Genomic DNA, 72,089 nt, shown 5'->3' with positions numbered 1-72,089 from the left:
AGAAAGTAAGAAAAGATATCGAGCTGTAGAGAACTGCAAATTAATTACGTGTTTACAAACCCCATCAATTATTTTATTCTGAATAAGGAACGCATCTAGCCGAAAAGTAGGTACCCTGAAACTTTGTCCACTCTGGCAAACGCAACTCAATAACAGCTCTATTGGGATGGGGGGGGGAGAGAGAGCATGGTGACCATGTGCCGTCTGTTTCGGAAACAAAGCAGAGTAACTCGTTTGTAATTAAATATGCCTGACTGAAACTTTCATTTAATGTGAAACTTATTATGTTTGGCATAGCCGTCCGACTTGCCACGCCAGGTCAAGGTCAACATTAAAGCCTCAATTTTCAATCCCAGGTTCTCGCAATAGTGGAGTTCTCCTCCCAGTCAAACACTTGGCCAGTATGATGTTTGATTTCTATACCATTAATTACACAAACTGATCTCAACCTTTTGGCTTCTTTTGCTAATCCTGCAAACAGAGTGTACAAGGTTAGCGTTTGATTGACAGTCCGTTCAAATCGCTAATGGTCATTGATTCCCCAACACCAACGTTCGAATTTCCTAAAAATCATCTTCCAGTCGCGTTAGAATTTGAATGTAAAGACAGAGTTCGATCGGCAGCAGCTTCGCGCTGACTGCTTGGCAGTTTTCTGCCCTGTAGCAGCCGGAAAAAAACTAAAAGTGGCAGTTTCTGGAGCGTGTGCCCGCGTGTTGCCTATTTGGTGTCCACTTACACAGTGAACGCAACCACGGCTTCGCGCCTTTTAAAAGGAGGCTCCGCCTTTACAAAAGAAACAATGACAAACGAATTAACTTCCTGTCTACACCAAATTTCGATATTCGATTTATTCCTAGCATATTGCAAAGCGATGGTCTTTACATCTTCTCACTTGTTTCGTGCGAACATTGCATATGTGCTGGATTTCGAGCTAATACGCGTTTCGTTCTCTAATATCATCATCATATATAAGCTGGCCGCGTAATGCACGGCGTTACATGTAAAATCCGATGTTGGAAATGCCAACTCTATAACGACAATCACAGAAACAAATATGACGATATTTCAGAATTCCTTCTTCGATTTCGACATTCAAATTCGGTTGGCCTAATAATGCCACGGATTTTTATGGTTGTTTACAATGTTAAAAAGCAGATGTGTAAATTAAATAGCAACAGATGTATTGAAACATTACGTAGGGGAAGCTGAAGCAGAATTTTGCATCAGATTCAACAACCATTTATCCACGATCAAACTAAACGCTAACTTTCTTGTTTCAACCCATTTAGTCATTATCAACACATCCTCTTTTGAATTACAGGGATCATCAAAATAGATGTACAGGATCTTCGTTAGAAAATACAGTTGTCTGAATTTAAAGTTTTAGAAATATTTTCAAGTAGCGGCTTCGACATGTTTTGATTCTTTGCTAGTTATTCTCTCACCTAATACAAATATATTAAACTGTATATCTTTGTCCGTAGCTTGCACTTAATGACAAGAAATTTAATGTGATAGAACTACCAAAAGCTGACAAACAACGTTCAAAATAATATTGCTATGTAAGCTGGACCTATGCTCAAAATAATCATGAAAATTGGATGCGATAAATTTCAATGTGATGTCATCATTGTATATCAGGAAAGCTACACATCATCAGTGCTGATATATCTACAATGTTAAATAAACGAACTTAGTTGTCGTCATCAAAAACAGACATTATTACTTGAGTGACCGAAATAACTTGAAGTAATTTGTGTCATTGTACGTGTACGCTCTCCCTGAGCATGGCGCGCGCTGTAATTTCCAAAAGGACATCAGTATATATATATATATATATATATATATATATATATATATATATATATATATATATATATATATATATATTATATATATATTATTATATATATATATATATTTAAAACAGTACTTTAGTACGTTATTTTACAAAATAATAATATATTTAAGGTTCATGCATCCTGTAATCTGTTTATCGATCGAACTACTTCAGCCTTAGCTGCCCCCTCTCATATGTTTGTATGTGTGTGGGTTGTGTATGTGTATTTTTAACCATGGAATATGTAAACAAAATTACTTTAATTTTCCCCCAGAGTCTTCATTATTTTGCGACATTTTGCTCGACCTGGTCTTCATATTTTGTTTATCGTTGTCACACTTATTTCCAGTCTTTTGTTCACTGTAACCATCACTGTTTCCACTGTATGTAGTACCGTGCTTAGGCGGAGTCACGTTATTCACTGGTTGACGAGCCTCATCGGACTTTGGATCTTGCCCTGTGTACGAGAAATATGTTCGGCATTTGCAAAATTTCCATGGTAGCAAGATACTTTATCTTACATACAGTGCGTCAGAATGTCTGTGTGAGGCAAAGACATTGGTCGATGTTTACAGCAAAATTATATTGCAAAATTTATTGCAAGATATGTATTAGCCTAAATTAATATGATGGGAAATGATGAAATATTAATGTTAAACAGGCCTATGGGATATGTACAAGGACTTTCACATTTTTACAGTTTTAAAGCTCTAGGAGGATTAAAATATTTCAACGCCGTATGTTTTTGTAAAATGAAAAAAAATGCATTTCCCCCATACTGTCGCTAACGGGTATGTGATTTGTTGCTAAAATACCAGATTTTGCAAGGTGACCCCTGAATATCATCATTGATTTGGCCATGAATGGTTGAAAGTTTCATTGGGGAAAGTTTGAGAAAAAGTTTAAATCATTCACTTTCGAGGCGCATATAACATTCACATACACATATATGTTCTTAACTAACATCGCAAAGACGTGTTCGATTGTCAAGTAGGGTTTCTGTCATAAATTAGTCGAATTTATGAATTGTTTTTTTAAACAGTCATTTGCCCGTCATTTGTCCTTTGCCTCGTAAGAGATAATTTCAATGTATGGAATATGTCCCTGTTATTTATACTAGGAAATGTATATGTGCCCTTTCATTGGAAATGTCAAAATTACAAGGAAGTTTTTCCCATAACATATCGCCGTAATTTATCATCAGTAACTAAAATATTTATATTGAACCTCCTCTTTTCAGCATACCAAAATTGAATGAACTCAGTGTATAATCTACCACAAAGGGTTTATATACCTGTTTCAGATTTGGCGTCACCTTTTACATCACCATTGGCTTGAGATTGCTTACTGCCTTCACCACCTGTCCTATACCATCAAATTAATAGTTACAAAGAAAAATCATTTTTAAATCGTGAGTACGTACATTGTATATACATTGTACAATGTTGTATTTAACCTTAGTATTTAATATAAATCAGCATTGAATGTCATTTTCAATCATAAACCCTCCGTATGTCTAACGTTTAGACACACTGGAACAAATATGTACATATAAATCATCATTGGATGTGATTTTCAACCATAGACCCTCCTGATAGTGATAATGACTAGAATATGCGGTTAATAACTCATTGATTAAAAGTAGAATATAGCCTTTAAATTATAAGGCTGCATACCTGTTCTCCTTTGGACCTTTGGTATCTAGCAAATTGGAAAAAATGAATTATTCCGATTTTATCACTAAAGTGGTAACAACTGCATTAACAACACAATTATAAAAGCCAAAGGCAAAAATATTCAAAAGCCTCACTTTATTCTTTCTCTCTCTCACCACACGAATTACTTTATCACTGAAATGTGCTTTTTCGAAATTTCACTACCAACTCTTCCATCTCAGGTTTGCGTGCTTAATAATATACTATGAAATGTTTGGCGTTTTTACTATTTTATTCCGTTCATTTCTACCCCATTATTTCAATAGTACAAGTACTTGTTGCCACATTGCATAATGTAGTACTTAACCTTAGCAGAACAGTGTCATTATAATGTTTCTGTGAAATCGTGACATTAATTGTTTCATTCAACTCACCCTGTTGTTTGTCTCCAGGTTTAGATGGCTCACTGGCTTTACCACCTTTCCTAAACCGCCAATTAATAGTTACAAAAAAATGTAATATTTGAGAGTCTTTATATTCCTCCTGTGGCCATATTCATAACAGTCTAAACCTCCACGTAAATATTAATATAGACTTGGAGGATTGTACCAATTACTGTCTGACATTTCACACACAATTATGTATGCTTACTTAGTAGCAGGCTATAGATGTTATCTAATAATAATGAAATGGGATGAGAAACAGAAAGACGCACCTTTTAGAAGTTCTTCCTTGGTTATCTAGGATAAAATGCCAAAAGTAAAAATGTAAATTTTAATGAAGATTACAGGAAAGGTAATACTCGTATTCGAGATAGCGTAAAACGATGGAATGTGCATATGACCTCAACATACACAAATATATTATTATCTTACCGTTTTCTTCGGGAGGGTCGCGTATCTTGAAGGGGTTTCTGTCACCATCAACACCAATGCTTATTCTAACTGTTGGCTCATCATAGCTCCTGATCAGGACAATCTTCCCATCACGTGTATCTTTATCTCAGCCGTGTCCATGACCTTTCAGATCAGATAACATTCGATGTTTAAGATTCACATAAAAATATGATGATCGGAAAAGTAGGAATGAAATATTATGCAGTTTATCATCTATGATTTTACCTCCTAAGGTGGTCGAGTATATTTTCAATAAGGGAGGATTTTTAATAGTAAAATGCATAACATTATCGAAGCAAATTTAAAAGTAATGCTTTAGGTTATACATGAAACTCTTTCAAGAAAAGTCAGACAAGTTGAAAAGATGCATAAATTTAGCTAGGTTCACGTATAATGGGCTGTGTTAAGAGGTCGAAATTTACCAACAATGCATTGCAATATCCTGTAGTTTATCTGGCACAAGACGGACGCTATAAAGGTAGTGAGAATATATTTATTTACCTATTGTAGTAAGGTTAAGACTCAACTACAATGGCGTTACGTCAGCGGGGTATAAAACTTTCACAGAGTTATCTCTGTAAAATAGGCGCATTTATGAAGAAAGATGAACAATACAGAATATCTGATTTATGAAACGTCACTCCCTAATTTATCACCACAAAGACCAAAAGTATGCTACATCAACCTTCTGTGAAAAGATTGAAGGATACGTTCAAAACCTACAATATTACAAACACACAAACAACTGATATGCAAACAAACTAACATACGTACATCTATACAACATATATAGATAGATACATAGATACATACATACATACATACATACATACATACATACATACATACATAAAATATATTACATAATGTATGCATACACATGCACAACCACATGCCAACACATTAAATTATCTATCTATATATATAAATATATATATATATATATGTATATATTATATATATATGTATATATATATATATATATATATATATATATATATATACTTTATGTATGTGCTTGCCCACATACCGATTTTTCTTCTTGTATTACTCTGTTAGTGTACAGTAGACACTGCTGCATTGTCGGGTTAAATCCATGTGACTTCAATCTTGCTTGTATTTTAGTGATACTTTCGAGGGTAATTTCTTTTGAGCGAAGTTCGTATTTGTTTCTCCTGCAATGCAATTTGTAAAGACTTTATTAAAGTTTTCGATTACATTCTATTTTGAGTCCAGCTTTTTTGTTTGTTTTTTTCTGGATGTTTTTAATGCAAAGGCAAAAAATTGAAAGAAATTCTCTCACTACAAATACAAAAAAAGATAAATATGTCATAAATGCATTTGTACTGTCCGTTCATCATATTGTGCCATTTGCCTGACATAAATTAATTCCAAGTAATAAAACATGAATTGCTTTAAACACGATTGGAACTTATTTGGGATGATTGGATCTTCATATTTTTTAAATTTCTCTGTAGTGTTGAGTGCCATAGAGCTAAATGTTGCAATGTTGCAAATTACGCATAAAATTAAGTGCGTAACTTACAAAGAAAAGTAGATGAGATTACACTTGCAGATTAATCGACATTACTGCACCATCTGAGTATCCCAAATTAGATCCAATTGCGTTTTCATATTAATATAAAAACAGCATTTTGTGGACATTGAAATGCTCTATCGAACGAGTGATGTGGTAAATTCGTATGAGCTTTCATTCAAACAGAAAAGCTTAGATTATATACTGATGGCGAACATGAATTTTGAGAGCTTACAGTCACACTTTTCCCGGTTATTTCTTTTAAATTAGGATATATACATCTGCCTCTTTAATTGGAAATAATACAGTACTGTTGTAAGGAAATATTCCTCTTAACATTTTGCGTCATGTATCATTGTCCTTATCTAAACATTCATTTATATCTATGAGATCTTCTTTTTAGTACGAAAAAGTAGCATGCCTTTAGTGTGAATTTTCTACCACAAAGAAATTTCATACCTGTGATGTACTTCACGACATCTTTTCCGGCTTCTTCGTTTTGAGATTGCGTACTGGCTTTACCGAATTCGCTTATACATTAATTAATAGTAACAAAGACAATCCGATGATGTTAGAATCGTAAGAATATGTTTGCATAACGTCAACAAGTTATTCAAAAAAGGATGTCCATGCAAACAAGAATTGAATATCATTCAAATTATAGACCTTGCCTATAGTGTTAAATGTCTAGGAAAGGTTGCCAAGAGATTCCTGAAAAAAAATTTAGGAGAAAGGCATTAAATTATGAGGTTCTCTACCTGTTGTTGGCTTGATCTTTTTTTCTTAGAAAGTAAAAAAAAATACAATTTCATTTCTGTGACTTAATCATTAACACTCGCATTTACAACATATTTTAAACGCCAAACGCGAAAGAAAATCCAACACTTATTGGCTTTATTTTAATTTTTTCACTTTAAAATTACTCCCAAACGTAACGTTAAAATTAAATTTAAAAAAATACAATTTCATTTCTGTGACTTAATCATTAACACTCGCATTTACAAGATATTTTGAACGCTAAACGCGAAAGAAAATCCAACACTTATTGGCTTTATTTTAATTTTCTTCACTTTAAAATTACTCCCAAACGTATACGTTATAATTACATTTTTCATTATCATCTGTTTCATTTAAAGTTTGCCTGCTAAATAATATACTATGGAATCTTTTTAGTTCATCGTCAAGTCTGTCCATTTCTACACTTTTCATTTATCACACGTACAAGCAATTGTTGTAGCATTCTGCAATATTGATTGCAATCCTAGAACACAACCATTTCAATATTTATGTGTAACTACTACAGTAATTGTTTCATGCAACTCACCATTTGGTTTGTCTCCAGGTTTAGATCGCTCATCGGTTTCACCACCTTCCCTAAATCGGCAATCAGTATTTTTATAAAGAAATATAATGTTAAAGAGTCTTGATATAGCTTAGGAGGCTATATACACACTATTTTACATTTCCACGAACATAATAGTACAGTAATTTAGGGTTGTACTATACCTGTCTGGTCAAATCTATATTCACTCATAAAAAATGATACTCCACTAAGTGACAGGATATCGATGTTATCCAAAATAATGAACTAGTATGTGAAAGAAACCATATATACCTTTCAGACTTTTCTTCTTGTTTCTCTATGATAAAAGAAGTCGATCAAGCGTTACAGTTGTACACAACGTCAATCATTGGAATGAAGGATACGGGAAAGGCATATTTGCTTTCAAGAACGCATTTAAGGTAGAGAAAACCTCTGGGAGAAATATTCTTAGTTTCATTTGTTTTCAACTCTTTGCCATTTTTGAGCTCACTTTAAAGTCCTCGTAATAAAAAAATCACCGAGTTCGAAAATCGAAAAATGGTTTTTCTTATGAAGTTGACACAGGGATTGTGGTCAATTTGAAGTGAACTCATCACTTAATATTACGTAATTCTTTCTTTAGTGCACAAAACGTTTCAGGGAGAACCTTTATTGTTGATTTGGAGAGAAAGTTTCTTTGAACGTTTAACCGAGGAAATTTTGAGCAAATTTTTACTTCTCTGACTCTAAGGCGTGTACTCTCTGAAAATGATATATCCCTCTTCAGCTACAAAACGTTTTCAGATGCTCAACAAATACACTTTCATATTCTTCTAAAAGTCAATAATTTTTTCCATCTGTAGAAGTTTGACAGTAATGTTTCACTGCACTACAACCCTATAGTACTTACAGTGTAAGCATGGATTATTGCCTGTATTTTAGCTGAATAGTGCATATATAGATGAATACAGTCACGAACCCATAGCTTGTATTCAGCAAGCCTGTACATTCATATGGACTAATGTGAAATCACTTGTATTGTTCTATAATACAGGCAACACACAAGTGTGTATTTATCTGTATTATTGTATTTTGATGTAGTGTTCCCTGCGTGATGTTCTGGAGCTGACTCATATTGTAAATATGGATATAAGAAGAGTAGTTTCTGCACATTATCATATCTCTTACTGCATTGTAAATATTTGATAATAACATCTTTTAGCTTTATGTGGACTACTTTCTACACTAATGTATATAACCTTGCTAAAGTATATATACAAGTGTATGTAATGGTAAATTGTAAATCGCTCTGTCAAACAGGTAATGAGCACTTTTTCACCAAGAAAGATTTCCGAAATTTAAGAATATATATATATATATATATATATATATATATATATATATTTATATATATATATATATATATATATATATATATATATATATATATATATATATATATATATATATAATGTTTGTTTGTGTGTCGAGGAAGTGTACTGGTACGGCGCGCCAAATGTTTCAAAAATATTTATCGATTCAGTGCAAAAATAAACTGTCTTTCTCGATTGAAATAAAAATTAGGTGTCATTACATTACGGAAGGAAATAAGTAAGAAAAGTATAATTAAAAACCAAAAGATGGAAATGTCATTTAATACTTCATTTTAACTTGAGAATATTCTTTAAAGCGTAATTAGGAAATAAACAATTTTCAACGATTTGAAAAAGTCATACATCCATACCTATCGACATACATACACGTATAATAGTTCGCGTAAAAGGTGCAATTAGTGCTGATTTTACGAAAAAAGTATAAGATGTTTACAGTGGTACGTACACAAAAATCACAGGAAAATCACTAAAAAACCACTACTACCACTCGGAAAAAAATATTACAAAAAATTAAAATGTGAACCACATACAGAAAATCATTATAAAAGAATCAGACAAAAAAGCCATGCATACATAAAATTATTTATGTACTTAAGAAAATTAAAAAGCAGTACGTCTCATAAAAAACGTATTGTAGATAATCAAAAATATAATATGAACCACCAGCCGCTTTAACAGTAAAGAGAGAAAATCACAGAAAAAATTCGGCAGTGATGGCTCTAGACAAAAGTGGACATCATCTACTAAAAAATAAATAAATAAATAAATAAAATAAAATAAAATAAAAAAATAAAAAATGCCATGGACACAGCAAATACAAAAAAAACGCGTGGGCCTGTGGAAAGAAAAAACAAATGAGCACTCGCCACAGCAAAAAAAAAAGAAAAAAAAAAAAAAAAAAGGAAAAAAAAAGAAAAAAAAAAAGCAAAAAAAACGAGCACTCGCCACACACAAAAAAATCCAAACGCGCGAAATTACAATTAATTTATTCAAAAAACTCATGGTTCACGTTTCCTTCGATCGATGAATCCCCAACAGCCGGGAATTCGATCACCACATACTCAAATGTTTGACGAAATATTAATTGAGCATTTCAGTGATAACTTTGACATCTTGAATCCTAGCTCTGTTTGGCTAGGCCCAGCCAAGCAGAGCTACTTGAAACCGTACTTGATGAAGTGAAGTGCAATATCACCTAAAGAACGTCCAGGTTAACAGTGAATAGTTCCAGAGAGTCAAGTTAACTGAGCCAATTTGAGACAGTCCACATTTCAGATCACGAGCGAGACATACAACCCATGCCGGAACCCATGTCCCTTCATAGCAACAGTGCGAACGTATGGATGCCTTAGGTGCGATACGGCAGGGGGCATGCAGGCCTTGCACCGAGCCGCTCCGTCATCGCCATTATATGATTTCTACACGGTTACGTGTGGTTCGATACATAGCGGCCGGCGTGTTGAGGGAACGTCCATCGTTTTCCGTGTTCGACTATAAACACGCACTATGATGCAACCGCGATCCCTCAGGACCGGCACAAGCCGAACGAGTTTGGCGAAAGTGTCTGGCCTTCGCAACGCCAGACACTCTCATTATACTGGCAGGGCTAGACCGGCACATACAAGACATGTCGATCCCCATTGCAGAAAGCTTTATTTCCACACAGTCCAATATATGGAGCTACGATATTTGTGCAGTAGCTTATACATAGCTCTGGGTGCCAGGGCGGTGAGTTACCGGCGTTATACGGTCTGGCCGTGTAACGCCGGTAACTCAATAGCCCTGCCACCCAGAGCTACATTAATCAGTATACAGAGAAATAGCGGCTGTTTGATCAGTGTTTGTCAAGTCGGGCGCGTTCGCGTTCTACATGTACTACTGAAAACGTTGCCTCGAATCTAAACGGAGTGTTTTAGCCTGAGTATTTTTTCCTTTGCCACACTCCGTTTAGAGGCTAAACCCACGGTTACATGTACGTGTGGTTCGATACATAGCGGCCGCCGCGTGGTATGCAATTTTACTATGCAACTATGCATACCCACACGGCGGCCGCTATGTATTGAATCACACACGTAACCGTGGGCTAGCGGCTAGCCATCGTTTTATTGGGGTAGGACTCCATGGCTTTGGCACAGACTGTCTATGGTTTGGGAGAGGCGGCCCTACACTGTACAGCGAGGGGATCGCTGGTCGCCGGCGCGGCGTGTACTGTACTAGCGACGGGACCGCCGGCTTACCATCTCAAAGGGGTACATTGAGGCACGCCATGAGCGAGGGGACCGCTGGCAGCCGACGAACCACCACGAATGTTTTGTCCACTTGTAACTGTTTAATATAGAATGGGACGTGTCGGTAACTTGGACGTCCATGAGATGATATTGAAGACTAGAAGCTGAGAGTTATCGCTGAAATACCCAAAATATCTTGTCCAACATCCGAGTGTGATGATCCAAAACCCTCTGGCACTAAACTCTAACAATCAGATTGAGAATTATTCAATTTACATGTTGGGCTTTTTCTGCGGGGTGTCCCACTCTAAATTCTTTTCTCGAACGGGCCTCTCTTTTTTCTACTTTTTTTTTTTTTTTTTTTGTAACTCGTCTTTGGTTTTTTTTCAAGCTGACTCTTCTACGTTCAGCCTCACCGCCAGCGCGATCTCGGTCGACTTTTCAGTTGAGATTTCTTTCTTTTTTTAGTCAGACCTGATGGTGGTTCGCTTTGTTTTTTTGTAGTAGTGAAAGTACTATTTTTGCTTTTGTTTTTAAGCATTTCAATATTTTTTTGTGTGTGTGCTTGATTTTTTTTTTTTGCCTTTTCCCTTATAATCAGCATTCATTGCACCTTTATATCAAATACACGTGTATGTACGTCAATAAGTATGGGATTGTGGTATTTTCAAATTTTTGCAAACAGTTTATCTTCTCATTACGGTTTAAAGGGTATTTTACAATTAAGTATTACATAACATTCTCCCTTTTTTGCAATAATACTTTTCTCGTTATTTTCTTCCGTAATGCCATCGAATTCTTATTTCAATCGAGAACGACGGTTGCACGTCATCTTTATCTGTACAGACACATTCAAATATTTAATGACACATATTTTTAAATGAATGTTATTTTTGTGAAAAAGTACATTAATATAATAAAATGATATGGACGAAAGAATTTTTTTCTTTGTTATTCATACACGTTTAAGACTTTATTTAGAAAGAAAAATTGACAATTTATTTTTACTCTATGACGATAAATATTTTTGAAACATTTGGCGCGCCGTAGTACTGGATCTCATTTTATCAGCGCTTACTTTGAAATCATTTTTTTTATAAAATAAAAATCAAAAAAAAAACTCTTTACTCGTAAAAAGAAGCGCTATAAGCCGTGCATAATGTTTCTATAACGTTAAACTACAATATCCAAAGTGTTACCATACCTTTCTTTCCGGTGTTATTTGTAGTTGACCTGGAAATATAACATTTCATAATATTTTACCGTAAGATAGGCAACAAAATGCTCAGGCACAATGTCTACCTATCCATCTATTCTATCTATCTTATAGTAGATAGATAGATAGCTAGATTAGATAGATAGATAGATAGATAGATAGATAGATAGATAGATAGATAGATAGATAGATAGATAGATCTGAACTTTTGAACACAGGGCTCTAATGAAATTTTAGAGAGAAAAGTTAATATAAAGTGCTGCGAAGAGTCATAAATAATAGAGATAGAATGACTAAAAGTTGAACGTTTCATACCTTTTCGGTAAATTGGGTAATGCCATGGTTCATTCTTGTGGTTTAGAGATACGTGAATTTTGTTTTCACAGTCGCCAGCCTTTATTGTAACATTCACTTTATTCCCAACTATAGATAACAGTGCGTTTTCAAAGACCTGTTTAAGAAGAAAATATTACATTAGAAAGAGGACTACGGTCGTTGGTAGTGTGTATGTCATTCTTTCTCACAAGCGAATCTGCCTTGTCTTTGAGGTAGTTCACGTACCCAAGTACAGCGTCCTGTGTCTTATGAGATAAAAATCGCCGGTGATATTCCATGCTCAACCTTGACATAAGCCCATTATTCGTATTCGCCTTTTGAACTATAATTCAAAAGTGCACTGTACATGATCAAAATATCGGCTGCTCTTTTCTGAAAATGCCACTAAAATTACTATGAGGAGATTTAGACGTTCACAATATTTTCGGGAGAAACTTTCACACCACAGCATTACATACATTATCAATACTTTTTAAACTACATTCCTTATACGTGCCTGTACCTTATATTGTTTGAACTGAACATTAATCTACATTTTATAAAATTCGAGTTGATATGTTTCTCAACTGTGCGTAAAGGCATGCCCTGTAGAGATTTCTTTTGCGAAATCTTTGTAATTACCTACACTAAAAGTATCGACTATATGGCCTGACAGATAAGGAGAAAATAAAAACCTGTCAGGTATCCGTTATATAAGTTAAGCTTAATTGTGTTTGTTTTTGTGTGTGGTTTTTTGTTTTGCTTCGGTTTTTTTTTAATTCATCATTGCAATGAGATAATGTATAATGTTTAATTTTTTATGTCTGGCAGGGACATTGGAAAGTAGGTAATGTCATGATCGACACCGTTCTCAAAAAAATAGCGAAAAATCATTTGAAGGCAAATGCCCTGTAATGAGGTCATATAATCACAATTCAGTATCTTTTCGATCCGATTCTAACCCGCAACGGACGCAATGTACGACTACAGGTACAGGTACAGGTTTCTCAACCGTGACGCCGATGCTTGCCGTATTGAATGCTGAACGGCAATAACTTTATCAAATCGAGCCCTATTTTCTTGCGAATTCTATCGATCGAATCGTACTTACATCTGATTCAGCTTTCAATACGGAAAGCATCTGCGTTGAGAAACCTGTACGAGCATCTCTAATCGTCGGATCTCGGTAATCTGTGAATATTAGTCATTGATGCATCGCATACAATTGATGTTATGATTAATATGGCTGCCTGCCTTAAAGTTCGCAGGGAAAGAAAACACGAAACATCCGAATAAAAACAATTGATAACCCTTCATTTTCTTCATTTTCTTAATACACGACCTAGTGCTCGTAAAATTATGAGGAATTTAGCTGTTTGATGTTTGGTTACCTTGTTGCCAACTTTTTTCGGTCATAATAAAGTACACCGTCGACTCTATATTGACAATAATAAGTGAGCTGTGGGATCACCACTCCTCCCCTTACGTTTTTACTAGACCAAATAATGAAAGAGATTGAGGATCACCCCTTGTTTATGTGCAGTTCGTGAAATGCTCACGGAAAACTTGGGATACCAAGACCCGTAACTTTTTTTGGTCCATCCACTCCACAAATTATGTGTGGTAGCGACTCCTATTTCGATTTTTCCCATCAAACAAGTACTCCACATTTTCAACAAGCAAGGCTCGTTTTTTTTTCTAATTATCTCTTTATACCTCTTCTTTTTTCTGTCATTCATAAAGCTACTGAAGTTTTGCATCACGATACACTCGTATTTTTCCCAAAGTGAATAGTAATATCTCCGTTTTCTCTCCCGAGTGTTTTGTTTCTTGATCTTCCCAATTTTATTTGCCAAATCCCTTTTCCCGAATCACGACAAATATCTTAAATAATTTTAAAACTCTATTCTCTCACCGGTCACTTTTTTCTTGATCCTCACAAATATCTAACAAACCCATTTTTTATTTACACCAGCGCTAAACCCCTTCCCTCGTTTTTTAAATGACACAAACGATTTTCTTTAATTTAAATCTACTACTACAATAGTACCCCCTGTTTTTGTACCCCAGCGATTTTTCCCAGGATGTTAACCCCCCCCCCCCTTTCGTTTTTTTCAATACCCCAGATATTTGTCTGGATGTACTCCCTCCCCTTTTTATTAACCAAGGCGATTTTTTTTCTATCTACCACAGTACCCTCCCTTTTATTTACCCCTAGCGATGTTTACCTTGGATGACCCCGCCTTCGTTTTTTAACTGAAGCGATTTTTTTCTGAATCTTCACAAATATTTAAGACAATTTTGAAACAATCGGCGCGCCGTAGTTTTGCGAAGCGCTGTTCTTGGTGCTATCGAAAATACCTAACTCAATTTATAAAACCACTAAAATTCTACCCTGGTATGAGCAATCTAATATGGAAGACCTTTTTTATACTTGACAAAGCAACATATATTTAATACATATAGTTTGATGAGTATTGTTTGCATGACTGGTTCAAGACCCTATCATCAAAAGGACTGTCACCCGATAGAGAAGGTTATCCACAGATTGACGTTTCGCGCCCGATTGTTTGAGAGTCGCCCCAAAACGTATATCTAAGACAAATCTCCAAAGATTGTACAAACTCCAGAAAAGGGCTGGTGAGTAATTCTCGGAGCTGACACAACTTTTATTTCTCGAACTGTTCTTGTTAGTTTGCACTGGTTTCCGATATATTTAGTATTGAATACTTTACTGCTGTTATGACTTTCAAAGCTTTAAATGGTTTCGCACCAAGCTATATTAGCGAACTATTCCGACCACTCTCAGAAAAGGATAGTTTAAATACTCGTAGTTCTCGTAATCGTTACGTTTACCCGCCAATGTTTAGGACAGGCATGGGTCAAAGATCATTTGCATATCGAGCTCCTAAAATCTTGAATTCCATTCCCCCTACTATCGGTGACTGTGAAGCCTTGTCGATGTTTAGATCACAATTACAAGGTTATCATTTCATGAAATATTGTAATGAACGCTCTGACTTAGACTAGCCTGTTTTTCTTTTGTCTTCGACATCTCCTGTTCGTCTATTCCATATGTTTTTGTCTATTCGATGATTTGAATCACCCTTTTTAAATAAAGCGTAATAATGATAATAAAATAATTATAATATAATAATAATAATAATAATAATGGCTGAACGAAAGAGACTATTTTTGGCGATGCCCAGGCCAAAGGAAATAAACACATGCCGTAATACATATATTACCATTCAGTGTGTGTTCTGCTATCAAATTCATCCTAATTTCTAACGTTCACGAATGTGCGCATGCGTAGGCGGCACCTACAGATTTTCTCGATCAAGAGTTATTCAGAACTGTTGACTTGTTAGCTTTGGAAACCGTTCAACGATAACCCGGTCCTTCCATATTTCAGCGTCACGACTAAAATGCTACCCTTTTATGAGTGAACTAATAGGCCTAGATCTCTTCATAAATGAATTACTACAAAAGACAATTTTAGCGTGGTGTGTCACATCAAAATTGTTGTATACCTTGCCAATTTGTGAGACTACCTTCTCTGAAACACTTTTTATATTATATAAGGAAAAAATAACTCTGTCTTGATGACGTTCATGTATCTTTTGAAAGACATTATCCCTACCACGTGATCATGACATAAATTTAAGTTCAGTTTGCTTTATATTTTAACAGATATAACGATAATAAGTTACTTGTTTGCCCTAATTAATTACGTACATGCTATGCTATAACCACACCGCATGAGAATACACAAACGATAAACGTGAGATACAGATGGATGTCAAAAAATCACAAATGGTACAATTGGCGATACAAAACAAAGAACATGTTTATAGGGTAGCAGCCAATTTAGCGTATACCATGGTCCAGAATGTTACAATTCACGTGCAAAATTCTATATTTATGGGTCACGGGATAGGATTGTCTCAAAAAGCGAGCCTACATCGGCTTTTACCGTTAAATATCAGGGCTGATAAATTACAGTAAACGTCACCGTGATATAGCGATGTTGGCAGTGGGAGATTCATCGATAGTGTCGAGTATCAACATGTGCTTTTGTCTTGTCGAAGTATTTATTGTCGCAGTTTGGGAATCCCAAAACAAGAAAATAAGTTTCAAAATCAAGCGATCGACAAGCCTGTCGAAGTCAATTAATCTATGTGTTCCCGCAGAATATGTTTTATTTTTAAATATCAAGGACGCATTACTCTGTTATTGTTTAGGGAGTAGTCAACATTATCATTATTTTTAAAGTAATTTCCCGTGACTAATAAGGCGATTTCCGTCCAATGCGTGTGAGTCTATTTCTCAGGTAGTACCGAACATTTATTTATACCAATCCCGTTTTCGAAGTTAAAATTCTCGTTACCCCACATGAAGTGCTATGCTAAAATATGTATGTACCTATAATAATTATTCCCTCTTTCGCTGTATAAACCTGGTAACGTGAGTAACAATATTACGACAGTGTTTTTTCGACGTCAATACCTGTCGCTGGCCGAGAAACCTAAAGCGCTTTAAAGTACTAGTTTTGCACGTGGTGAATTCCCATTTACAGCACGCGACACTCTATTTGTCAAGTAATACGTACACACGACGTACGAAGACAGCTAATGACCGTGGGCATTTGTCAGATAAACATGTATTCACTAGCACTATAACTAATGCTGTTACTTCTGTATCACCCCATTTGTAACAATCAATACGAACACAATAAGACCAAACCGTAGACATTCTAGCTTTCCTACTTGAACAACAAACGTAAGTGGAACAACATACCAACACATAAAAACAACCAACCATTCAACACGTCTCACCAATAAAAATGAATTTTAAGAGACTGATGAAGAAAACTTTGTTTTCGAAACGCAGCGCCGACGGATCGCAGTGTCACATTAGTCTCTCCACTCCAATGCGGATTAACATCAAGACATGTAGATTACGTGTACGTCTCACCATGGCTAATCGACATTTTACATTAAACAGTAAAAGATGATATACACTTACAATATACACAATATAATCACAAAACGCAAACGACCCAGATATGAACGATGTGTGAAGTTGCTTTCTTTACTACCTCTGACGAGCAGTTTCCGTTAAAAAAATGAGTTTCGACAAGGAAAAAACAAAATAGTCTCCAAAATACAAATATGCACATTTCACAAAAATTAAAACCAAAATGGTCAAGTTATTTCAACAATTAAGTTGTTGATATGAATAGGGTTAAGTTTTGTTACAAATTGGGTTAGTATTACAAATAGGGTTAAAGTTTGTTATAAATTGGGTAAGTGTTACAAGTAAGGTTCAGATTTGTTACAAATCGGATCTGTGTTACAAACAGGGTTTATTGTTACAAACAAGGGTGATACAACGTCCACTAAGATCTATCAAAATCGACCAATCATTGTATTCTTAAACTCAAAATATAAAAGGGATGCAAGAGAGATTTTTGTGCTACCTCTGGTTCATGCAAAAATTTAAATACATTTATCTTCGTTAAAAGCCGTAAACGCTTACCTTTTCATCGGAATCATTTATAAGCTGATAGCAATAGCGCATGCAATGTCGATCTTCTTTCTCGAGAGGCTCTAAATCTATCTCGATATTACGAAGGATTCTGTTATTTATAAATGGCGCACATATCCGTTCGACATCTTTCAAAACAGGAGATGGGATTGAATGGAGAACAATAAAGTAATTGTAACAAAAATTTTGAGACTCAGAGAAATAATGTAACATAAATGATGTATTAAAATCTAATGTTTTTTGGATATATATCAATATCAATAGAAACTAAAGTATAACTCACTTTTTATTTCGTGGACGGGTGTCAGGCTGTTCCCCATTTTTGGTCTCTAAGATACCTGATATGGAGAGGAAAAAGGAAAGTACATAAGGTCCAGTGCACATAAGCAGAGAAAAATGAATAAGGCAACCTCAAATGAAGAGCTGTCGAATGAAGGACAATATTTAAAACATCAGTTCGAAATATTCTTACTTAACAATTGGAATCCCGAAAACAACTACTGAAGGCGGACTGCATTCATTGACTTACTAAATTGAATTTGTACCGGTAGTGAAGAAATATATGTTTTTTATTATATATAGGTGCATAGTGTTAAGTGTTAGAAAAGGCATTGTACTATTCGCTTTGGCATATCAGCATTGCCAAAATTTTCAAATTTAATGCAATCCAATGGTACAACACCTTGCTATCATTTTGATGTTTGGCAAATTAAAGACGTAAATACATCCGTTCTTTTGAGCAGACGCGAAAGAGACAGACTTAAGTATTGTTGGCCATAACTTCTTGAGGATACATTCACAATGAGATGCTCTTCGTTAATCTTTGTCGCATTCAGTAGAGCCTTTGACTCAGTGATAAGAATAAGTCTGAATGGTGCAGAGATACAGGGAGTTGTGAAGCCATATTGACCAACTTGTTACAAATAAGCGGAGGAAGGCTACTTAATTTTCTTTCAAACACTTAAATCTGAGTAGACGTCTTCACTCTTTGATTTGATATTTCTTCATGTTGCCATTGCTCTTAAATGAATTCCGTGTCGCCATATCTTATCATACTCAAATCAATAACTACTCTCAAACATCCCTTTTATGTTGCAAGTTGGACATGAATCGTCCAAATAGTACCAAATCCTTCATTAGCAACGAACATTTGAAAGGATAGTTCTCTTTAACCTCACACCGAGGTCTTAAATTTACAAACTTTCTACCGATTCAAATTACTAAAATCTTGCAATTCGGTTGTTGGTTAGCTCCATGGCTGTGTAGTTCTTTGAAAGTCATTGAAGGGTGACATACGAGCATTAGTTAGTTTGTTTCAAATGCGAATAACTGTGTCGGTGACGTTTTGATCCTAACTTCCCAAAATGTTATAAAATAACAGTTGAATTATAGAAAAGTCCCTGTACTGATCTAAACCTAAGGCCGTTGCCTTTACATGTACTATATTTACATAGGCTACGAAATAGAAAAGAGTACATGCATTGCCTATAGAATTGTCACGAAGGGAATAATAGTTGAGGAACTATTTCCAAAACTGTTCCTTAGTTACCCAATAAACATTTCGATTCAGGGAAATGGTTATTGTAAAGGAAATTTTGACGGGAGAAAATCTGATTCTGGTAGAGCAGTCTCGCTTGCCAAAGCGCAAGAGGTGCCTATCATGATATTGCTAACGTCTGAATAATCGACACGAACACTGGAAAATTAAATTTGAATGTGACATGTAAATGTTGAATATAAACAGAATTCTAAATCGTGCACTTACAAAAAAAAAAAAATTGGTTGCGAGGATTAAGATACCCTATACACAACTAAACACGGTGAATAAACGATTGGGGAGTGGCGTAGACGCGTTGAGTCTTGCGGGGTTCTGTTGTCAAGAGAGGACGATGGAAGGCTACTTTGTTGCGTAGAATAGGGTACCTTCTAAGCTCATATTAAGGTATCAGGCTTCTATCTTTCCCGTGGTTATCCTGTCCTCTACTTCCCTCGCCAAACTCTTCCTCCTTTTCTATTGTCTCTCGACCCCTTCTTTTCAACAAGTAGTAGCTACAACAGTTATTGCCCACGGGCCGTATGCTGGCCTTTTCTGACGTTTTAGGCTATGCACCGCGGGGCACAGCCGGCGCACCTCCCATGGACATGAATTATTGCAGCTAAATCAGTAGTTGCCCTTAGTTTCTTTCCGCGTGTCTGGACCAGGCATTTTACGAATACTCAATTGACGTGAGTACTTTTAAAAGTTGGCGTGGCCAGCGGTAAATATATATGTGCCTCGATGTCAAGGCACTAATACATGCCATATTTTTGATGATAGGATATTTGAGATTTAATGTAAAGCAATGCAACCTTAACATTGTCAGATTAACATCGTAACAAAATGATACTCTTGACCCAACAGAAAGACAATCTATGAAACATGCATAAGCACATCTAACCTAACAGCAACGAATACAGGTCCGCACAAAAATGCAAGTACGATACTTTTCAAGTCAGCAGATGGGAGACACCAGAGATTCAATGTGATAAATAAACATAAAATAACGTTTACCTTCTCCAGACCTTACCAGAGAAATAGCAACAGAGATTATCCCACGACAGCTTAGATAGTTGTTTGCGCAACAAGTTCGATCCGTTGTAATCAAGCACGAATTAAAATCGATCGCATTATTTTTGAGACTGAAAAGGTGGCTCTGTTGGCCTGATCAATTGACAGAAGATAAAACGCCTCGATTTCTGGCCTCTCCACGATACATACGTAACTACCTGCAGGATCGGTGGACTTTGTGCAGAGGGATAAAGGGCACCCATTGGTTAAACTTTGCATAAAATTTAAAAGAGGACGTAAGCGACAAATATCATGATGAAGGATTTGACAACAAACGGATCGAGGACAACTGTGTGATGGAAATACAATTCATTTCCACGTATTGCGTGTATATTGCATTTCGAGGTCATTATTAGCTCACGTGTGTAAAACATGTGGGCTATTGTCATAGCGATGTCTGTCAGTCTGTCCGTGTGTGTGTGTGTGTTAGTGTGTGTGTGTGTGTCTGTCTGTCTGTCTGTCTGTCTGTTTACACGATAACTCAAAAACGCCTGAACGGATTCAAGTCAGATTTGGTACACAGGTACCATATGCTACTTGCAAGTACTGATTAGATTTTGGTTAGTGTGGCTTGCATATTAATGAAGTTATGCAATATCGTTTTTTTTCCGTACAATGGTTTCCCTATGGAGACGGTAATGACAGTGTAGACAAATATCAAGAAATACTGCACAAATTTCATGAAACTTTGACAATCTTAGAACATTATGATGATACTGTGAGTGTCATGTCCAATGCCTTCTCATTTGCATATTTAATGAACTTTTGTTATTAGTGATATAACTCTGAAATTCCTGCACCAAACTTGATGATACTTGCAACAAATATTGATCTGATATATATCTAATTATACTTAGAAGCATTGGACAGTGTCAAGTTAATAAATAGGTCATTTGCATATTTTATGAAGTTTTGTAATTAGTCATATAACTTCGATATAACTTCACCAAATGTGATGAAATCTGCTGCAGATACTGATCCGAGTGATATCTAACTGTAGTGTCAAGCATTCAGTAGTGTGAATTAATTAAGGGTTCATTTGCATATTTAATGAACTTTGTAATTAGGTATGTAACTCTGAAATGACGGCATCCAAGTCTTTTAAATTGGGTACAGATATTGTTTTGATAAATATCTTAAATATTTAATTGCACTAAGAAGCATTTGGCAGTGTCAAGTTAACAAATAGTCATTTGCATATTTTATGAAGTTTTGTAATTAGTGATATAACTCCAAAATAACTGCACCAAATGTGATGAAATCTGCTGCAGATACTGATCCGACAGATATCTAATTGTGATGTAGAGCATTTACTTGTGTGAAGTTAATTAAGGGTTTATTTGCATATTTAATGAACTTTGTAATTAGTGATATTACTCTAAATTACAGTGTTCAATTTGATGAAACGTGCTACAGATGTTGATCTGATAAATATTCAATTGTACTGAGAAGCATTGAACACATGTCAAGTTAATTATAAGCTCATTTGCATATTTCATGAAGTTTTATAATTAGTCATATAACTCCGAAATAACTGCATCAAATGTGATGAAAACTGCTTCATATACTGATCTGACAGATATCTAACTGTGTTGTAAAGCATTTAGTAGTGTAAAGTTAATTAAGGTTCATTTGCATATTTAATAAACTTTGTAATTAGGTATATAACTCTGAAATTACGGCACCAAATTTTGTGAAACGTGCTACAGATATTGATTTGATAAATATTTAATTGTGCTATGAATCATTGAACAGTGTCAAGTTAATATAGGGATTATTTGCATATTTAATGAACTTTGTAATTAGTGACATTACTCTAAAATTACTGCATTAAATTAAATAAAACGTGCTACAAATGTTGATCTGATGGATATCTAATTGTCCCATGAAGCATTGAGCAGTGTCAAGTTAATGAACAGCTCATTTGCATATTAAATAAAGTTTTTTAATTAGCGATTAAACTCTGAGAGAACTGTGCGAAGTTGAAAAAACCTGCTACATATAGTGATAACATATATCTCATTGTTCTGTGAAGCGCACTACTATTAATGAACCTGTTGTAAAACACGTGAGCATATTCAGTTCATATCTGGTTTACTATATTATTGCAATCTCGTCCCAGAATCACCTATGCAAATAAAATCAGCAACTTATATTGACATTGTACGAGTAGTTCCTAGACTGCCAAAAAGATCAAACGTGTTCAAAGACACTCATTTGAAACGAAACGTGTATTTTTACGCATTTCATGGCAAAGCATGACGCACCCTTTTTCTGTTACAGTTGTTTCTAAAAGGTTCACTGATATTTGTGAAGCAGTTTACCTAAATCTAGATCTGGGTACATTTTGTGGGTACTTTTGATAGCTTAGTAAAACCGCCCTCGGTGGGAGTTGGTGTTTCAACGGAGGGAATCCTTGTCAATATCTTGATTATTATCATTATGATTTTACAGAACATGAGGTGTGCCAGTAACAACATCCCTATAAACGACTGTCTATCTGGGATTCATCATTAGATACAAAGCAAATGAACGAATGGTGTCACCTTTTTACACATTGACTTTGCTATGGGATCAAACCTTAACTGTCCGTATAAAGGCACGAAATATCCTGAAACCCTTATTGATTGTATACAGAACGATTTATGCGCTCATGTTTACAAGTTTTGTTACATCCTCTTGCATTTGGGGCTGACCAAATATATTTATCAGAAATGCTTTCACAAGTTTTTTAATAGGGACATATATAATTTAGAAAGAAAGAACTCAATGCAAGTAATTTTGGCACTGCATTCTACTTTACGATATAAATAGGTATATATTTTTCGCAGATATACCCCGATGTTTTTTCAAACTCAATGAAGAAGAAAGGCGAGAACTAAGCAGCATTATGAAGAATTTATGCAAGGCTCTTCAAAACAAACATCACCTGGAATGATAAATGCGTAATTTTATTCGTCTGATAAGTATCCGTCAATTCAGTGTAAACTATTCAATGACAATGAACAGAACGGAACCACCGTTACCGTCTTCTTTAACCCGTGTTTGAACGAATTAAGATTTGAGAGACTTGAATATATCACCTTACTAAAATCGACAGAGCACAACCATAAGGCAAAAATCTACATACAATAAATGATCACGGAGAACCGTTAAAAGAGTCATCACAACCAATGAATTTTTAAATATTTTTAAATATTTCGATTTTTAAATATTTCGATATAATATGTCAGTCTTTTTCAATGAGGAAAAGTTACACAAGCCGGTTAAGAGTATTGCGTCAATAACATAAGACAGGTGATTAGGAAATTATATTTAACGGATAACAGTGTTTCTTATAAGATCGGATCAAATTAGCATTCAGGGACGATTCTCGGCACTATGGGATAGATACCGGGGTTTCTTGAAAGTAATTTATCGATGTCCTTAAGGTTGCCCTGACTGTATTTCGATATCAGTACCTTCAACACGATAATATATATATAAACTGACAGTTCTGGTGTTTCAGTATATATTGCAGTTTTCTTTATTTGTCCCAAGTTAGTCGTTAGTTGTCGAAAGTGTTTATTTCATTGAAATTGTTATGGTCATCATAATGGACAATATTCACCATAGACTTAATCCAAAGGTCATTAAATATACAAATACACAAATATAATTAGCTGAATTAAAAATACTAAATTTTTTAGGCTGATGTCGGTATATCACTACTTTATAATGCAAGTCGAATTGTCTTTGGTCAGTCCTTAAAGTTTTATAATGCAAAGTATCAATTAAGTTACACGTCATCCCACAGTATTTTTCACTAGGGTGGCCAGCATTTGTAGCGATTCTCGTCAAATTCTTGTGTGCAACCGTTGCTACAAATCAGATTTGGTTCTCATTCTTCAAATATCGGGCCAACAAACAGATAGACAGACAGACAGACAGACAGACAGACAGACAGACAGGCAGACAGACAGACAGACAGACAGATAGACAGATAGACAGACACTCAGACAGAAGATAGATAGACAGAAAGAGACCGACGGTCAAATAGACATCGTTTCGACATTAGCTAAAGTGTGTGAACGCGTGAGCCAAAATTATTTGTCTAGAGATTACGTACTAGTAAAACGAGTTGGCTTTCAGACAAAATATTGACAAAGACGGTAAGCGAATGGAATGTAGGTCTTTTTGTTAGATTGTTAAAAGAACAATCTCCATCGTTGGAACAATCTTTTCATCACATGCCTAGCGTGTATGCTTGAAGTGCTAAATGGTGATTATTTCTGAAATTGATGTTTGACGACAAGCTCGAATGCTAGGGTGAGAGAGGAACAAATGGAAATGATTATGGTAAACAGTGTATCTCAGTAAACGACCTTACAGGCCTAGTGGGATTAAACATGTCGAATCGTGACAACAAACACGATTGCCCGTCCCAAATATTATGCAAAAGCATTGTCCGCTAATTAGCTGTATGTCTTTTTAGATAAACTGAGATTTGAATTCACTTATTTAGTGAATTTTTACCCAGTAGTAAATAACCTTACAGGTCAGAATCTGATTAATGCAATCAAATCATGACAACAAATACTTTAAAATTGTTAAGTTCTGAAGAGGAACGAAGCAGAAAAGGGATAATGTGATCAACAATGTATCTCAGTAAACGACCTGATAGTCCTAAGTGGGATTAAAGATATCAAATTATGACATTAGACACGGTTGCTAAGATGAACATTGTAACGATCGATGTGAACAACCGAGAGTGTGATGAGCAGTGTATCTCAGCAAACAACCTTTAGGCTTTAGTGGGATTACAGCAATCCAATCATTACAACAAACACGGCTGTTAAGGTGAGGAAATGCCTTTACAAAGGTCAAGCATTTTTTCGTTACCGAATCACTGTGACAGGTTACAGTGAGCTTACGTTTTGTTGCTGTGCCGGCCACTAGTTTGTGAGAAACGCTCTGTTCCAATACGTGTTGCCAACTGATGAGAATTAATTGATAGAGATATGTAACAAATACGTTTATACAGGAAAAGAGGAATCAAGTGGGTAAATGATTAGAATGAAAAGAGTGCAGCATTATTCACTTGAAACACTCGGTTGATAAATATTCTATATCAAAAAATTCAGCCCCCTGAAAATATATCACTCTGCAGAAATTAAATGACCTAAAATAGTATTGTCCTTCAATTACCTTCATTTTTCAGCCAAATGGAGCTTTTCAATTTAATGAGTGGATTCTTAATATACCTCGGTAGTAATCGACCTTACAGGACTTAGTGGGACTACGGAAGTCATATAATGACAACAAATATTTTTGTTAAGTTGGGAAGAGGAACGATGGGGAAAATAATACTTATTATAAACAGTGCATAAGAGTAAACGACCGGACAGCTTATAGTTTGATTAAAGAGATCGAATCATGACAAAAACACGATTGCTGCGGTAAGAAGAGGGACGAAAATAATGATTACATCTCAGAAAATGACCTTCAGCAGGATTAAAATGATCAAATCACAACAACAAACTCGGTTGCCCGTCCCGAAGATTGTGCACATAAACATTGTCCGCTAATTAACTGCATGTTTTTTTAGCTAAATGGGAATTTGAATTGAACTTAGCAGATTCTTAATTTAGCTGTACCGTTGTAAATGACTTTACATGCCTTAGTCTTATTAAAGCAATCAAATCACGACAACAAATACTGTTGTTAAGTTGTGAAATGATGAGTACGATCAACAGTGTACCTCAGTAGACGACCTTAAAGGCCTTAGTGGGATTAAAGAAATCAAATCATGGCAACAAATACCGCTGTTAAGGAGTGGAAAGGAACCACGATGGAAAAGCTTGTGTATTTCGAGTTACTTCAAAAGCTCCAGGCCAAATGCCAATCTGTCCAGAAAAATCAAATATTTACAGAGTACAGTGTTGTTATCAGCAAGACACTTTGTTGAGTGAACAATTTGTATTAAACTTTGAGGGTTTTTTTTTCTGATATCGTGACATACGAGTATGATTTATCCTCGATTCTAAGTTCTTCCTTTCCTTCTCATCTCTGACTGAATCACATTACGAACTCAAGCTCATAATTAATCTCCGTTGGCAATGAGTGCGTATTAAACAAATTATAATGCAAAAAATTGGTAACTTGACAACTTGCCTAATGATTATCACCTTCCTGTAATTTTAACATGATTTCAATATATAGAATGTAATATTAAAACTGATTGGATTTTTGAAAGGTTTCGAATCTGTAAACCTGTAATTTTAAAAACAGTGTTATGGCACCTCACAATTATTATCACGGTCAAAGTATAGGATAAAGCCCGAGTACGAGGGCTCTTCTGGTATATAAAGTCCAACCCAACGATAAAATGTCGAGGCCGCAGCACGGTTGCCCGTCCCAAAGATTGTGCACATAAACAATGTCCGCTAATTAATTGCATTCTTTCTAGCTAAATATGGAATTTGAATTGAACTAGTGGATTCTTAATTTAGCTTTGTAGTAAATGACCTTAGTCTGATTAAAGAAACAAATCAAGACAACAAATACTGTTGTTAAGTTGAGAAGAGCAACGAAGGAAAATGATGAGTATGATCAACAGTCTATCTCAGACGACCTTATAGGCCTTAGTGGGATTAAAGGAATCAAAATATGACGGCAAAACGGCTGTTTAGGCGAGAAAAGGAAACACGGGGAAAAGAGCTGGGTATGATGATCAGCGTATTTCGAGTTACCACAAAATTACCAGCCAAAATGCTAATCTGTCATAAAATTCAAGTAATTATAAAGTACAGTGATTTAGCTAGCAAGACACTTTGTTGAGTGAACAATTTTTATTATACTTCGAGTTTTCTTTTGGGATATCGTGACACACGAGTATGATTTGTCCTCGATTCTAAATTCTTCTCTTCTCATTCTCTGACTGAATCACATTATGCAATTCAAGCTAATAATTGCATTCAATCAAATTATAATGCAAAAATTTGGTAACTTGACAACTTGCCAAGCGATTATTACCTTTCTTCCACCTGTAATTTAACATGTTCTATACAGTATGTTATACTAAAACAGTCTTTTTCAAAGGTTTTTAATCATAAACCTGTAATTTTAAAAATGGTGTTATTGACACCTTGCAATTATTATCACGGTCAATTGATATAGGTTTAACCTGTCTCTTAAGGGCCGGTTTTTAATAGAAAGCGGATTGTTGTAATAATGTGAGCTTTGAATAATATCTCTTCGCGATTTAAAAACTACAACTTTAATTAATTTTGTCACAGTGTGTAACACCTTATGAAATCTGCACATTGCATTTAATTGAAAAAAAATCAAAGTTTTCAGAAAAGACCAAGAAGAATCAAGTGTTAGTTATTCCCAACAAACAATAGACTATAACAAATAACAATAGACTTTTCTCAATAATTCAGTATAAGTCATATTATTATTTAACAAAAGATGTACATTGCAGCCTGTCATATCATGCAAACGAATTCTACAACAACAATTAACATTTCGGCCAAATGCTCTGATTAATAAATATATTATAAGATAAAAAATAGCATTTCAAATGTGTAACAGAGGTTTTTGGGCTAATTTGTTAAGCAGACATTAAAAGTATATGAATAATGAAGATTCTTCAGACGAATCGTAAAGGTACACATGGGGTACGGTGTTTCTAACTTGTTCTCTCAGCAAAAATACTCAAACAGAAAAAAAATTGCCTACACCGAAAATTCAATTTGATTTAATTATTAACTATGACTATTGATGTTTTTTTAGCAGTATGTCTGCTTTCTAAATCAACAGCGAGTTGTTGTTTTGTGATGTATATTGGAAAATTCGGTACCTGCTGCTTTTCAGTGAGTATATATGTGCAAATCACATCAGCGATTAACAAGGTACATGTACGTGTACACGTAGAAGCCATGTTGACATACAATGGTATCACAATTGGGACGTGTCGGGGCATGGAATCTCTCTGATGTTCGAGCGCACACAAAGAATATGATTTAACTTTATGATAATAATTGCTTAAACAGATATTGAGGAAGCTCATTCGCTCAAACAGGTGAATGGGGCGTTTAGCATTGAAAATTGCCGTGTCAATGTCGGAGCTGATTTTTTGGTTGTTTAAGTGCACATGGAGAAGCTGGTGTCACTGACCAAATATATTTCGTTCCCTGAAATGTTGAGTCAAATCTTAGAAATCACGCAGGGGAGGATAATGATGAAAATTAACCATTGTTATTGCTTTGGCAAAAATTAAGCAAAACACATTTAATACATCAAGAATCAAAGGCAAATTACCTAAAAAGCAGACTAATACAGTCATGACAAAATTATATGTAGCGACAAACCTCAAAGTGGCACTCACACTTGGTAACATTTTTAAAGCACATTTTGTAATGCCAACGGTCGATATTTGACGAGGCGACTGCGAGCGGATCGCGAGATATCGATAAAAACATGTCTTCAAAAAAGTAAAAGTTTGAATTCCGGTGGCCCACCTAAATTCAGCTTCCGAACATCGAACGTTCGGCACTGGGGCCATTGTCAACTAGCTATGGAGTATGAGTCGACGCTGACGCTGCTGTACGCCACAGTACCACTGGCGTCGGTGATCGGTCATGGCCTGTGGGAGAAAGCTGAGTCTTACTGACTTGGCGTATAAACGAAAAACAATTTTTGCTGATTCCACCAGAATTGGCAAAGGTGACTAGCACAGTTATGTGCGGTTGATACATAGTGGCTGCCGCGTGATATGCATAGACGCATGCCACGCGCGCATACTACGCACGCGGCGTACAGTGGCAGACGACAAAATGTAGTCATCCGAGGCGGCTAATATTTGACATGTAAAAACTGATGTTTATGTGGTATTGGTTAAAAATATAATACAACCGATTTAGAATAATGAAAACGACAAAAACTAAGGAGAGGTTTTTAAAAACTTACCTGAGGTAAGGGCATAATGCTGTATATAAAGTCTTTGCAGATGGTCCTGGTGTACCTACCGATTGACAAGCTGAATCTGTCACAGTGGGTTCATCATGGCTAGTGCTGTGAAGAAAAGGACGCCTTCTACGACGATCTTGCGCTCAAATCAGTTTCAATCTCATTTTATCCTTGCGTCTCTTTCTGATTGCCGTCTTCAGTCCGGGCAAAACCTACCTGCCAAGCTTGACGTGTATGCAAAGGTATAGTGAGTATCAAAACGCGATCACCAGCTTCACTTCCACAAAAAGCATTTATAGTGAACGTATATTACGTCAAGGTACCGTACGAATTCCATATCTTCACAAGGCTGTGTTTTTATGCCAACAATTTGCCCAATGTGTAACAATTTAGAAATACCAACCAAATGTATGAATATCGTATACACCGTAAATACAACTATAAAAGCAAACATTTCGTCTTACTTCGTTTTCAGTTTTATTTGACGATGTTATTATAATGCCATCGAATATACTTAAAAGTTTCTGAGAGTAAAGAGAGATTAAGCAAAGAGAAGGTGGGTTAATATGCGACTACAATTTACGAATTGAAAATTCACCTAATATTGCATAGGCCAACTATATTGAAGTTGAGCCAAGAAAACTACAGACAGATACATTTCTTGACAAAAATATTACAAGATTTGGCATGTGAAACACATAGAAGCTATTTTAAGTTAGGGTGGTGTATTTCATGTTTGGACTGTATTATCATTGTGGTTATTGGAAATACGGGTACCGTCAAAGAAGTCATTTTCATATCACGTTTTGCTAATACTGTAACATATGGTATTGCTGTCATGACATGTATTGATAAAAATCATCAAGCCATTTTGCTTCAAATTACCCAGATTCTATACCAATATCGCATATCTTAGTTGATCTTAGTTGTTTGTTACGAACTGTCACACTTCATATTGTCTTCAGCAGTAATCACAAGTACGACGGAACCGTAATGCCGATTTAACTCAATATGAACATGCAAGTACAAATAAAGTTGATAACGCTATTTACAAAACGGAAAAGTTTATTGATTCTGCAATCAACGTGCATTTTTAGTGCTACCTGAGGCTTGATCAACATCATGCAATATCGACTGAAAAAAAACTACCTTGGTCGTACTTTGTCATGACATCGCAAGCTTTTGTCGACCGTTCTTGTCATGAAATGCTTATATTCGCTCATTAAGCTCCACAATGCTCTAGTTCTTCGTGTTCCTCTCAACATTGTGCTTGAATCGAACTTTGGAACCTAGCGATTCCTCAATTAAGTCGATACATGATGTCATAAACATTTCAACGACTTTTCAAGTTTTCAAAAGCTGCTTCTTACTCTGAGATCGATCTGTTCAAATACAATAACTAAGATAAAGTCACCGATAGAGGGGGTATGCCGTGCTGTGCGTCAGGATGGTTAAACGCCTTATTCAATGGCTACGACAGCGAATTAAATGTAATTATTGAGGTTTCTGTTGCTTATAAAGATTTACAGTTTTAACTACACGTTAAAAACATGTTTTTGATTCAGATAAAATCATCAGCATTTGGAAAAATCAATTGCGTCTCCTTTCCAAAATGAGGTACAAAATATGCACGGATGCCCACATAATTTATAGAGGTATAAATCTTAAATCCACTATATCCAAAAATATATTGCTCGTTAATAAATGGTGCACTTTTACAGTAATTAGACGAAGGTAAAATTGTGGCCGTTTCGTAGGGGTCGTCATTCCTGAGGGTGCCCTCTAAGGGGTTAAGAAGCTTTGCGGGAGGCCCGGAGGGGGCCCATACTGAGCAATACTAGATTTTGCATGCTCATTCTTAGTTATCTCCCACACACACCGCTCCAAAAGTATGAGATCAGCATAAAATTCAGCTGAACTTTCTTGGGATCACACTAACCTGTCAAAAAATCAGCTGATTTTTCAGCTGATTTTTCCACGGCAGAAAAATTCTGGTGAATATTTCGTTGTTAACCCTTTCAACCCGGCTCGGACAGAAATGTCCGATGACGTCATAGAGTACCAGGGGGTCAGGGTGCAAAGGGTTAATAGAAGAATCAGCTAAATTTTTAGATTTTATACAAAATAAAATCAGCTGCATATCTTGTTTTTAGAAAAAAACGATTGACTGATTTTTTAGAAACTATTAGAAAATCCATTCAGCTGAACGTTTCAGCCACTTTGCAAAATTCAGCTGACTTTATTTATATGCTGAACAATATGTTCTGAAAAATCAACTTAATTTTTGAGTGAATATGAATTTAAAAATGGCATTGTTTTGGATGCGAATTATCTTAACTGGACAATTATATTCAGTATTATAGTAACAGTAATATCTGGTGAGAAAATTTGAAATTAATAGGAAATTCCGAAATTTTATAGGAAATTCCAAAATTAGTTCGGAATGCATTTTATGCTTTTCTAAAGGGGTGGACAGCTAGAAATTGTTGATTGATTTGTCTAATTTCAATGAATTACGAAAATGACAATTTGCCAGTATTGATTTTGTCTTCCATGGGGTTTAGTAAAGTATTGCTGTAAAAGAATGTAAAACACAAATGCTTTTTCATTTTTTTTTCAAATATTTTAATCGGTGTTAAACCTGAATAATTTTATTTCCATCGCATTTTTAAAAGCTGTCATGTAATACACTTCCTTTCAAATTTACTTTACACATTAAAGTGCGGAATTTTCATTGACGTACAACATTCCTTAAACACTTAAAAAGATAATTGTTACATTTCTTTCTGGAGTTTCATCATTGCTATATCCTATAGAAATAACGAAAATGAGTGAAACTTCACACATTGGTTCTACATTTGCTAGTGATACGGTATAGTAAATAGATGAATGTGGTTTCATCATGTGATATTGGGGAGAGTAATTTTGTGGTAGTTTTATACTTGTGAATTTCTATTATTGTTGGTTATTGAATCTCAAAACGAAAGTTAGATAGTTTATCTCAGCGCTATGTTATTATGGAACATATTCGTATGGGGAAAAGATAAAAATGTCAAAGCACATCAATTAGAGATATAAGCTTCTTAAAGATTAGTTTACCTGTTTCAGTATGAAGCGAAAACATCCTAGATTCAAACTTTTTTTAAATACTGAGCAGTTTGAATAATATTGAGCTATTCGTGGCTAATCATTCAGATAAATTCGAAAACACATACGAAGGGCATTTTTAGAAGTTTTAGATATATGAGGTGTCTAGTCTATTCCTGCAGCAGCTGCTTTTGAGGTTTGTTGCATTTATATGACATTGGCATTTTAAAGTCATAAAATATATTTCAACAAAATTGCTTCATCAATGGATAGTTTCCTGAGGAATGAGTCAGTTGATTTTCTTTAAAGACATTCAGAAAATGCTAACAACCTGGTTTTATAGCGCAATTCTTAAATATACTGGATCTCCATTGGTTAGTCGGCAAGCCGTATGCTTCCGACACATCCGTAACTCATGTTTAAAGGACGTGAAAGATATCTATGCGTGAGAAAACAACAAAATTATCAACTCTATATATTTTGGAAGCATTCTACGTCTTCAATGTTAGATACGATTAGCTACAAATACGTACGCTGCATTGAATAAAATCTATTTATTGCCGTATGATGCAGCTATGAAATTTGGATGAAGCCATCTTAATTTAGGACTCATAATCATTATCACTGTTGGCTTCTTTATCACCATCGTCGTCTTCGTCCTTACCGCATGTCTCTTCATCATCAAAACGTAGCCTAAACGGACCGACTTTCACATCCTTCAAGATGTCACCGGCGTTGATCATTGAAAGCTTCTCAATGGCTCGTCTCCATCGGCGCAGGCGTTTGCACTTGTACGCAGGCGTCGACTGCTCCATGTAAACTTTGCATATGTTATAACAGTTCCCAGCTTTCAACACCACGTCGAACTTTTCACATTTGATTGTTATGAGTGCATTCGTCTTGATATCTGGACAGGCTGCCTGAAAGTTAAAATAGGTAATTACCTGACTGCACTAAAATACAGACCCCAGAAGCTAAAACGTGCACTGCATTGTTTTGAATACGTTCTCATTTTATTTAGTAAGAATACTAGATCATGTCTCCGTTACGAAAATACCCGGGTCTTCTATACTTCCTCAGTGTCAGTATTCTTTCGTCTTCCTCTTGTTTTACTTTCACTTTCATTTAAATACAATATCTGAAAATCTATATACGTGTCATGCGTTGTCTTGAGAAGCCGAACAGTTTAGTGGCCACCTAGAATCCATAAAATTTCAAATTTCAATCACGACCAGTTTGTGATGTCAGATTTCCCCTTACAGCGCAAGACATAGTCCACAACGTTTTAAGCGAATCGTGAAAATTCGACACGATGGCAAAACTAACCCAACCTGACAAAACTGTCTGCTCAATATACACGCATTGATGCAATGCATGGATATCGGTGAGCCACTTGTGGCCGCCTTCGGTGGCCCGCTGAGTGAGCTATTACATTAATAATCTCTCAGCGTATGGCACTAAGTGCATGTTACAAGAAAATACAATGGTGATCTATTTTTCTGGTGGCGATCTATTTAGAACTGCATCAACTCTAATATTAACGTTATTGAATTGCGTGTCCTCGATGTAACATCCATACTGCATACCCAGAGCTGGAGAGGGATGACGTTGCCTTCTTTACCGACTGTGTGTGAAATGCACATACATTGTTGAAAAAATTACAAATGCAATAGCAGGTCAAGTGCGTCTGTTAGCCATACAAATGATAGCTACCACATATATGTGTATCGTAAAGTTATCCTTTTTAGGACAGCGCCGGCTGTTAGGATGTAGAAGAAGGGGGTGTGTAGAAGGTAGGTAAAATATATTTGCGGCCTAAAAAATATGCCCTGACTTGGCAAATCTAATCTCTACCGAGGCTTAATTTATACACGTGACAGTGGAATTTAGATTTAGATTTTTGTTCGGATCGAATGTAAGCACCGATAACATTCCATTTGTTCCGGAGGCCGTAAAGTGTATTTTTCTAGGTTATATGGAATTAAGTCAGAACTGTAAGCATTTGAAATTATATAAACGTCATCCACAATGAGCTAAGAATAAAAATATCGCTTTACCTTTGTGCTTTCTCCTTCCCTATCCTTGAATACTTTCTTGACAAACAGCAAAAGTCTTTTGTCGTTTTCGCTTATCAAGTTCCATTTCTGGAAGTCAGCTACAAGTGTGTCAATAACTGCTTCAGTCAAGACCGTGAAACCAAATTCCTTTATGTTGTTGACGTGAGGCGCTTTTAACAAGATTAAAAATCATGTCAGATATCTTACAACATTTTTATTACTGTGAATTGATGCTTCTCGGTTTTCAATCTCTGTACTTTGTCCGTCAAATTTCATATAATCAACCGGTTAGTAAGAAAGTAGATACCATGTCAGTACAGTACATGTGACAGACAAATACACAACAGTACATATAGTAGTCTTTGAATTAAAACCTAACAATAACTTTATATTGCATATGATTAACATATCAAATGTGTTAACATATTCATGGTCATATAATACACATACGATAACTATGTATATTGTGCATGCGGACAGACAAGGATACATAAAAAAGCTGATACATACATACATACATACATACATACATACATACATACATACATACATACATACATACAGAGATTGACTTACAGACAGGCAACAGAAAGACAAATATACAAACAGGCAGACGGACAGACAGACAGATAGATAGATAGATAGATAGATAGATAGATAGATAGATAGATAGATAGATGCAAGTATACAAAGACATACCTCCACAAGCACCAGGTCTAAAAGAACCATCATTGATATCGTTAATCTCTTTTACGATCGGTTTCCTCTTTTCATTTATTGCAAATTCAACGACATGTTTGCCTTTTCCGGCAGTCCAAAACGATTGTAACTTCGTTGCCGCAAGATATGATGAATGTTGCATTTTCAAGAATCTACATTATAAAGAGAGAAAGGGCATTTCAAACAGGGTATAAATGCAACATGAAGCGTCATATAACAAACATTTTTAAAATTCCAACCTCTGCTCACCTATCCCTTTTAAGGGAACGAGCATAATGAGCGGCAATGGCGGGAGAAAAAAAACGTAATCATTTGCTTTTTTCCCGCAACGTTAGCCAGAACTTCAAGTGTCCCTTACATTAGCAAGCAAATATTTTGAGGTCCAGAAAAAGAGTAAAATGTAAAGAAAAAGGTCACTTGTTTGTCTACTAAGCTCATACTAGCATCAACTTTGTCTATCAAAATATCCGAGAGAGAGAGAGAGAGAGAGAGAGAGAGAGAGAGAGAGAGAGAGAGAATCACACTGTCTCCAGGCGCGTACACTACATTAATCGTTCGGTAATGCATCGTAGAAAAGCGGGTAAAACACAAGATGGCATTGTAATTATCAGAGACTCAGTATGAGTTTAACTTGATTTGACAGATTATAAAATATATATACATACCGCGGCTTTCTGGTGTTCAATGTAGGTGATACAGCGATTCAAACTGGCAATATCGTCGTCTGCTGTAAGTCCGTATTCAGTCGCTAAATTGGCCTTTGCCTCACAAATATGTCGGAAACTTATTCTTGGCTTGCAATTGATTTTCATTGCATCTGAAGAAGGGTAAAATAAGTATGAAATTATTGCGCTTGGGAAGAAAATCGCTCAGTAGGTAAACCTTGCATTTGATGATAAATGTAAAGAGCCTAAGCAAGACACTCCACACGTCAATAGCACCCCTGATGTCTCGTGGACCCCTAAGCCTTCTTTTTAGCGATCATATGTCGCCCATGGAGTTTACGATAAATTCGTATATAAAAACTGGTTCTTGACACTGTCGCAAGGTTTGCCTAGTGGGTTGTTAATCTTACGAAGAATTTCCAGGCTTAAAATGTGTATATTAAGGAACAGTATCCTTCGAACATTGTGAAATTATCCGACAGTGACAATATGTGAATGTTGATGTAAAGTCTTGAGCATCTGTTGACACGGTCAGATTAAGTTTCTCAGATTTGTAATGGAGATGTTTCCTGCGATCACCATGGGAATGCTTCATTCGAAGATTGTGGTGATCCACGTGTGAAATCACAAGAAGAGTTGCGATGCAAGGCGAAGATAATGTGCATGACTCGAAATGACATGATACTATCTCGAAACTCAAAGGCCCTCAGCTTACATGTATATGTCTTCGTATCTGACTTCCTTAATTTGCATAAATTACAGCTAACACAGTAAAGGCCTTGTACGTTTTGTTTGCGGTATAAAACAAAGGCATACTTTTGTAAAGAATATTATGTCGCAGCATTCCATAGAGAACATTATTGTAAAAACAGCAAATAAATCAATGAAAATACTCCGGCGTTCCAACAGTGGGCCAAAATTTCCGGAGCGCACGCTCCTAAAAGAAACATTACAATTACTGATATAATGGTTTTTATGTCACCTTCGCAGTGTTTGGTCTATCTGATTCAAGCATTCGGTTGCCATCGGGTGTCGTTTATCTCACCATCCTCACGTGTGTCGAAGACCGAGATGTTAACTTATCAACGTTCATAAAGATCGACCAGCTGTGTGTAATTGCCGGGACAAACCTTCACGCTCGTTCAAAAGTGACTATTAAGCCAAATGTATGCTTTACAAGGCCAAGGTACCAACAGGAGTCAATAAAGAGGTCAACATCGGCCACACTGATAACAATTTGAAGACATGCTATGTTTCGTTAATTGTTTTCAATATTGCAGACAGAATTATCTGTGTTTCTGGTTTGGCATGGTCTTTCCATTGATGACTTTGCCGACAATGAATAGCTGGGTCAATTATGGGGCCGACTTGCAGCGATTTCGAAGCTGTTATCCAATTGGTTGGCAGAATCTTACCGTTACAATTAAATAATACAAATAAACTCCCTAAGTTGCTGTGAATAGTGACAATCGACCAATCAGATATAACCTTGCAAACACGCTGCGAGTCAGCCGCAATTATGCGTTGAGGAGCATTTGTGCAGACTTGACACAACAATGTGAATACCTTCGCGATATATATCTCACCTATTGAACCTGTCATCGCGAAACTTGAATGTGTTAAGTGTTGCCTGTATATGACGAACCGGGCCAGCGACCGTATCATTGTTTCGATGTTGACTTCACTCAAGTTCTTTAAGTTTTACGATGAATAACAAATGAGCGAGTAATTGCCTTGCATGGGCTAAAGCACATAAAGTTTATAACTTGAAAATAATAGGAAGCACGAAGAAGTACAAAATATCGCCGGTTTCGGCTTCAGTCTGACAGTACTTCAATCATTACGTACGGAAATAGCTACACGAAAAAAGAAAAACAATCGCTATTCAAATTACAAACCTTCAGGGATTTCCACGGGTTTCGTCGCTTCCCCTATGCTTTGATTCTTGCAATTCTCGCAGCTATTTTTGTCTTTATTTTCGTCTTCTTTCTTCTCATTTCCACAAAAAAAGCTTGAACATTGAAGTGAAAAATTATATTAATTCAGTACACATCAAAACAAGGTCCAGAACTCTTTCAAAAGACGGGTAGACTCACAATTGTATTGTTGACCTTTTATCTACCTCTGAAAGGACCGAACATCGCAAAATTATTTTTCGGGTTAAGGAAAGGTAAAAAAATTGCTGAAATTCCGCTTGGCTTCTCCCTGACGACATTTTCATTTGTGCGTCCATGCCTTCCAGCATGGGCTTGCATTTTGGCTATGAAAATGTGTTTAGTAGCTTCGTAAGATGTCGTTCCTTGAATACAAATTATGACATCGAAGTCCATCAAGACCTCAGTCCTTACATAAGGCCTGCAGGTTAATGTATGTGTATAACCATGTTCTTTATTTTTGGAAAATAAGAAGACTTAGTGTCAGGTTTTCCATTACTACCTATCGCTATTTTCAAGCAGGTGTTAAAGTAATTCAAGACTCACCATGTGATTTCTTTTTTTATGATACCTTTATCGACAAGAACTTGTTCGTCTTTACATACTGGTATGCCATTAGGACCCATCGCTATATTCACGGAGATGCTCCCGTCCCCACCCCCTAAAATAACCGGGTCCCTTTTTCCTTCACAATACACGTTCATCTTTACACCATGCAATTTCTCCTGACCATGATACCTCTTCACATCATTCGTGCTCTCCTTACCATTCGGTTCATTCTGACAATGAAAGTCGTCATTGTCACTCGATTTCTTCTATAAATAGATTTGTATGAAAAGGTTAAACTTTGTTTAAATAAGTGTCATAATCAGATTTTTCGGTGATTCAGAATGGTCTAACTTGATTGAAACTAATTTGGGATAATTGGATAGGGAAGTGATGTCGATTTCTGCTTTTTTTTAAAGGTAATATGCACCTCGAAAGTGAAAGACTTAAACTTTTGCTCTAAATTTCCTCAAGGAATCTTTCAATCATTCTCTTTCAAAATCAAGAATAAAAATAGGGGGTCACCGTGCAAATTTTGGTACTAGAGAAACAAATAACCCAAGATTTACCAATATTAGAAATTCAAAATGGCCGCCATCCCTGTGTTAACTCTATGGCGAAAAATAAAAATTTTCGAATTTCAAAAAACTAAGCCGGTGAAAAGTTTTCTTTCACCAAGAGCTTTAAAATGAACCCCCACAAGTGGTATATCAGAAGAGAATTGTAAAAGTTTGAGAGTCCGAATGTCTGTCCCCGAGGTGCGTTCTACCTTAAGTTATGCACTTGTTTTTATGAGTAATTTGTAATGGAGTATCATTCAGCTATAGGACAACTAACACTTTTGAGAAATTTGAAAAAAATGAAGATCAAATTATCCAAAATTAGTTCCAATCGTGTTATTATACATGTTGCCAAAATAAACTTTGAGAAATTAGTTGCTCGACAGCCCAAATAGATATTTGAAGTCGACACAATTCATTTTTAATTTGTTTCTACAGTTCATGGTAACTAGAACAATACTTTCTGGTAATGCGCCCTGCAATAATGTTGCATTAGTCAACAGCGTTTCATTTAAACTTTGATATACGATTACACGATTAACTAGTATAAGCCACATAAGGAGGTATCATAGCGTCGTCAATAATATCACCTGTTCCTTTGCCCTTAGCAGCAGTGAGTAACAGTATCGCATACAAAGAATATCATTTGCGTTTTTGTTCCCCAGTTTTTCCATTTCCTCTGTAATTCTCTGATATGTGATTGCTGTCAAAAGAACAAAAAAATTAATGAGGCATGATTCGTTAAGTTCGAGCACTTGGTAAATGCAGTGATCGCTCGCGCAGCGCGGGCCACAGTAGGCGGCTGCAAGACGCTTACTGATACGAATGCGTCAGTACAGCACGATAAATCTCTTGATGGCATGGTGGCTGCTATTGCAATCCGATTGTGATAACGTCACCTTACGTCGAGGCCCAGTTACAGTAGTTTTGAGCACGATTTACAAGCAATAACGTTTAAAATTACATTTAACAAATGAATATAGATCATAAAGTATCCATATATTTTCGTTTGAGATAAAAAATATCATACCGCTCGATAACATCATCAGTCAGACGTGCGCGCGCCGGACGTTGGCAGCCGTCTAGTTTCAAGGGTCACAGCGTTCGTTACCCCACCCTCCCAGTGGCACAAAGACAGGGGCCACAGAATATACTGTCTGGAATTGCGCCCGAGATATTGTTTTCTATTTGCACGTGAAATCCGAAGAAAAAATTTCTAACTTTGCACGAAAACGATATACTGTTTGGCCTTTTTGACGCCCGATTCACAGATTCAAGATGTATAACAATAAGATTATTAAAAAAATACCACAGAGGCTGCACTGGGACAATTGTACGGAAAATTTGGTGAATTGCTGACGTTATAGGAATGAATCAATGATAAGTTAAACCCGCAACTGATAAATAAGCTTATATACTTTTCAGTCGTCGAAAGGCAGGAAAATACCAAATAGCGTTTTGTGTACCCGAATGTCGACAATACACAAACTTGGCAATTACCATAGCTACCTATGTTTATGATCCTTATTATCTATTTCTTGACAATAGTCAGTCTGGATATGAAGTACATAAAGTGAACAAAATTTATATCTGGTATAGATGAAATCCATCGTATCCTTAGCTACGTTCATTTAATATTACTAAGATATGAAATAAAATAAACTAAAATAAACTTATCTCCGAAAGTTTAAATTTGTCATCAGTCAAAATGACAACTCGCTCATCCTGACTTTAATAATGAAAATATATCTTTCTGCTGGTTCCAGAAGTCGTGATGTTACAATGAAACACAAGTTGTCTTTGTTCGAAAAACAGTCAACGGCTGGTTTATATAGATGAAGTTCCCCCGCCGGGTAACGAAATTAACTTTAACGGCATCAACACTCTCTTTGGTTGACAAATTTCATGAAAATGAAGGCCACCTCCGCTTTTTGCCGTAAGATATTTCTGAACTAAAGGCAATAGGCGTATGGTGGTCATGCAAGGCAGAGAGACAAAAGCGACGAGTTTGTGAAGTTGGCCTGTCATTTACAGGATGAGTGTAGTATTGCTTCACGGTTTTGCTGAGTTGTACAGTTAATCGTGAATATGGGGACCGGCCTTACCAGTATATTTGCAAATCGCAATGTCAAGTAATCTGAACTAAATACAATTCTTAGGAAAATATGTATATATATATATATATATATATATATATATATATATATATATATATTATATATATATATATATATATATATAAGGATAAAAATAAACATAGGTTGCTTGAAGTATGAACATTCTTTGTCAATTGTATAGTAAGCTTGACGTCCACCGCATTGTGATATGCACATGTGGTTAATTATCAATATGGAAAACGTATACTTTAATATAATGGTTACTATCATGCCAGGTTTGAATCTGAAGGAAAAGTAGAACTGGAATAAATGAACATCAATTCAAAATAATTTGTTCTTGATTAGTTTGATGAAATGTTTTATTTCAAATCGAAATTTCGTCACATCAATTATTGATTCATTGAATCACTTTGAAACGAAATGTTTTTCATGGATGGATTGCGAGCTCTTTTTTATCCTAAAAACAGCATAACAACATAGTGCTCCAGTTCCATTTTCGTTGGAGAAGGACACTTACCATGAATGGGACAATCCGAGAAAGGTTTAGGTTCGATGATGCCATTGGCGACAAGAACTTCTTCGTTTTCACATACTGGTATTCCATGACTACCCATTGCTATATTCACATAATAGCTCCCGAATCCACCCCATAGAATAACCGGGTCCTCGTTATCTTCACGATTGACGGTGATCGTTACGCCATGTAATTCCTTGCAATTCTCATCATTTGACTACTGGAATGATTGTAAGGACAAAGGTGAAGTTTGCATTGAAATAGTAATATAATTGAAGTTTTCGCATGACTTATTTTATTCAACTCCTCTACAATAATTTAAGCACAGTGAAAGTAGACGGCTAACGAGTTATGTCGCCAACTCATTTGATTTAATAATGTGTCTATAGTTAAGAGGTACTATCATACTGTTTTTGACAATGCACATGACAATAATATTGCATTTGTCGATAGCACTTCTGCGTCTTTTTCATAGTTAGTTTCATATGGAGATTGGAATTTCGTGGGATAAACTTGTACACATATTAATGTATCATTGAGTAGTTTACAACATCACCTGTTTCTTTGCCCTCCGCAAAAGTGAGTAGCAATATCGCATGCAGAGAATATCATTTTTGTTCTCCAGTTTTCCCATTTCCTCTGTGATCCTCTGACTAGTAATTGCTGTCAATTAAAATTTAAACGAGCTATATATCACTTCTGAATGACTAAATAAGTACTAAAATCTATGTTAGTGATAATATTGTTTATTCTTTTAACAATATAACTGTCAAAAATGAGAATACCAGAGTACTGTTTGCAGGAACATGGAATACATGAAAAGTGCAATAGTGATATCAGTTATGACCGAAATCCCTATAGTCTTCTCTTAAGAGGGCGCTGCATCAAAAATATTGTATAACTTGTTTGCAAATATTCATTCAATTTTAATTAATTTGTTAAAATATTGGTTGGGTTCACCTTTTAGCTTGTCAAGCCGTCGAAAGTTGCGTGATGAAGAAGTGTTAAATTATGGTATGCAAATCACTTGTCAATGATTTTCCTGGCTTTTTTCCTTTCTCCCAAACTCAAGATTTCCAAAGAAATTAATTCCATTCTGACTTGATCAAATTGTCTGAAAGTTTCAAATTGTGTTTTTTAAATGCCATAAAACAAAGGGGCTATTTTGTTTGGCAATAAAGTTCTTACATTTTGAATAAGCGGCATTTTAAATTTGCTAATCTTGTTTTAATCACTTTTTGAGTGTCTGTATTTCAACCCATGCCATTTTAGAATGAGGATAGATGATGCAAAATAAAATAGTCATTTTATCTACATTTACTGATTTCACTTCAGAAAATAGAATCAAGTTTTGACTTATATTAATTTTTCTCATCACAACCGAAAATACCCCAAATACACATCCCTCCATCCTTCGAGTAAACTATTGCTACTTTAGTAAACTTTAGATTTATGCTTTTAGGGGATTCCTTGTCACCTTAGATGAGAAATATTTTTTTGAAACTGTGTTGGCAACATGCAGCTTCACCTTAGATAAAACCTCGACACCACTAGAAATAAACCTTAATCTCGAAAATTTAAATTTGTCGCTAGATCATCCGTTTATCCATAATTACATTCATGGAGATGCTTCTTTTTGGTTCCAGAATTACCTCTGTTACATTGATATATGACAATTCTCGCCTGTGCTCGAAGAGCAACCAACAGCTGGTTAGGATGGATGAACTGCGTCCAGGATGTACAAACGCCCTAAACACTATCTCTTAGGTTGGCAAACCTAATTGACAGTGACGAAATTTAAATCGATACGATGGCTATCACCTTTTTCAGCCGCAAAAATATTGCGAATGTAACTAAGGTCAATTTCTGTATAAACTGGCCATCCAAAGGGGAAAGATTGAGGCAACCACTATGTGTAGTTGGTCTTTCGTTTAAATAGTATGGCATTGCTTCTAATTATGTTGAGTAGTCCACTAAATGGTGATGACGGGGAGAGACCTGACCAGTGCATTAGCAAATGCGATATCGAAGTCTGCTTAAGGTAATATGCACCTCGAAAGTGAAAGACTTAAACTTTTGCTCAAACTTTCCTCAGTGAAACTTTCAACCATTCTCTTACCAAAGCAAGAATAAAAATCAGGGGTCACCGTGCAAACTTTGGTACTAGAGAGACAATAACTTGCGATTTCTCGATATTTGAAATTCAAAATGGCCGCCATCCCTGTGTTACTCTATGGGAAAAAATAAAATTTTTGTTTTTGAAAATCTAAGACGGTGAAAACTTTTCTTTCGCCGAGAGCTTCAAAATGAGCCCCCACAAGTGGTAGGTCAGAAGAAAATTGATAAAATTTGAAGGCCCGAATTTCTGTCCCCGAGGTGCATTCTACCTTAACTGAAAATTCGAAATTCCGTTAATAACATGCACTTATAGAAAATACGGAAATAGTCCAAACAAAAATTAAATACATTAGATGCTTGCATGAACATTCTTTGTCATTTATTCAGCAAGATTGACAATGTACATTCGTACTACATTCTGTTATATACCGACCATATATGATGTATGTTTCTGTGAGAGCGTCAAGGGGTGTCATATGTATGACCCATTAGTACTACTTATAGATCTTAATTATCACAATCGGACATGCACTGTAAGATTGACCATTATGGGAGGTTTGACTGTACATACAATGTAGATTCTCGGAAAATGAACATCAATGAAAATTAATATGTTTATGAGTAGTTGGATAACATTTTGTTCTTCAAATCGACTTTTCGCCACAATGACTACTGACTCGTCAATAAAAATCCTTTTTCGTTACTTTTTCACTCCTAACAACTACAAGACAATAAATTGCTACTCCATCTTAGTTGAAGAATATCACGTACCATGAACAGAACAGTCCGATAAACTTTTGGATTTGATGATGTCATTTGAGACAAGAACCTCTTCGTTTTCACATACTGGCATTCCATCATGACCCATTGCTATATTCACACTATGGGTGTTGCCTCCCGATAAAGTAACCGGCTTCTCTTGCCCTTCACAAAACACGTTGATCGTTACACCATGCAATTCCTCACCAGGGTTCAATTTCTTCTCATCATTCTTTTATAGTGCACGTGTTTTTGAAAGATAAAGTCGAATATAAGTTTTAAAATTAAGCATATTCGAAGTCTTCATGTTACAGAATGATGCATCTAATTCAACTTCTTTATCAGAATGTAATTGTTACCGAAGGTAAACTGCTAAACTGCAGTTTCGTTGTGGAGTCATCTGATTCGAAGTCTCTATGCAATGTGTTAACTAAATGGCAGAATGACATGGGGAAATGTCACTATACTTTCTGATATTTCCCTTGCATAAAGTCGAGCATAAGTGCTTTTTTTTTGTCTTCTAATATAAATATATCCTCGGTGAGTTTCGAATGCATTTACGCACGTTATACTAGCGGTATTTTCGAGGTATCATAAAATCTGCGATAACATTACCTGTTCCTTTACTCTTAGTAGAAGTGAGTAGCAATATCGCATGCAACGCTTATCGTTTTCATTCTTCAGCTTTCTTAGTTCTTCTGTGATCCTTTCAAACGTTATTGCTGTCAAAAGGAAATTAAAAGAGGTATATGATTTATGGATGCCTAAAGAACCTCGGACAGCTAGCTAAGTTATGGAAATTTTGTTCGATCACTCGACATTAAACTGTCTGGATTGGAGAAAACCGGTGTGCTATTTACAAAACATGAAGTAATAATTATACAATGCTGAAAACTAATGCTTTGAAACCCATAATCTAGATTACTCTAGATTTAGAATGTTTCCATATCTTTTGAAATAAACATATCTCTGTGTAATTTGAATTCGCAATCGGTAAACACCCGCTCAAGTTACTTTCTACTTTCAGAAATCGCAGCTTCCGAAATACTGTCTCACCTTGATCTGGCCGATGATCCGTATCTGGTTTGGATGAATATGATGCGCCACAAGCTGAAGTACCTGTACATTCGACTTGTTCAAAAGCAACAAGAACACCCTCTTTTCACATACTGGTAAAATATCAGGACTCATGCTTATATGTATTAAAAAGTACCTTCGTTTGTAAGTCTAAAAATGTATACCGATGGAACGGCAATTAATGAGAGAACAGGGACCACAAAGGGAGATAAAGAGAACAGCCTTGTGTAGATTGTCTTGAATAAGAGGAAATGGCATAACATTACTTTTGTACATCGTCGGTAGACCGAAATGTTAAAGTCTGCTGAAATATGATTATATTTTATCAACAGTAAAACATAAACAGTACATGAAATATAATTCGACAGCATTTGTCATTTGTGAGAAATATTGGCCTTTATGCAAAGATGCTTCAAATAAATGACAATATTAAAGGTTGTCACTGACAATATACATAGGCTAGGTCTTGAAGATGTGTCAACCAATAGTGCTGCCTTAAAGTGATTACTGTGAACAATTGACCATAGCCTTTGACCTCGTGTGTGCCTGTTCAAAATACCCAAAGAGCAAATAATTTAAGTGAACATTGACATTTCAAAGGAAATATTTACTTCAAATTGACGTTTCATCTTCATAGCTAACAACGTAACGATAACTGCCGTGCAGTTTATACATTTCTTACAAGTTGTTTGTTCAAGTATTTGCGCCGAAAAGCGTTTGGCGAAATCAAATTTCTCACCCATGCTCGAACAAAAATCCCCACGTTTTTAGCAAACTACTGTTCCTTAAAAAATGCCAATAGTGACATGAACATCCTGTATCACATACTACTACAACATCGACACACATAGATATATTTACACAAAAATATCCCTCGTAGGTCGTGCCCAAATTATTATGTGTGAAACTACACTTAGTCATATCACATGGGTGACCTAACGGAGGTAAAGTCAACATCTTTGTGTAGCTAGGAAGAGGGATTGACATAGCATTACTTTTTAATTTTAAACCAATTAGCACTCCGAATGGTTAACTAAAAATTAGACATAATAAACTGCTAAAATAATTACTACTACTTTCTCTCACAGTATCTACAGCAAACAAAAAAGTACACTGAAATCAATCGTTTGATTCCAGTTTCAATATTCTGTGACATTTTGTAACAAAGGTTAACCACTTTACCGATTTATTTCAAAGGGTTGATATTATTTGTAACTAGTTCCTGACAATAGTCAAAAGCTAGCTGACCTCCAATGCTCTTGGACATGTACAATGTCAAATTATAGTGCCCGTAAGTGACTACTGTGTACAACGACTATAACCGTTAACCCGAGACAGGTTGGTATCCACACAGATAGCAAATTAACATCTATTAAAGTGAACCTCTTCATTGATAGTTCAAATGAAATATTTACTACAATTAATAATTACTTTGCAGCAAATTTCCATAGTGATCTTATTTTATAATGTTTTTGATTTTTAAAGCGAATTGTCAAGTACTTCTCACCTTCATCAGAGGAAGAATTCGTGGTTACTTCTGAATGGTCACCAGTGTCTTCGGTAAAACAAGTACAGGAGTGTTTGGGTTCGATGATTTCTTTAGTAATCAGTTCGTCTTCGCCTTCACATACTGGCCGATCTTTATCCATTCTTATATTCACACAGCAGTTCTTTACGCCACCCCCCAAAGTTATTGGACAAGCGTTTCCTTCACGTTGGACTTTGATCGTTACGCCATGCAGTTTCTTGCCACCTTTTAATTTCTTCTTACCGTTTGACTCGTTCTATGGTGATTGGAAACAGAATGATGCAATTTGATTGAATTGGCTACACCACAGAAGTTTTTTTAATACAAAATGACATATTTGCTCTTATTTATGACGATAAGTATTATTGCTATCGAGATTAAATTGTAAAATTAGACTGTTTAACTACTGTTGACTATTGTTTTCATAAATCATAGTAAAATTACAGCGATGATAGTATGGACAGGAATTAGTTCAGTGATGTCTGATACGTCGCTCAGCTTGATTACTAGATTACTATCCATGAACACTTTATCTCTTACTTATTTTTATTGCGTTTCCGATGTATGTGTCATAGCGTCGTAAATATCATCACCTGTTCCTTTGCTCGTAGCAATAGTGAGTAGCAATATCGCATACAACGAATATCATTTTCATTCTCGAGTTTTCCAATTTCTTTTGTGATCCTCTGAAACGTGATTGCTGTCATGGGAAAAATGAAAAAAATACAAGTGATCTCTTACGTCGAAATACCAAATCACACTGATAAAATATAGAATCCGCTCAACCATTTTAAATTAAACTGAACCGTTCGATTTGGTAAACACCGGCGTTCGTTTTCCTAGTGAAATACGTACTACATGGATTGAGCGATAATTAATAGACATGGTTTTAGTCACTCGGAGTGATATTCACCCTGAAGATGATACCGATGATAATGAAATAAACAATCGGGCGAAAACCTCGACTTTGCATTCAGTAAAAATAAGTAAACGCTAGAGAATAATTACTTCGTAGTTATGTCACTTTCTAGTTTTAAGATTCGATATTTTACAAAAAAGCAACTGTCCTTGACGTGGAAAAAGACTCATACATGTTTTGGATTTGTAAACTTGATTCGGGTAAACCAATTGCAATCATATTCGACAAAATCTTATTGACTTTTCTAATATGACGTGTTGTGTTGTGCTACTGAGAAAAGATTAATTTTCAAATTAACGATACAGTTCAGTGTCCTCTCTTCTTTGGTATGGTAATGAAGGATTGTAATAATCGATGTTTTATGAATAAAAGACTCACCTTTGTTTATTCCAAAATCCATATTGCAGATTGATTTGATAATTTTGCCTAGAATATACAGAATACAGTCTATTTCATTAAGTTAGGATATAAGGATTTTTATGTATAAATTCACCGTGATATTGAAAGAATCGTTTACTTAAAAGTGAATGGTATAAAACATTCTGCATCTACAACCTTAACGTACAAGCAATATAATGGAAATACTTTTGCAAGACGTTCAACACCTATGTAACTTTGACAATCTGGAGTTTTATCCTTCTCATACTACTGTCTACAATGGACGACTAGCTTACGTGTTTATCCTACAACTTTCCCTCTCGTGTGAATGTTGGACAGTGTTTTCCACTATTGCTCTTGCGTTTGCCTTCTTGGTCATGCCATGTGCAGTAGATAACATTTTATGGTTCTTAAATTTCGCCGATACAACAATTGTTTTATTAAAGTTGTAGGCAGTATTAATGAGACCAAAACGTGATGGAACTTGCTTGTGGCATTTTAATCCACAACAACCCATTCGAAAGCAGAAAACAATGTATATCCCTCTTTGTCAAGCTTCAATAAGGTATGCACAAAAATAATTCAAAATTGTGGAGGATATGATGAGCTTGAGCAGGTACCTCATGTCTATTAATTCAATATCTGTACCTGTTGCAGTTTTAGAAATACGGAAAACTAGGTCAGATATACAAATGATGTAAAATAATAGCCACATACTGGTCAATATACATATACACAAAACGAAACTTGTAACCCTTTGTAGTTGCTGAGATACATGAAAGTCATTAAGGCTTGTCTAAGGTCATCCTATATTTCGGAATTTTAATTAATTTTACTGGTCATCGTTCAACAAAACCCAAGGTTCAAGCCCCTATAGCTACTGAGACACGTGAAACTAGGCCATAAGTCATCCATCATTATCCAAACAGTTTGAAAAAAGTTTCCATTACATTCTGGTCAAGACTATAACCTTCTGATGACTGTTGTTGCTCAGGTACACCAGTATAGAACAAAGTGTCCTGGTGTCTCAATTTCGTTTAAATGAAAGTAACCATTTATGGCTTATAAACCCTGATGAGCTAATCAATTCGTGTGAATTGAATGAAATATGTCAGAGGTTATCTAGGATAACTAATGACAATAAATGTTGATATCGATGTGCTCAACAACACGCGTTCCGTGGTGATTCATCTTCGTAAACCAACCGCCCAACTTCTCAGATGATCACGATCTCTTACACTGTGTCAAACAGCTGAATTGTATTATGTATTTTATAATTAGAGTATGATTATTCAGATAAAATTCGCTTACCGAAAAGTAATAACACTCATGATGAAATTATGGGTAAAATTTGAGCTGAAATTGTAACTTCGTTTTAGAGGGGAAGATTTTTTAACTTCATTTGCATCAGTAACATCAGGAACAATAAATTAGGGAAGAATGAAATGTAATCGGGGAAGAAAGGATGATATTGAGGATGCTACTCATGTAAACTGCCTTTGTTATTACATTTTATTTCAGAAACACGTTTTCACACTTATCCCGACATTTTGAGTCAAGCTCATCTAAGGTCATGGAAAACTTGAAAATATTGATGCCACGCATGTCCATATGCAGCACAACCCATAATTTTAGACCGTTTTATCATTAGTTTATTAGGTACATAAGATCGGGCGAAAAGTCATCCAGGTCATCGAAATTTCCTGACAAAAATTTGGCTCCATTATGGCCGATATGTAACATAACCGACTCTTTACCTCTTTAATAGCTGAGATGAAGGTGAAGTTACCAAACACCGAGTTGTTTAAAGAAAAAAGTCAGTCCCATAGCTGCTCAGTTCAGTGATAGAAATATGACTCATTACACTCTGAAATGCACAATTTGGCGACAACCTTAAATTTTCTTGCAAATTTAATAGGTGCAAATATTGGGCCATCAATGAAAGGACAAGGGCTAGGACATAACGATTTACATATCTTATCAGCATCTTGGTGGCGATATTGAATATTTTAAGACACACAAGGGTGCCAGGATGGTATTATGCAAATTCTGATTCAATGCATGGATGTTTTGAATATACAAACAAACATCAATAACCATTGCAGCGACAATTTATTTAGGGTGTTGTGCTTGGGCGTCATACTATTAAGACTTAAATTTGACTCAACTGTACAGCACACAGCTAAATTCGTAAAGGTGTTTGTGTATTACATAAGCAATACAGCACACCCAGCGATGGTATACCACAAGATTTTGACCAGTTCACGACATATATGCACGAGCGATTGCGAGTGCATATATAAAATGAACTGGTCAAAATCGAGTGGTATACTGTCACTAGGTGTGATTTATTCCTATTATATCATAACAGTATATTGAAATTCTGGTATGGAACGTCACAAAGGGTTTTTGCTCCAGCTAAGAGCTCGCGCGTATGCCAGCCGTGGTATATCGCCAATATACCACGGTTCTTTTCGCGTCTCGACCAATCAGATTGCCGTATTTGCATCATCAATATACTGGTATGATATACTTTCAGTTAGATTATCATTCTTTCATGTATATGTAGCCTTTTTCTTCATATAATGTGTGTACGTGCAAGGGTATACATATTTTGTCGATTCCTCCTTCAGTATACTAGTGTTTGGAGATGCTGATGAACGTTGAGTCTTTTTATCAGTATCTTTTCACCTAATAAATCGTTAATCATTGAAAAATGATCCAGGGGAATTTTTAGGGGGTAACGAGAGAAAATATTAGTTTACTTTATGGCAGCAGAATAAAAGACACAACTAGGGCGTATTCGCTATGTAGATTGGCAATGTGTTTGCACATTCAAGAAATGCAATTAAATAGAATCTCTTGAGATCAAGGACCACAGAGATAACTGGTAAATATATATTTAGATAAATTAAGGTCAATAACAACATGCAGGGATAGGGGAAAATCAGTAAATATCTAATCGACAACTTTGAATAGGGTCCAAAGCCAAAATGACAAAACGAATTTCCAGTAATTATTTAATGTTACTCACCTTCCGTCAAGTAAAGTTTGTCTTTACTCTGTTAATAAGACTGTTACGCTTCCGTCAGCTAAGCAATGGGCGAACAATGATGAGACGATACTGCAAACCTTGTCTCGATTTTCCTGACTGAGTGCACCCGCGTATAATATGACGTTAGATGTCCAACTGCATAACATTTGAGATCGGTGTTGAGGTGTTATTGGCTGCAGTATTGCGTGTTGTACAACAAACTGTTCATAATAAACATCGCCCTCATGGAAACGTCAATTACCGACAAGTACAATGTAGCCAGGCCAGGCCAGGATTGGTTCGTGGTGTGTCTATTTAATAATGTCGGGCTGTCAATTGACGGAATTTTCCATTATCAAATCGAACAAAGGGCGTGTCTGTTTGATTTCTGTGTACAATACCCAGTTGATACCACGCGACGTTGTGTGCAAGCAGCTATTAGAGAAGTCCAGCTTATCTTTTGTTGCATCATTATACAAGAGGGCATTCAATTTGATATGTCAGAAACTGAAACGCTATTAATGATCGACATATAAGTTTTGGGATACATTGTTTTAATTAATATTTTACTTTTTACAGTAATTGTTGAAATGATATTTTTCTTGATATACTCTATATACATCTGTACAATGTAATCCACATGTGAAAACAAAGCCTATGTTAAACACAACAGGACGTGCAGCTGGTTTACGGTTCAATACTTTTAAATGATAATATTGAGCAAATACGTTTACGAAGAAGTTGCAGACTTATAAATATCCGTTAAACTTTATAAACATATGTACCGTTTCATCATGAATAAGAAAACAAACAAAATAAATGCATATAGTACTGAAACCATATCAACCCGGCCGCAACACACGTTATTGAAAATGGCAGACTTTTTGGCTGCCCAACGTACTACAAAAACGGAGTCAGCTTGGACTCAGTTGTTTTTCCAATGACGAAAAACCCTCGCTTTGGTTCCTTAATTGGATAAAATCATTGATAATATTCAAATTTATTTTTTTCGGGTTCTTTGTTCAAGACATGGATATATTTTTCTAACACTTGCATGATAAAGTACACATGTTCAAAAAAGTCAGTCCCTGTAACGCAAGCACGCCTTTTCTATAAAAAGATTCCATGACATTTGTTAAATTGTCTGTGTGTTTTGTGTGTAAAAAACGTTAGTTGCTGCGTTTATTTTGTTGCGAGGCACAAGAAACAGTCAATGCTGACTCCCGTTATGTCACATTACTTTGATTTGATCGCATACGTTGTGAATTTGAGATGAAAGATGATAAAGTGTGGGGGAAAAACTTTGTGGACTGCAGGAAAACTTTTATATACCCTTCTTTAAATGGTAAAATAGTTTTTTAATCAAACAATTTGCAATCTTGGGTTACTCAAGTGTTATTGAATTTCGGGTAATCACTAAGAGCCAACAGTTGGTCACAGGTAAGAGAATGACCAAACTTTTTGTATATAAACACGTTTGGAGCTAATGTGGGATAATTGGATGATGAAGTAATGTCGATTTAATCTACAAATGTAATCTCATCTGCTTTTCATTTTACATTACACACTTGTGTTTATGAGTAATTTGTAATATCGCAACATTCAGCTATACGGCATCTAACACTTTTGAGAAATTTGAAAAATATAAAAATCCAATTATCCCCAAATAGTTCCAATCGTGTTTATATTACAGTAACTGTATTTTCATTAGCTTAGTCGTGATACCATGACAGCGTCGAATTGTGAAGGTCCGAAAAGCGCCCCGGATGTTTTCATGAACTCAGCCACGTCGCATTAGTCCTATTTGCCTATTTGCAAGGTGAGAAAGTACACAAATAAAATAATCGACTGTTTCGTCGTTTGCTATGTGCGATTCTCTGTGGTATCAATCAAGTTGACGCTGTAGGACGGGATGTACTAATATTTTGATGTCGCATGGTGAATTTCCTATCTAATCTTATTTTCTTAACAATGATACCTTCTTATGATCTTGGTCCACAAATGCAATCTGTTTGTTTGCCGTTTTCTACCAAGGAAATACTAACTTTAAGTAAGCACATAGCAGTCTGGTGCCTATAACTATATGTAGTCTAAGAATACAAGTTACATGTACTGTAATGGTTTGATTTAAATTTAGCTAATAGTCTATTCATTGATTGACTAATGCAGCAAGTCTTGGTCAAGAAATATTACACTTTTCTTTCGAAATCGCACCATTCTCGAAACATCTCTCAAGTATATCATTGATAAAAAGATGATCATTTGAAGCATTCGGCTGCGTTCCCACCCTAAAAGGGATATACGGGATAAACGATGCTTTAATAAGTGATCGAAGTTGTGGTCATTTTTAAGACGACCTCTCAACATGTTGTCGGCCGGTTATAGCAATGGGTGCAGGTTACCTTCCCGCACTCGTACGCATAAATAGACGAACGTGACGCAAATCACCGAAATGCGATTCTGATAGACTTTGATATTGATCATCAAATCGAGAAATCGAAAGGCGAGATCTGACTACCAGTCATCTTTAAAGCCCTTTTTCATTTTAAAAATATATGTTGTTGAGGCTACAATTAAATTTACGTATAGTGTGCAATACTTTGTACTGAGAGTCAATCAGACAATTTTGAGAGGATTACTATTAGTGACAGTGGTATTACTATAGCAACCAGTAGTCCTACTAGTCGTATCGCGTACTACACGCTGATTCCCTTTTCTAATCTCTCTCATACACAATTAAGCAAAGGTATAATGTACCGCTGTTTCAGTCCAAAATTAGCCACTATCAAGTGAAACAGACAGTGAGCAAATATTCGCCTTAAAAGGTGTTTTGATGTTCATAAATGTCCTCATTTCGATTGTTGTATATTTTCCACAGCGCCCATTACGACTTCCTACAAAGGAATAAAATGAATTCCTCTTAAGTAAGGGGATTTCAATTTGTTGAAACTTATAGCAATAATGACAATATTCATCTGCTTAAAGGGACATGGAACTATATTGAAACGTGTTGTATGACTCTCTAGTGCTCTCTCTCTTTAAGCAATTCATATTTAGTTTATTTAGTTACCGTAAAGGACGTTTCAGTGTTTGAATCGGAAACCCGTAGGGCACAAATTGACTTGTCGAAGATAATAAAGTCAACATAAAATAAAATACATTGATCACATGTCGTTTTTACACAAGTATCGAATTGAATTGATACGCGCACATTTTCAGCATCTACTATAAAAACAGCAATCATGAAGATCACCTGTGGAGCTATCAAGATTAATAAATAACGATAAACTTTGATAACAGTATTTCCCGCCTTCTTTTTATTCGTGTCCATTTCAAAGTATCGTTACCATAAGAAGTCGAGTATGGAATCAAACGAAAACAATGTGAGTTAAAAATCAAAGTCTCCGTTTTAGTTCATGGTGTGGAACAAACACATAACAAATCTTCTCAATAACAGTATTGTTCATTCTGTAGTAGTAATAATGCTACAGTAGGATCAGAGTGCCAAAATAAAAAAAAAAAATATTTTTGGAATGCTTAAGGCGATTAGGCAAAACAATGCTTAAGCAGCCATATCGACTAGATATACTTCACGAGATAAAATGATTGAGAGCTCAATTCTGATTACATGATGTGTCGAAATATGTCAAATTGTAGCTTAAATAAAACTGTCCGGCTATTTTTAACGAATATAACAAACGGAAAGAGAAACCGCATTGTACGTAATGCATGACACCGAAACGCAAGGACGGGAAATCCTTACCTGCATTTGAGGACTAAGGGACATTTCCCGGTCAACCATTTTCCGGGAGACTGTCACGGTCATTCCTGTTGTCAAAATAAATGTTCCTTCCGCTTATGGACATACATGTTTTTGACGCATTTAGTAACAGTACAGTCACTTACAGGACATATTTAAGATTGGCATTACTAAGAACAACTTCTATATTATATGTCGATTTTGACTTCATTGCATTGTGTTTTCTGCGCTGCATTTCCTTCTAATATGTCATTGATCATCCTATTTCAGGACTTTTAATTATGTATAAGCAGAGGCAACAAATGTCAAAGCAATAACAATATATCGGAGAAATCTCGGAGCAAAATAAGAGAGCAAAGAAAGCTGCTTTAAAAATAAAAGAAAAACTTTTTAAAATGTTTGATATTGTGATTTTTTACTTTGATATGGATGCAATGATAAACTATGACAATTTGATATTTGAAAGGAATATTTAGAACAACAATTAAGTGGTAGCTATTATTAAAACACATACCCTTCCCGTCTCTTCTTTGTTGTGATAATATGATGACCGGTGTAATTGAAATGAAGTGGCCTTCCTTCGTAATCCTTTACAATTGATACCGTATTAAAACTCTTTGGGTCTTTTCGTTTTCCATCTGCACTATCTCCCTTATTAAAAACAAGAGTTCGCTGGTCGCAATAGACGATTATTCTGTCATACTGTAAAAGTAAAATAAACTCGGGATGATGATTTTTCACAATGAAATATACTAGGGTTTGGTTCAACTGTTTAACTTTTAAAAATATATCGCATGCAAGACGTCTACTGCTATTGGTGAGGTGTTGAAAAAAACATCATTCACTTTCTTTTAAATAATCTGGGTTATTAGACAAAACCATAATTATGTCATATCTTTTTGTTGTCACTCTCACCTCAATTTCCTTAGTCGCGAGGAGGGTGTAACAATATCGCAAACAGTTCTTGTCTTCTTTCTTTTTCTTCTTCTCCTCCTCCTTCTCCCTCTCCTCCTCCTCCTCCTTAACCGCCTTTCTATTACACTTATTATCAATTTCTCTTATCGCATTGTTGATGTCTTCGAATGAGATACGGCCTCGACAGTTTATTTGATCAGCTAAATAAGTTGACATGTTGAATGACCATATGTTAATTAAGCAATAAAGCACACCCAGCGACGGCATACCACGAGATTTTTACCAGTTCGCGAGCGTTAGCTAGTGCATATATGTCGTGAACTGGTCAAAACCAAGTGATTTATTGCTATTATATCATAACAGGGATAAGTTTGTGATTTCAAACTTCGGACGTCCCTTCTCTTATAAAGCTTGATTTCACATTATATTTCTCCCTTCTAAAGAAATACTTCTGAGTATGATGCCCAGCTCACATTTTCAGTTTTTGTTTTACTTCGAGGTCCTATAGGTATATGAAGTAGAGATGATTGGTTTACTACTACTGTTTCAACTTATAAGACCCTAAATATATCCGTTGGATATAGTAACACAATATGAGAGATATACGATAGAATAACATTTTTCTCGGATCTAATCGCTGCACGCTGTAGGATCGACTAATGGAGAGATATCTAAAACTCCAGTTAGAACCAAAACAACATACATGAATTAGCTGTTTTGCATGCACCAGAACCCATTCTGTATCGTTGGATGTCTTTCGACTGCAGTCTGGAAAACAATAATTTAACATATTTAGATTAGGCTTATTTCCGCATATTTTGACAGTAAAATAAGATATTAAAAGTTGTGAGTACACTGAGACGAAAATGTGAAAATTCACTTAAAGTCAATGCAAAGTATATATCACTCTCTCGGTAAAACTGCATGTAAATGATAAATACGATTTACTCCAATGTTCTAAGTCCCAGCCATCATGGACAGCAGTGCGATAGCTCTTGTATTGAAATATTTCCATATTTGCCAATATTACGATATAAGATTAGTATTAAGTAACATGACTTTTGGAAAGTATTTGCAAATTAAAGTGTTACGTGAAATGAAATTGCTCAATGAGGGTTTCGATTGCCGTATGGGGTCAATATAATAATGAAATTGAGCATGCAACAAACACTTATATGCATAAAGCATGGTCCGTTACTAAACACGTTGACGTTCATATGGAACACAAAGAGTTTAAGAAAACACATAAGCCTAAAGTACTCTGCCAAACAAGGAGCTCCTAAACGCGATGATTGACTTTGGAGCCTAAACCTCTTCATTATACAGATAATCAACCGCTGTAAAATATTGACCGACCAGCGGGAGATGAAACGCTTGCAAAAATCGCAGAGAATACAAATAGGACGTTTCTGGTACTACCCTTCGTCAGTACTAAAACTCGCTCAAGAAACGTGGAAAAACAAGAACTAAAAACAGCCAATCAAACAAGAGAACGATCAAATGCATTGAATGGGCCTTTACTCCATGCAGCTGGTGCTAGAGTGCCAAATTTTTAAAATTGAGACCTGTTCGAGTTTATGACAGGTAGAGTCGTTGGTGGAAATGATTGCTGTCACTGCTATGTCGGACCGACCGCGGTGGTGTGGTGTATAGAAATGTTTGGCCACCGGATATGCAAGCTTCTTGTCGGTCACTATGCGAAGATGTTCGACACAGGGATCGTCTTGGCGACGCTTTGTTTCGCCGATATATAACATGCTGCAGCGTTTGCATTTCAACCGCTGTTCCTCATGCGGCTTCGAACCATGGATGTAAAGTACAGCTTGTAGTTCTTTTCTGTGCAGCTCACTAGACTTACCTTGAAAACAGATTCGGTCACTTCTAGGGTATTTTGTGTTCTCGTCTAACCATGCATATGACGAAGAGTCTTGAATAGCATGTTAACGTAAAGCGCTCATCCAAAATCGCCGTCTACAAATAGGAGATTTCGATCTTCACGTAGGAAATTTGAACGTTGTGCGCATGTGTATGCTTTCTGAATGTCGCATAGCAACATTTATAGTGGCTTAGGACTTTAAACTGGTCTTAGGTACCGTACAGTACGCATGATTACTTTATTGATCATCAGGTGTAACAGGCCATGATACATTGGACAAAATTAGGTTATCTGACAAAAACCAACATTATAACCTATGGAGTATTTTGGCCAAATCAAATCGTTGCAGTTTGGGTAAATGTATACGTACTGAAACAGCAAACATGGTGAACATTATCTGTTCGTTTGGGTGAAAAAATTTCAACATGTCATACTCGATTATTACAGAGTAATAATATGTAATGTCGGAAATATCAAAAATCCGGTCTGTTGTTTACGTTTTCTTATTTTGAAATTCAACTAATTTTACAAGTCGGCCGTTACATGTTTTGGTGTATTAGCAATGAGTATATGTGTATGTGTGTCAAATGTGTTTTTGTAAATATTAGTTCGACGCATTCTGTAGGAAAATGCAATTAATTTTGAGTGTTATGAATGAAGTATCATTTTTTTGTTTGTTTATATAAGTTCAAAGTATGTAAATACTTTATTTTGCATAATGCACGTGGGTTTTGGAGTTTAGGGAACACAATACAACAAGTAAATATCTTATTAAATTAAACATGTCATTACATTTTAGATTTTAACACTCTTCTTAATTTACAGTTTAAATGTGACACACCATATAACTAAATGAGACCAGTGCAGCACCCTACCTCACTCAATGAGACAGCAGCTACCGATACGATGTTTTCAATCGGGTTCGAACTCACATACGACATCCAATGACCAAGCTGAGAAGCTACAGGTCCAAATCCTCATTCTCATAAAAGACTGGTTCAATAACCGGGCTAAGTGTTATACTTCAATCAGACTAGTGTAAAACACATGCCCTGTGATTGCATAGCATCTGTATTCAGAAGACATCACGGCGGAAACTTAACCCACGAATTTCTAAATAGTCAGGAGAATGAACTCGACAGTCGCATAAGGCTGTCAGTCATTAGCTATATGTACAAAAAACCTACAGACATCACGAAGAGGGAAATTTTGCTCATTTGACCAACGTGGACTACCAATATCACTCGAAGCAGGGCCAGAGGAGGGTCACAGTCGTTTGTGGTTAGGTGCACAGCGAACGTCATACTATCCTCCCTTAGCGGAAAAACCTTATGAGAATATCTGATGTGAAATTATACATGTGTAAGCCAATAAACTAACGAATATGGGACCTTGCATTCGGTAAAAGTGTGTTTTTCCTGAGAACGAGTTATCCTCATATCCTAGTAGAAGCGGTATCATAGTCATGTATTTTTACGTGCCTTGTGATTCATCCACTGTGAAGTAAACCATGTAAATATCCAATCATTAAACTTTCTCCGATCAAAACTTGTGTTTCACGTAGCATTGATAGTAACTGCCACCGCCCGGGAAAATATCTCACGGTCATGCGCTGTGACTTTGATTGTTCCGACATTCCAGCGTCAACTGTTGCACTACCTACTTAGCCGCGATAATCTTTGACCAAAGACAACTTTATGTAAACATGACATATCAAACGTGTGCCCATCACAAGTATTGTGTACACAATAAATGTATTTTGATCACATTTTATCCCGTTAGTTCCTCAATGCGCCACATTTGATGATAGACTTCGTTTATCAGCCAGCTTTAGTTAGGTGCACGTCTTTGTGTTTTCTCTTCTACCGTTTGTGCAGACTCATTTAAAATTCACGAAGTTCTCCAGCTTATACTTGTGAAAGCTAAATTCCAACCCCAAGAGTTAACAGATGGAATCTCGACATGTTGTATTTCAAGTGTCGTTAAGTGTTACTAGTACAGAACATTTCACGGAGCGCTGAGATTTTTATTCCTGTTTTAAAGGTGAATCGGTTGACATTTCAAAGGAAAGTTTCAACAAATTAAAATGTAAGCTTTTCCATTTTTTGCGCGTACTTCCTTAAAGGAGCAGGCAGGCTGATAGTAAACAACACATTTAACTTTGAAAATTTGCTGTTGAGATATACACTGACATTTGATGTACATTCCTTTTTTATTACTGACAATCTAAAATGTAAATTGAAAATATATACATGTAAATATTGCATGCCTACTAGCAATGTGATGATGTCGTTTATATCATCTTCAAAATGTTCAGCTTATTCAATAAGGATATTTGGTTTTAACTTGAAAATAGTTCACCAAAATAGCGGGCGATTAACAAAGTTATTGTTTACACATGATTGCAGGTGGTGATGAAGAGGTTAATTTCAAGAACAAGTTTCCAACTAATAAAACATGGTTACAGACACACTTACCATCTGTGAAATATTTGATAAAGATGACTAAAAATACAAACTAGATTATGAAGAATTTAAAACATTATCAAAGCTCAAGGTGGAGTCTGCTCATTGGCAAATGTCTCAACAAAGAATACAATTTAATATTTTGTGTAAGGCTTTTGAAACGTACAAAGTTAACCTTAGTAAATAACATTACTGATCATCTCGAAAGAGAATGGCGAGAACAAACTACTGGATAGATGTGAAGTCTAATTTTATTGCAAAATACGCGGAGCGTCATTAATTTGGCAACTAAGTATGCTTTGAAGAAAACAAATGTCTATAGGACAAGAACATTCATACATCATATGAAAATATTTAATAGTTCTGAAAGCAATAAGTCAATCCGGTATCAACAATTTCTTTCTCTTCATTAAGGTCATGAGTTCAAAGTGTCAGCGCCTTCCCTGAGAAAGAAACAAAGAATGGTTGTTAATTCAGAGAGTGTCCATTTTCATTCTTCGTCTCTTAAGATTTTGTAACTTTGAAATAAAGTCAGTGATGTGCATGTAGAAAGATAATTAGATATTACAAACTGTAAAGTTTGCTGATTTCTTTCCTGTATATTTGTTCAATATCAACATAGTTTGTTGGTTTACTTTCAATGTTGACGAACCAAGAATTAAGGCCATTATGGGTAGGTAAGGACGTAAATGTACAAAAAATATTGCTGGTCTGAAGTGGACTGGTCAGCCAGTGAAAGCTTTAGAAGTTTGGTTTGGGTATGACCAACAAAAATGAGAGCATTTGAAATGGGATTCAAAACTTTAAAAATTGGAGAATATTTTAAAGTCGTGGGAATGAGGGATTCTGGTAAAGTGCTTATAGTTATGCACCTTGTATTTCTCAGCTAACATATTTCGCATCAATGATATCAGTGCAAGAGCATCTTATTCCAAATGTTGATCGATTAAAATATGAATTCATTACAAAAGGTATTGGTGAAATTAAAATAAAGTTACTAGCTGGGCCACTATGCGATGGTGGATATAGCATACTCACATTAAGATTAAAAGTAAAAGCGCTGAAAGTTATGTGGATCTCACGTTTACAAGGTGAAAGTGAAGCATGCTGGATAAACTACCTTTGTTATTTATTTGAGCCTTCATCACATTCTTCAATTCTAAGAGATGTTTTGTCTAGAGATGTGATTTCATGAGAACGTTTACAGTCGAGGTTGCCTGTATTTTACCAACAGGTTTTAGAATCGTGGAACTCCATTACACAAGATTGAGAGCAGGTTGGCAGTGATACAAAGGCGATTTTTATGGAATTATAAATTTAAACTTTTTGTGAGATTGAGAAGAAAGGTAGAATACACTGTAAGAGACAAAAAGAAGGTCGAGTTGTGACCTGTAGAAAGTTTACTTAAAACGAAAAATGCGTACAAATTTTACTTGGTCAACTTTTGTAACCAGCCAGCATAATGAATTAGCGGAAAGAGTTCAACCTGGTGGCTAATTGGCAAGATATTTGGATACTTGTTATCAAAGGTACATTTGAAAATAAAGTGCATACGTTTCATTGGATTTTTTTGCACAATTGATGGATTGATAATATACAATTGCATCGTTGGAAATTTAGGAAACTCGCTTCATAAGATTTGTATTTTGCAACGTACAACTCAACATCGTTATTTTGAATGTGTCATTGTTACAGAAGTGTGGAAAATGACAGAAAAGGAAGTGATTCAGAACATATACAATACATTGATACATTTATCTGGGAAAAATATAATGTGTTGAATATGCGTTTATAGAGACCTGAATAGCAGAAAAATGGACTATACACAAATTTCATTGTACAGAAACAAACAAGTCACATGTGAGATAATTATTACAATGTGAAATAAAACTACAGAATTGAGTTTAATTCTATCTTATTTTTGTTATGGTTGTGTACTAGTAACATTACCAGCAGTTTTGGAAAATGTTGTATATGTGCTTTGTAATGCAAAATTTCTTTTTCATGGAGAATAAAGGAATTTTAAGGAGAAAAAAAAACATATAAGACAAAAAAACGCAGCATTGCTCAATGTATTAATCAATCAATTAATCAATCAAATGTACCGATTCGCACAATGATTTTGATTTTTGGAAAAAAAAAACTTAACAGACAAGTGGAATAAAATGTTATCAATAAAAAATAGTATGAACAAGGTATACCTACCTCTTCTTAGAAAATGCAGCTTTTAATAACTTTTCCAAATTCCTGAAATAAATGTTCAAAGGGTAAAAAAAAATTACGAATTTAAAGCTCCCTTAAAGAAAACTAATTAGAGGTCGTTGTAAGGTTTTACGTCAAAATTTTAATAGAAAGGCAGAAGTATGGAGATCAATGCGAATACAATAATATCCATCAGGTTAAACAGCCATCTTTTCATTGCCTTATCACTTTATTCATGACAGTGAAATATGATTAATATAGTGTCATTTAAACCCTTTGGTTGAAGGATAGAATTGTTTTGACGTGCAAAAATATGCTCTTCTGGGCGAATGATTACCGACGCCTTTAGCTTCCTGTTATATGTGTATTGTTACTTCAAAGACAAGTGTTTACGTATTGCATTGGCTCGGTGAAGTGTTCAATTTATAGTATGAGTATTTCCTGTGCAAACGTATTATAAATATGCAACTCGATAACCAAACAAATTATGTGTATCGAAGTTCTAACAGGTCGACAAAAGAGTTAAACAGTCATCCTAAAACAGACAGAAAAATAAAGATAACTTTTTTTTTCTAACATGGTCATGCGACAAAATATTAACTTCGCAAAATCATAAATGTGAATGCACTTTGCAAGAACAATTTCAAGATAAAAAATTTCAGTGGAACACATTACATAAATATTACCACATTGGCCAATTATAACAATTTGACGAATAATGTGCGAAACAACAAATAGACGAACAATTACATGCCTTTGATACTTACCCTCGATGTCTGGTATGAACACATTGTGTGCACAGAACGCATGATGTTTTTATCTTACATAAACAACAGGGTCTCTTAAAAGTGAGGACACATCTCCTCAGATTACACTAGACTAATTACAATCGGTCAGTGGAATATCGCACCATGTAAAGCCCATTTGTTACAGTAGTTGTTCTCTAAGCTGTGGCGAAATCAGTTATAAGTTTTACTGACATTTGTACATAATGTATTAATTTACTCTTTCAGTGTTTTGTCAGTAAGAATATATAACTGTAATATCTACTGGTGGTACCTTGCTTCTTATCTCTTGATATGCCAGCTGTAATCTGAAATGTGTCTGCTGCTACAGGCCTAATTTCTTAATTACGGCGGCATTTCTTTTTACGGCATCCTGTTGTTCATATAAGATAAACACACCATGCGCTTTATGCACACAATGTGCGCATACCAGCAATCGAAACGGGAAGATAAGCAGCAAAGGCGTGTATAAGTGTTTGTTTACATACCCTCCTTTTTCCTTCTCTGACAACATGACTTCCGTACCAGTGTAAGTGAAATGAAGTGGCTTTCCTTTGTCATTCTTTACAACCACTGCTGTAGTGAAGCTCTTATTGATATTTTCTTTCGTATTTTGAGTATCTCCTTTATCAAAAACCAGGGTCCTCTTGTCGCAATAGACAACTATCCTATCACACTGTGAAAGTAAATATACTCGCCATGATGACTATACACAGTTTTATGTTGCTCTCCGTCGTTTACCAAGGCATCTGCTGGTTTTGAAAATTACCCAAAGTTGTTTATCTAAGGACGCCCCATATGCATTGTCAGTATATTCAGTATATTATAGTTTTTACAGAAAAATGATGTATGGTAACATCCACAAAAGAAATTACGTGTCATGCCATATGAGATACTAATAGAAAGTCATCACTTTAACATGATATTGGTGATTAAATTGTGACAAAATCACATGTCAGTTTGTCATAAACTTGCCTCATTTCCCAACTCTGCGAGAAGAGTGTAACAATATCTCAAACAGTTCTTATCCTCTTCTTTCTTCTCCTTCGTCTTCTCTGTCTCCATCTTTTTTTTTATCTTAATTAAACCGTTGCGTTCTAGAAATGTCTTCTCTTTCTCTTGTATTTCTCTTATCTTATTGTTGATGTCCGCGAAGGAGATATCTCCTCTGCACTTAATATAATCAGCTAAAAGATTTTACGAAGTATATAAATATATATATATATATATATATATATATATATATATATATATATATATATATATATATATATATATATATATGTATATATGTATATGTATATATGTATATACATATATATATATATATATATAATATATATATATATATATATATATATATATATATATATATATATATATATAAACACACATCGGGAAATATGATTGATATACAACAATATATACACATATACTGATTCTGCAAATTTGTCAAATACGTTAAGTATACGTGCACGTATACTAATAAAATGCATAAGTACAGTGTAAACGTGATTTTCAAAGATCTGCATTACATATACTCTTTACCTGCATAGATATACACTAGGCACATCTACGTGACATGTTCCATATATATATATATATATATATATATATATATATATATATATATATATATATATATATATATATATATATATATATATATATATATATATATATACTGTTGAACTGGCTATTCTAACATTAAACGTGTGAGACGTCACAAGAATAACACCTGAAGACTTGTAGTGAATACCAGTGAAAAATGGCACTTTGACCAGTTACTATTATTATTGTAACAGATGTGTGTTATATCTAACAGTACCTGACGTGTAACAGGCGCATTACACTCTGAAGGGTCGGTTTTCGGAGAGGATAAATTTAAAATGTCAGAGGGAAATAAATCTACTTACGGCAACTACCCACTTTGCCTGCACCCGAACCCATCCTGTATTCTCTGAGATGTGTCTGGAAAAAGTAAATAACATAGTTAGATCGGGCTAATTTCTGCACATATTAAAAGATTAATGTAACATTGAAAGTTAAGAATACAGGATTAAAAAAAACGCAAAACGTTTACTAAAAAGGATTGCCAGGATGACGTCACTCAATGGAAAGAACTGTACTTTATCGATAATCATTTCTTTTTATTTTACTACAAGCATTTCCCTTCCAGTCAACTATTTAGTCATTACCTTATAACAATGTCCCAGGTCTGAAATTAAAATATTTCTATTTTCTCTAAATTACGATAGGATATTATTGATTTTAAACGGCCGTTAGTTTAATTCGGTATATTCTCAATGAGATTCCAACTCACAGCGTCCATCTTCTGCTCATGGTCAAAGGTGTTTTATACCGAATGTTTTTTTAAGTTGTCTATCTTTAACAGAAATTTTAAAGTTCCAATTTTTGAAAATCAATACTCACATGAAACAGACCGTAATTAATTTAAGTACGTTGATAATCGTGTAAAATGAAATATATGTCAAGTATTTTGTAAAGCGGGTTAGTGTCTTGATAATTTAGTGGTCACTTTCAGCGCTTCGCCTACGCTTAGAGAATACAGTCGATGATTATAGGTTTGTGATTTGAACAAGTAATAAGTATGTTCTTTTTTGTTTAGTAGGTTATTGTCATCAAAATAGCGAGCGAGAGAACTCTTTGTTGCGGGCCTAAAATCGCCGCGTGAGTTTGGTAGTACACACAAATGGAACACAGATAGCGGAAGAAACACGGAACAATGCCAGATTAATTCGAAAGATCGCCACGAAGTTTACCTAGAGCACAAAGACTAGATGAAAATCCATTCACCTTTAAGTTTTCTGCATTACAGGGAGAAGCGCCTCATCGTAATTATTAATCTTGGAGCGTAAATATGTTCGTAATACAGCCAAAAACGCATGCTTTATGTGGCTTTAAGCCAGGAGGGAGCTGCTGCTAATGATGTTCTAAAACGTAATTAAATACACCCACCTTGGAAATCGAGTCGTTCTCTTCTAACGGTGCATGAGATGTTCTGTGCTAATCTTGCATATAGCGAGCAGTATTTCAATAGCACAAAAACGTAAACAACGAGCCTAAATTACCGTCGGGAAATGTGAAATTCGCATCCCGAAGTAAAAACTGTGAATGTTGTGCGCATGTGCAATCCGTCGGAATATTGCTAAGCAACGTTAAGTGTGACTTTAGACTTTGGTCGTTGAGTATGCATTCTGTTTGATTAGTTTGTCAACTTCCGAATAAGTCGGAGTACACTGATACAAATGGCTCATTGACAACTGTGAGGTTGCCGTACTATTTCAGGAACAAATAACATACATATTGGTCATGTGTGCCTGATCCAATTACTTTTTGCCATTAATGATTAACTGCTAACCTTTTTACGTATTTGTACCTTAAATTCCACAACTAAATTTTACATAACAAAACAAACATTCTTTTGCCAAACAAATGATCCTACAATGCCAGGATTTGTATTATATGCCCCTTTTTCGGTTTCCATTGTTTCATCTGATGCATTGTTCATATCTATTCATGGAAAAATTGTTCCAGGTATAGAGACTTAAATATGTAATAGGCCTAGTAGACTGCATTTCAGCCTATTCTAAACGGCTTTAAGTATGACATCGTTAACGTTAAACAATGTCAAAGTTTAATCCTAGAGGAACCATCAGCAGGTTTAAAGATAACTCGGGCAGGCATGTGGGACTTAATTATTTGCTCGCTTGTTCAACACAGACAGCTAAACAAACTAGACATGTCAAGTAGTTCTAGAGAACTATAACTGTAATCAATGTTTGTTTTTGTTTGTCATCTTCAATAGAATTTTTAAATCGTTATGTTTTTTAAATGTAATTTACGTTCTATCAATCTAAATGACCTAAATGAGAGGTACATGTATTTAAAAGATGAGCTCAGGAGAGGTTCCACTACCAAATACAATTTTGTACGTTTTCAGTGATTGTCTGCCTCCATGATGGATGCACAGTCCTCACCAATCTTTTTGATTTTATCGGGTGTCGGGTTAACATAAATTGGATTCAGTTACGTCGAAATATTGTTTTTTTTCGAAATATTATTCATTGACCATTTTATTCGTCAAAATATATTTGAATAGTTGCAATCATAAATGTTATCCACATAAATACACATATTGTTTATGTAAGTTGAATGCTAAATCATTTTTCATCCATATTGTTCGATCTGGTATATAACATATTAGAACACATTAAGATCGCCATGTTGGTAACTTCAGCGTGCTTCGTTCAGGATCAATATTCCCCATGCGAGACATGTCATTAAAAATTTTCATGTGTTACGTTCCCTAACATTCAGTGCAAATGTAACTGATATTCGTTATTCGATCACTGGTACTTGACCTTGTACTTTTTACTTGCTTATGGGTCCTCTAACATAAATTAGTTCTATGCTATTGAAACTGCGCTCTATGTGTGGAAATTGGTGTTATTTTAATTATAACGGATTAAGCCACGGTGTCAGTTGACATCCTCGACTGAACGATGCATTTGAAGTATATAACACGATCCTTAGTAAAACAATTTTATTGCTTTCCCTTATTTCTGCACCCGTACCAAGTATGTCAAATCATCCATGCTATGATAGCAGGGACCACACAACAGCAGGACGCAGACAGTACTTATGGCATACGCTCATGTGTCCTTTCAGAATACAAAGTATTTTTTCTTCGTGTGAAATGTCTGTTAAATACCTATGGCTTAGATGCTAAAAATATGCAAAGAGATTACATTGTGTCCGTATCACTCTATAAGTTCCTCTTCCATGTTGGCAGAAAAGATCGTTTCATGGCGTTGGATAATTACGGGATGGTCGCATTTTATGTGGAGGGGGATATCGGAGTGTCGCATACTCCAATTTCTACCGCTTCATGAATCACTGAAATGCCCCGATTGCAACTGACGAAATAATCACAAACTGATATATATCTACCAGCCAGACCTCCGCACAAATGACAGGGTCGCGAGGACCTTTGGCAGTAGAAAGAGGTAGGCCTATGCGAAAATGTCGTACTGTCGTATTGTTGCCTATCACGAGAAATATGCAAGTCTAAAGTTAACCTTCGCCAAAGCGTTTTTCGCATCTGTTCCTCAACGTGTACTTTTTTGGAATTCAGACCAAATGCAAACATCGTCACATCAGAAGTTATGGGACGATTTTCTATCAAAAAACTTTAGATTAGTAGGAGTCCATTGATTAATTTTGGGCAGAGCCATCAGTTGTTGTTCATAATTGATATAACTTCTCTGTGCGTTGAAATTTATAACTACTGCTAAAATGTGCATTCATTTGCGGTGAAATAAATAATAAGTATGAACCAGTAGGGTTATTTTTCAACTAATGTCAAGTGATTCCTAGCATAACGGCTGTATTCCTCCGAGCCGTACGCTATACAGCGAATCAAAAGTCCTGAACGAAGCTATACTCATTTGGAATACTGTGGAATATCTATTTGTCACATACATTGCGTCAGATATTTTTAAAGCCCCAGTCAAAGAGATTTATGTACTTAGTAGCTGGGAATAACAGGACTATATTAAAAGGCTTGCGCGCGTTGGTTTTGCGGTCGTCTCGGTGCTCTTCGGTCAAGCAGTAATTAAGGTAGTCAGCCGTTGTGAAATCGGGTCGACCATGCGAATATTGTCGCTCTTTATGGATTACTTGGCGGTCAGTGGATTTTTCTGTGTGAATTAGTGAAACTACATAATCAATGAGGTGCCATCTTTAGTTTCCTACGGTATTTATATGTGAGTACAAAGTTATGTACATTTTAGAGTAGGCAACCACCGCCGGCATAAATGCAGATGCGTCCAGTCCAATTACTGTAAATACGCCAGCGATGCTGTAGCGCATCGATCGCGCTCGGGTCAGCGCAGTCATCGCTACATGTCCTGTTGAGATGACTCCTGAGCATTAAAAGATATCGAGATCAATATTACTAAACATTCAAATACATCTGCGAAGATTATTTTCAAATTCAATACTGACATATGAACCCTATTGATCATGCTAAAAGAATAAAGTATTTTCATATTGGCAGCATTTTAAATAGGAATGTTAGGGCAAGATTTGGTTGTTTTTGTCATTGTCAGCCAGCGGCCTAGATACTCTAATACTCAGGCGAAGTACTTTGTCACAGATTTTGGTTCAATATTTATACTGATGTCATGAAGGTATTTAATGCGATATAATGAACCCTTTGATACATTCCACTGATTTCGAGTAGCTTTTTTCTTTGAACAGTAATCTGATGTTGAATTGCAGTGAGCCGAGATCTGGTCACGGGATCGTTTTGACTGTTGTTCTTTTTTTTTGTGCCAGTTTACATTCAACATCATTTTTGAACCTTGTCTGTGTCATTACACAGTTTTGACAGACGGTTTTTAATAGCGAAACGAAATGCAAAACTCCTAAGGTAAATTGCATCCCAGAGACATTAACGTTAGCACTCTGCTTTACTGATTAAGGTTATTTACCCGTTCCTCCAAATATTTCTTTGAATTGTGCAACGGCGTTTGGTTGGTAATGCCAAGCTACTAACCTTTACCACGGTTTTTAGGTTTCACAAATGAGACAATATTTTTGTATTTTACGATATTTTGTCCTTTTCTAAACTTTTACTAAATTCCTCATTCGTACTCGGTAAGAATTTAAATTTGTAACACACAACATTCTCATCTTGATAACATGAGGAGCGAACACATCATGGACTATATACATACAAACAACCAACACGATGTACTGTCGTGTCATTCTTGGTATTTTATTAGTCACTCCGTAAAAAGTTAACACCCGTAAATTGATTCAATTACTTTGGTTTGAAGTACACATATTTTAATGTCATACGCTTTAAAAAATCGACAATACGAAGCTCTTGCAAAATGGCGATTTCGCGTTCATCGGTGCTCTAATGATAAGGTTTTTACCTTATTATAGGGAGAAAATCGCTTTAAGCTTTGTGGTCAGAAATTTGTAGCTTGCTGACAGGATGGTTTACATATTATTTTAACCCCCTCACAGCAAAAATAGATGAAGAAACGACGGAGAGACAGACCAAGTAGAAAAAAAAAACATGCCATTATTTCTAGTATATACAGAATTTACATGTCGCAAAAACCACCGCTTGCAATACAGATTGATTCGTTTCGGTATTTATACCTTACACGATCAACATTACTTGAGGTCATGGTTCATCTTTAGTGTGAATATGAATATGAACACAAAAATGGCCCCTAGACACTTCAATGCATACTCACTAACAGATAATTTGCTTCAAAAAACATATTTAAGGTCTCCTTTAAAACAATATTGATGTAGGTCAATGTGAATCATTATATATACATTTTAAAAGGGTAAAAGTACATTTTCTCGTCTTATAATTGTATGAGTCTTGGGGTATATATGAGGATGGGAACGTTATCTTACGAGCAGGGCAAGCTTCTAGCTACACAAATCTGTTCTGTATTAAAGAAAAAAGTAAAGTAAGAATGATTAATAACAAAGCACAGTGAATTACCAAAACACTTTGTATACTAGGTGATGTTAACTGTTCCATTCGAGTTTGCATTTTTTGTCTGCAAGATCATTTTGCAGTTGAGTAACAAAGAGTACATGCTTATTTGACTACTGGTTGAAGCTTAGCAAGCTTTGAAATCCCAATCCTTCCAAAAAAAGAACATTGAAAAATGTTGCAAACACATATCACTCCCATTTACTGTCAATACATTGCTAACACGAAACATTCCCTGTGAATATCATTGTTATTACTCTGAGAATATTTGAATAGCTTATTATGCATTCGAGTTTGAAAGTAATCTGAAGTCAGTCGAGAATTACTATGCCTAATGTTAGAAGGGAAAATAACGTGATCCTTCTTTGTGTGAAAGGTGATACTTACAATTCATGTAATCATTTGATACACATTTAACGTCTTCATAGAAATATACATAAAGGTAAATTTTACACAGGGATGCTAACAGTTCGAGAGGTCGAGTGATAAAAATTAATATTTATATTGAAAAAAAATTGTACATGTAACGAATAGTGCTTCGTAAAGGAACTTGACCATGAATAATAATGGTAAGCATTTGTTTTACACTCAACAACTGTGAAACAATTGCAATTTACAATGATGATTGATTTCTGATCGCTCTAGACAGGCGCTACAGGTCATTTTTATCTTGGCTTTGCAATTTTTGCACAGTACTCGACCTCGTGACTGCTCAAAACCGGTTCAAACAAGCTGTCACATACAGCTTTGATGATAGCCTTGCAGTTCGAACACTTCATGGTGCGGGTTCCAAGATAGTTTGGAAGAAGTAGTTGTACGGTCTCCAGCGCTGCCTGCTTCGTCGTCTTCGATGTATTCTTGCAGTATGGCCTGTTTTGTTCCTTGTTCCACATTATAGTATAGCTGTTCGTGCCTGCTCCTGTGAAAAGCCTCCAGTGCTTACCAGCACATTTCGATTCCGGCAACACGTCAACTTGAAAATTTATGAGGGGCTAAGCGTTCGATTATGAAAAGAAGACAATATTAG

The 72,089-nt window shown here is 35.5% G+C and overlaps 1 long non-coding RNA gene across 1 annotated transcript; it reads right to left on the bottom strand.

Moving 5' to 3' along the window:
- Positions 1–12,403: 12,403 nt before the first annotated feature.
- Positions 12,404–18,276, bottom strand: LOC139132513 (uncharacterized). Its single transcript, XR_011552332.1, has 3 exons — positions 18,218–18,276; positions 17,926–18,062; positions 12,404–12,520 (listed from the first exon to the last, which is right to left on the bottom strand). It is a non-coding gene; the product is annotated as an uncharacterized lncRNA (long non-coding RNA).
- Between the last annotated feature and the right edge of the window lie 53,813 nt (positions 18,277–72,089).

This window comes from Ptychodera flava, chromosome 5 (genome assembly GCF_041260155.1).
Source record: "Ptychodera flava strain L36383 chromosome 5, AS_Pfla_20210202, whole genome shotgun sequence".
NCBI lineage: Eukaryota > Metazoa > Hemichordata > Enteropneusta > Ptychoderidae > Ptychodera > Ptychodera flava.
Note: the sequence above shows the minus strand (reverse complement) of the source record. Positions and strands in the feature narration are given on the sequence as shown.